The sequence below is a fragment of the Mercenaria mercenaria genome, chromosome 9 (genome assembly GCF_021730395.1).
Source record: "Mercenaria mercenaria strain notata chromosome 9, MADL_Memer_1, whole genome shotgun sequence".
Taxonomy (NCBI): Eukaryota; Metazoa; Mollusca; class Bivalvia; order Venerida; family Veneridae; genus Mercenaria; species Mercenaria mercenaria.
In genome coordinates this window covers 59,460,051-59,532,139 of record NC_069369.1, presented here as the reverse complement: position 1 = coordinate 59,532,139, position 72,089 = coordinate 59,460,051, and the positions used below count along the sequence as shown (strand labels likewise).

Here is a 72,089-nt window from a genome sequence, read left to right as displayed (position 1 = left end):
TTCCGGTTGTTCGCATTTTTCAGATACGAAATTCCAGAATCAGATCAATGACGTCACAGCTTATATGGATGCCAGTATGGTATACGGGTCCAGCGGAAAAGAAGAGAAAACTCTAAGATCTTTCATTGGAGGTATCCAATTTGTAACAGTAATTCAGCCATTTTCTATGACAATATTTTTCTAATACGGTGCTCTAGATCTGTGTAAAATGGATGAAAAAAAAATTAACACATCCTACTGTTCCACACTTGCCATTTTGTTGTTGTCTTAATCGTCATGAAAAGGTGAAAAATATATTTGATATCTTGTTCATTGCAAAAATATCTGATACACTGCACTAGCACTCTCATTTTACAATAATTCACTGAAAACATGTAATAAAACTACATCCTTTAATAACATAAAATAAGCTCATTCTGGTAAAAAGGTAGTTTACGTTATGAAAGAAGCGGCGCTTAATCCATGCAGGTTTTAAAATAGAGAGGTGTTTTAATAAAAGCTTATCACTGTATGGTTAATGGTTGACACATGACCAAATTAGGAACATTTTAATCCTATACAAAGGAAGGGCTCTGACCGGAAGGTCTCTCTGATTTCCACTGTACGATTTGGGGAAAGTCATACTTTTATTCATTAAAACAAATTACAGGTCTTTATACGTTAAATTTTGGACATATCTAAATTAAATGTTTGTGTTATACTTAATCAATAAAGTAAATTATATTATACAACCCTTCATTATTTCTTACTTAAAACTAACTTGTAACAGTCACTATCATGAGTATAACAGAAATCTGTTTTTATAACATTTTCAGGGCATATGAAAGAGAGTACCAGGCAGTTTATGCCGAACTCTACACATGCTTCTGAACTACCCTGCATTTTGAAAGGAGAAGGCCCTCAGTTTTGTTACGAAGCTGGTAAAGAAAACGAAAATATAACCATTATATATGTATTTATTCCGAAAATTAACTTAGAAATATAACCATATAGTAAGTGCTGCATTTTTGGTGATTCTCCACAAGGGCCTCTGTGGCAGAGTGGTTAAGATCGCTGACTTTGATCCACTTGCCCGTCACCGACGTGGGTTCGAAACCTTAGGGTGTAGAATTCTTCTTGTGAATAAGTCATCTAGCTGGCTTAAGAAATATTCCGTGGTTCTACGCATGTACCCGCTCATGCCGGGAGGACCACCTCGGTCTTTTTCCACCATCAAAATCTGAAAAAGTCACCATATGACTTCAGCTGTGCCTGTGTGGCTCTTGTTATAACATTGTTATATACATTCTACCAAGACATGACGTGTGTACATATTCCAATCAGAACGTTTTGAACCAAATGGATATCCCTAGCCTTTTTATATCTTTTGCATAAAACTGAAAATATAGTTTATCTTTCTTGAAAACGTTTGTTTAGGTGACACACGAGCTAATGTACACCCTGGCCTCACAACATACCATACGCTCTTTGTGCGTGAACACAACCGGATCGCTAAATTGCTTGCTGACGTAAACAATAAATGGAGTGACGAAAGACTCTATCAGGAAACAAGAAAGATAATTGGAGCACAGATACAGCATATTGTTTACACGTAGGTTGTCGTTCTTTTAATAAAGTGTACCCCTATTAGCCGTTTTTAAGTTCATTAGTCGATCGTATAGTGGATTTTATTTAGTACATAAAAACATAAGGTACATAGTTCTTTAAATGTGATTTATTCAATCCAAAGCCCAAAATTAACTGAACTAATTGTACTGAATTAATTAATACATAAAATCTCTCTCTCTCTCTCTCTCTCCCTCTCTCTCTCCCCCTCTCTCTCTAGATGCACATTTAAAATGAATATTCTATCTTTCATAAATTAATTTGCCCATAGTTCAGAAATAGTCCTTCAGAAAATAAAATAATCTTATTAATGATAATTTAGAATCGTTAATGCCAAAAGCGAGAGACACCCATGATCGTACAGCTCTGTCCGGAAACTAAGGCGCTCTGCAGCTAAAATGCTGCCAAGCTAAGGTGCTCCCCTCTCTTGCCTACAGTCTGTCACAGAAACCAGGGTTATATAGCAAAATCGTAAGGAATGAAGTGTCAACTTCTGACAAAAGTTCTCATGCCAATTTACTGGTGCTAGTATATAATATATTCTAATAAGGTATATGTAAGGAAACCTATTCAGTAATATCTTATAATAACGATAGATATCCGCACGGCGAATAGATACCAATGTGGCATTTTCCATACTTCACCTAAAGTTGCTGACCCCTTAGATGTTAGTCTCGCCTTTACTAGTCGAACTATTTTAAAGAAAACGAATATGATTTCATGTTTAGAAAATAGATTAAATCAGTGAAAACTATTCAAAATATTTACCATAACGATACAGTCATAGTATTATAAAGGGCTGAGATTTCATAGTGGTACGCGAATGTGTTACGTTTTCAGATGATTTTTAACTTGATTATTGCCCTTTGATTATTCAACATTTGTAAGCTAGAGCACCATTTCTTGTCCCGGATGTTCTCCAGCAACCACTAGCTTAAATGCAGCTAATTCGAATTAGTCATTCTTGCATAAAAACTACTAAAAAACTAATTATTCTTGAAATTGTGATCGAGTCCACCAAATTGTGAAATGATATGAACAATTATTGGTAATTTTATGTTTGTAATTATGAGAGATGAAAAACTTTAAAAATCTTCTTGTCCAAAACCAAAGGGCCTAGGGCTTTGATATCTGGTGTGTAGCATCATCTAGTGGTCCTCTACCAAAATTGTTCAAATTATCTCTTAGGGTTAAAATATGGCCCCGCCCCGGGGGTCACATGGTTTATATAGAACTTTGAAAATCTTCTTCTACAAAACGACATGGCCTAGGGCTTTGATATTTGGTATGTAGCGTCAGCTAGTGGTCCTCTACCAAAATTGTTCAAATTATCACCCTACGCTCAAATATTGCCCTGCCCCGGGGGGTCACATGGTTTATATAGACTTATATAGGGAAAACTTTGAAAATCTTCTTGTACAAAACCGCATGGCACATGGCTTTGATATTTGGCATGTAGCATCATCTAGTGGTCCTCTACCAAGATTGTTCAAATTATCCCCCTAGTTGGCCCCGCCCCGGGGGCCCTAAGTTTTACATAGACTTATATGGAAAAAAGTTTAAAAATCTTCTTGTCTGAAACCACAACACTTACCCCTTTGATATTTGGTTTGTAGCATTGTCTTATGGTCCTCAACCAAAATTGTTCAAATTGTACCCCTTGGGTGAAAAGAGGCCCTGCCCTGGGGGTCCCATGTTTTATATAGACTTATATAGGAAAAATCTTTAAAAATTTTCTTGTCTGAAACCATACGACTTAGGCTTTTGATATTTGGTGTGGTGCATTGTCTAGTAGTCCTCTACCAAAATTATTCAAATTATGCCCCTGGGGTTAAAAGAGGCCCCGCCCTGGGGCCACTTAGTAATTATGTGAGTTATATAGGAAAAATACTTTAAAAAATCATCTGACCCTATTTCCAAGACTGTTTAATTATAATTACCTGATGACCCCAAGTAATATGATGTCACTTGACTGTGACCTTGACCTACTGACCTACTTTCTTGTTTTTTAAGATACAGCCTTGAAATTTTGAAGACATACACAGTTTTGCACACAAATTGTAAAACTGAATTTCATTGACCATGAATGTGACCTACTGACTTTCTTAATATTTTATCATCATTTTGACATTTCAAACATGTAGCTCATATTACTCAGGTGAGCGATCCAGGGTCATCATGACCCTCTTGTTCTAAATACTTTTTAACAAATAAATTCAAACGCTGCTTGGTTCTGGAGAAAAACAACAAACAACAAAGGGTCGGGGTTGCACAAAAAGAAGGAGTGGGTGATAACATAACAATTAATTTTATATGGCCTTTTATCGCAATTATATAAGTGCACTACTTTCATTATAAATACTGCTTTGCTCCTCAGAGAGATGCTGCCAGTCCTCATACGAGAAGCTGAACTGGAAAAGTTTGAAGTTAAGAAAGAATACAACTATTGTAAATCCTGCGATGCATCAATGACACAGGCGTTTTCCATGGCGTATAGGTATATAATCTTATGCTTTGACACGTATTCGTTGTTACAACTTCTACCATATTATATTTATAATGCTGTGCGTCATCAATGTAAACATTAGCGTTTAAGTGTGCTGGTATCATTTAACGGAAGGTTTTACCATTTTAGTAGTTACTTTAAAGTATTTTGATGCGACTGTTACTGCACATTTGGACCCTGTTGGGGCCTATCGGAACCCCTTAGGTTATATTATACTGTGGAATGCTGAATAAATGCTTGTTTGTGTTTTTCTTTCCCAGTGCGCCGCTATGACGTTTTACCTTACGACATAATAATTGCGACGTGCAAACAGTGCATGTGTTGCATAATTATTATCCGCGTCAGTGGGCCAATTCGTTTTGTATTTGCGGCGTACGCCGTTTCGCCACTGGCAACCGGCTAAACATTCGTTTCGCTTCCCGGCACTGCCCGGGTCAATCCGGCGTTCGCCGATATGCACCGGTCTTGCGAGATAGGTAAAACGGCAGAACATATATTTTCGCGATATATAATAGGACACACATTTGGAAATTTGTCGTCGACACCAGTAAAGGAAGAAACATAGCACAAAAAAAACAATCGCTATCTTACTTGAAACAGTCATGAAAAATCAGAAATGTGTTACTTTTTACTTGCAGCACACGTGGTCGGCGTACGCCGGATTGGGTTTCTTGTCCAAGGCGCCGCTATAACGTTTTGACGCTCGGACTTACAAAACATTATTGTGTTGCATAATAATACAAAGTTTCAGTCTTCTTTGCTTTTTAGGAAAATAAATTGGGTCGTGTTACAATCCAAAATAAAAGGCGTTCCTGTATAGTTTCGTTTTTAAAAATTATTTTGAATAAGCTTACAGAATATCATTCCTACCATTTTTACGTTAACACCATTATGTAAAATGTTTTAATTTGTAAGATATATTTATCTTTGAAGGCATCTGTCCTCTCTTGCAGCAGATTTGTCGAAAATATTTTAATGCCTTCAATATTTCGTAACTCTGTATAATTATAAATGTGTAGCGGTTCATTGAGTTTTTGGCAGCATTTTCTTGTACAAACACTCAGAAATACACACAAAAACGTCAGTCACGTTATAGATATGAGTTAGTAAACATAAGATATTTAGCTGTAAAGTAAATCATAAAAGAATAATACCAATTTATGATATTTGATAACAAATATCTGTTTCTTCGTTCGATCAGGAGTATTTCCCTAAACAGCCAGTATCTTTTATTTTGACGCACAGGTATCACCATTTAATGCCACACGAACTGCATCTCGGTAAAATAAAGGGTGGGAAAGGTGAAAACGACGGGCATGTCAAACAAGAACTGGCGTTTCAAAGACCTTCTTCTCTGCATAACAATAGTTACAATGGCATAAACGAAGTCGCCATTGGCATGGTCGTGAGCAGTTGCCCTTATGTCAATAGGTAGGTAGATGAAAATACATTCAACGTGTATGTGTTTTAATATATCGCCCCTAAGATATTGTTATATATATATATAAATATATGTTGTTATGCTCATGCAGGTCAGTCGCTCGGTCGGTCTGTTCGTGTGTCTGTTTATTTGTCTGTCTGTCTGTCTGTAGGTTGGTCGGTCGGTTTGTATAAAGACAATTTCGTTTCCGATGAATAACAAGAGTAAGCTCAAGTATTCAGTTGTCAAACTTCATAGGATAATTGTCTGTTACCAGCTGATAACTTATGTTATTGTAGGGGTCAGTAAGTTGAAAGTCGACGTCACAGTGACCTACAGAATTAAAACGGATTCAATTAGATAACTAGGGAACGATACGACAGCAATTTTAAAACTTCAAAGATTGATTGAAAGTAACAATTTCACGACCCCTAATGTTTTAAAGACTGGTATTCGAAAGGAAATTGCCACAATAACAGCTCTTTGATCAGATATTTTCGAATGCTTGAATATAATATAAACTTTATATGTTATTATGTAGATGATCCAAATTGTTTTTGGGCCAGGAGGTAAAAGTTAAAATAATATTGGCACTAAATTTCCTGATAAAAATTTGAGAATTGTTTCGGTCTCTAAAGGATGATTGTCAATGGTCAGTAGGTGACCCAACTGCTTGGAATTAGTAGGTTAAATGTCTAGGTCACAGTGACCTTGAAACTGAAAAAATGTCTTTTCAAAAGATTGTTTATGCTTAGGCCAACGGGCATTCAATCTTTTAGCATGATTGTCTATTATCAATAGATGATCCCCATCCTTTTGCAAGTCATGAGGTCACAAGTCAATCTGAAAGTGACCTTAAGACTTCAAATAATATACAGTTTACATATATAGTTGGAGAACATGCTGACTGACAACAAGCCTAATAGCATGCAAGTTTGTGGATTGTCAGTAAAGTCAGTTACCCCAACAGACTACCATGTGGCTTATCTATTTAACAAACGTCTCTTATTTCAATTCCTTTACAGAAAGAAATCATATTAGTATATAATAGAATACAAATATAAAATAAAAATGAGCTGAGCTTCAATTCATTACATCATTAGATATGGCATGCCTCGATTGCTTCGAAATCCGTGTTATTTGAAATGAGTAAAAAGTAGAGTAACTGTAAAGCCATTTCTTTCAAATTAGGAGCAAAACTAATTAATCATAGAAAGAAAATCAAAGAAAAGAGAAACACGTTTACATGTCCTATAAAAGTATTTGTCTTCAAATTATAGTTTGATGAACAGTGCTACACGCGATCTGCTATTCTTGGATGAACGTAACAACTCGGTAGATCTTGTGGCACTGAACATAATGCGCGGAAGAGAGTGGGGAATGCAACCTTACACTAAATATCGTGCATTATGTGGTCTGGGTAATGCTACATCGTGGGACGACCTGAAAAATACAACCGATCTTGACGAAATCAATAAGATGAAATCTGTTTATGCGTAAGTGCAGTCAATCTTTTTATTATTATTTTGGAAGATGGACAAGCTCATTGTAGAATAATTAGCAGGGTAAGGGTTAAACGTCATAAAGCCAATGAATATTGTTAGGCAGAGTAACTTTAATTTCAATCAGACATCTAAAAGCATATACCCTAAAACAGTTGAAATGACATTCTATTCCTGTCACTTTTCGGGGGTGTTTTAAGGAAATTTAATGACGACGAGGGATAATGTATTCATTTATTAGTGTTTTCGCGTTTTATGCTAGAACAGCGTTAGCGCATGTTCATTTCGTGTTATAATAACTTCAGAATCCCTCGGGATACGTTGGTACCTTCGCCCTACGGGCTCGGGCACCAACCAATCCCTCAGAATTCTGCAGACATTATAACACATGCGTTATCCCTACATTGAAATTTTCTGTATGACATTGTTTTCGTGTTATATTATCAACATTATCAATTATTGTTTATTGATTTTATGTAGGAGTGTAGAGGATGTAGACCTATGGGTTGGTGTTGTTACAGAAAAAAAACTGGTTGGATCTATCTCTGGTGCAACCCAGTCTTGCCTATTGGCCAAACACTTTGCAAATGTCAAACACGCAGATAGGTTTTGGTATGAAAACAGTTTTAGCCAAAGTAAGTGGTACTGTTAATTCTTTCACACTAATAAAAAAAACAAAGATGAATATCTTAACAGTGAAAGCCACGCAGCTTCTCAAAACCGCAACTGGCTGCATGTAAACATGCTTACGACCCAGTACACACAGCCTTTTCTCGTAATATTTTTGAGATTAATTTTCTCATTTTTCGGTATCAAGAAACAATGCTGAAGTTTACTCGAACGAAACAACAGAGTCTTACAACACTTCACCCAAGTTTTCTCCCTGTGGCGCAAAGGGGTGTGACGGGTGTTGCACGTTCTATCATCTCATGAACAGACGCAATCAAAGCGAGTCTGCTATTATGTTGCTTGGTTGCGTTCTTTGCTTCAAAAAGATCTTTTTACAGATTATATTTCTCACCCATGTCTTTCTTCTTTCTTCAAAACGCTTTTAAAATTGCTGTTTCACTGATTTAAATCAAACTTTATGGCGGCTGCATTCTTTGAATTTACTTTTATATGTTTGGTACCGGAAATGACGTGAAATTCAACAACTGATGAAATATATGACGTCAGACTCTTTGACATGTTATAATTACAAGAAATTATTGTTAATAATTTTAAATTTCTTAAAATATCTTTTAATAAACAAATGTATATAATATTTGAAGAATGAGCATAGACTTTCATACTATGTTCTTTGTTCCATTGCAAAGATAATTGATACCAAATTGAATAAAAAAATTGCCATTTGCTTACATTTCTGTAAAAAAAAACAATTTTGCGTCAAAATCAACATACTACTATAACACTGACTTCAGAGGAGAAATCTGTTTCACACAACTTTGAAACGCTGGCCTTCCTGCAAGCAGTCCAAAAATATTGCAGGATACAGAAATTATGTCTCGTGTGTTTACCTTTTTATGAGTATTTTGTACTAAAACGCCCCAACAGATTCAGGGATGGGAGCGCTTAAATTTCAAGAATACGATTTTACGTTGTTATGTGCAATTATAGCTAAAGACATAAGTTTCGCTCGCTTCGTTCGCACATCATTAATTATTAATTAATATCAGAGGACACGATATTTGTATTCCGCAGCAACCACTTGATGGAATTCAGCAAAACTTCATAGGAAGCATCACTCCAAAGAGGAGATGCGCATAATTATCTTCATGCTCTGGCCAGATGTTTTTGCACTGAGTTATTTCCCTTTGATTATTCAACATCGGCTATAATTATAGCGTCATACTTGTTCGGAGTATTCCTCAGAAACTTCTGGCTGATATTCGACGAAACTTCACTCCCATGAAGCGAGGCACATATTTTGTGTGTGCATGTTCTCAACAACTATTTGCGGAGTTTTTTTATGAAGCTTTACCACTGAGATTAGATATGTGACCAACTGAAGAATTCCGCTCTTGAGGCTTTAAAATACAATAGTGATATTTTGCGAATCGTCAATTGGTTTTATATTTAGAGAAGGGGCATGTAACATAGCAAAACAGTCATGTTTAATGTCTCCTAAAGATAAAACTTCGATAAATGCATTGCTCTGTAATATGTGTTAGTAATTAAGATACACTGTTTCGAAGTAGATCTACACGAAATAAAACTTTACACTAGTAGACTTTGTGGCTATATATATCCATAACGAAGTGTTGGAGCCCTAGTATTGTGTAAATACGTCAGTTATACTATAAAAGTTGTAGGACGTTTGGTAAAGTTATACTAGAATATGAATTTTCCTTTGCAAAAATTTTGGAATTTTTTTCAATGATATAACTACACATATTTACGGAAATAGAGTTGCCTTGTTGTTATTATGATGTAAACTCTTATATGTATTCTTACACTTATGTGTTAGATCTACCTGTAATACCGTGTTAGGTACACCGTTTTGTCGTTTCTGCGATGTTTACTTTCCATGAAAATATTAAAGTAGGATATGATACACCAAAAAAGGGTGACAGTCAAGCCACCACACGCTTTGGTGTAAAGTTTCCTAAGTTGTTTTTACATTATGGTTGTATTTTTCATTTTTCTTTGAAGCCCAACTCAACCAAATAAAGAAGACTACTCTGGCGAGAGTTTTATGTCGCAACCTGCCGGATGTTGGTGTTATGAGAAAACAAGTCTTCCGCACGAACTCACCATGGTATAATATGAATATTTCTCGTAAATTATGTTTTTACCAGATTTTGTCTATGATTGAAACAAAATTATGTTCCATTGTTCTGAGTCTAGTCCTCATTCAGGACCAGATTCTCTCCAAAAGACTCTCCACTCTTTCCCTGCTAAATCTCTATAATGCACTTGTCCATCTGTCAATTTGGACAGTATAGTTAACTGTTGAAAGGCATGCATACCAAAAAGATACTGACTGAACGGCATGATCAGACTACAGTGATGTGCAGGCTGATCATGATCTGCACTGGTCGCAAAGGCAGAAAGAATCAATCGTGGCCAGCATGGTAAGGGTTAAGAATAGTTAATTGTGCGTTTTATGCTCCCAGAGAATCTTCTGATTGACTGAGATCGTCAGACAGACATCCGGCAGGAATTTTGCTCCTTAAATGGTAACTATAAATATGCCTAATACTGTAAAATCCGATATTTTATCGAGGGACTTATTACTTTTGCAATGTTTGCTCACTGTGAGTATTCATGAAATTAAATTATCACAGATTCTTTGTTAATTTCATGAGATTTCGACGTATATCGCGAATATTCTACCTCGTGAAAATATGTAATTTTTTGTTAATTACAGAAGTACAATTTTAATACTTTACAGTGCATACAAATATGTTTATCAAGGGAGACGGCAAAACAAACTTGAATTTTCTGTTGCAGGATACCTTGCTCCGATATCATTAGTGATAGTGGAGGCGACATGGACTTTGAAAGCTGGCATAATTAAGGATGTTAACCCATAATCTGGGATGTCATTGGTAGTTTAAGAGTACAATTGAAACAAAAAAGAAACGTATAGAACGGTGGTCAAAACATAATAATTTTCTAGCAGCCAACATTTAAGTCTGGAAAGTTGGTAAACGACTGCTATAATTCAGTTGATTTGGTATTATGATGTGTAATTTAACAGGTGTACTTAACTAGGATATCTAAATGACAACCCGTTAGAATTGTCTACTAATAAAATTGAGCAATTCTGCGTCTTAAATTTAGTATATATTGTGGCATTTTGTACATAGTTTGTTATCGTAACAAAACGTTTTCCATATGTTTATGTTGAATGTATGAACCTACATATATTCCTGAAAAATTTAACACAATGTTTGCATTTGCTTTCTCTGATTATATGCTGCATGAAAATAAATAGCATGGCAAAAATGTATGTAAGCGTTGAGGTAACTTGATTTATCATGGACTTCATTTGGAAAGTACGTTAAAGACGGCGTATTTATGTAGCAAATGTGTTGTATTAATTTTTCAGTTTTTATTTTATTTTATTCTTTTCATGCTTACCTGCTTGTCAGTCTATTTTGCCTTGCTTATACCGTCTGTGTTAATAAATTTCTTTGCATATTAGTCTCCATATCATTTGTTGTAATTAGTTAAAACGTCGGTTGAAAATTCATAGATCATTTAATAACCTTTAAACCAGTTGAGCCGTGCCATGAGAAAACCAACATACTTGGCTTTGCGATCAGCATGGATCCAGACCAGCGTGCGCATCCGCGCAGTCTGGTCAGGATCCGTGCTGTTCGCTTTCAAAGCCTATTGGAATTAGAGATACTGTTAGCGAACAGCATGGATCCTGGCCAGACTGCGCAGGCTGGTCTGGATCCATGCTGGTCGCAAAGCCACTATGTTGGTTTTCTCATGGCACGGCTCAATTGTATTTGCTTATTTTATCTGCCTAAAGGGGGTTTTACTACAGTATTTCAATTATGTGACCTAACAGGTGATCTAGTACTGGCTAATTCTCAACATGTATTTAAAATTTTAAATACTTCACGACATAAATAGAGGACGAATGTTTTCTGATCAGCTGTTTTTTCTGTCAAAAGGCACGGAGATCATTCTACTTAACGAAGCATTAACAGTGTATACCTTAGCCAAACCGGCTTGGCTCGTCCGGTGTAAAGAAGATCCAATGTATACTCTAGCCAAACCGGCTTGGCTTGCCCTGTGTAAAAAAGATACAATGTATACTCTAGCCAAACCGGCTTGGCTCGTCCTGTATAAAGAATATACAATGTATAATCCAGCCAAACCGGTTTGACTCGTTCGGTTTTAATTAGGCGCATGGATGCCCTCGACCAATTGCTACAATTCTAAGATGTAGTTTTAAATGCCCTCGATTTAGTTGCTGAGAAAGACCCTCGATCTTATTACTAACACTGACATGCTCTCGTTCGAGTTGCTACCATGAAATGTGGCGCTGCGATGCCATCCATCAAGGGCCAAAAGCTACCCTTTTAAGACGTCACAGAGTTGCCACAATCAAGCTGTAACAATTGTAAGGCGCCGCTTGGAAGCTCCCGATACTTTTACTTCAACCGTTTGACGCCGCTGGGGTGCATTTGATCCTGTTGCTACCATTTGCCCTTTCCCAATCAAATTACTACCATTGTAATGCGCTTCTGAGATACTCTCAACTTATCTGTTACCATTATAAGGCTTCTTTAAAACGATTGCAGAATTGCTTTTGATTCAGTTTCTTCCACGGAAAGGTACCGATGGGAATCACACGATTCAGGTACTACCGTAGAAAAGTGCCGATGGGAAGCCCTCGATTCAATTTCTACCACAGAAATGCGTAGATTGCACGCCTTCGATTCAGTGACTACCAGAATAAGGAACCGATGGAAAGCCTTCGATTCAGTTGCAACAATGATAAGGTGCCGATTGGAAGCCCTCGATTTAGTTTCTACAATAATTAGATGCTGTTGGGATGGCCTCTAACCATTGATACCATTGCATGGTGCAATCTGGATTCCCTTGACCCATTTGCTAGATATGAAAAAGAAATAAAGTGACTCTAAAAGCTGTTTAAAACTGAACGAAAACGAAAATATGTATTAACATTGCGCTAAATATCAACTGATTCCACTGTTGAGTAATGTCTGAGTGCTGTCGCAGTCTGCCAAATAAACTTTATATTTGTAAGGCACAGAGAAGCTGCATCAAGCATGTGAGTCCAGTTTCCTAAATAAAAATACTGCCGCTATATACATGGCAGACTAGGCTTAGTCTGTGAAAAGTTATATCTGATACTATGTAACGCATTAAATGACTTGCAAGTCAGAACTCTAAACTTTGGACCTTTGGCAATATGTCCAGGCCTTTTGTAGACAGTGATCTGACTCATTTCAATCCAAATGGCTATTGCATTCAGTATTAACTACATCGATCGCAAGACTTTATGAGTTGTCATAACTTGACCATAATCAATCGGCTTAAGAAGTTTGACTTCTTAAAGTCCATGACCAGTATAAATCAAAACGTGCAACATTTTTGTCATTTTGGGAGTCCTGTTGAGTTTCTAATCTTTCAAATTCCGTAGGCATTGGCGTTTTTCAGTTTTTGACCGAATGCTTTTAATCCCGATATCACTGTGACGTTCAGCTTTGACAAACTGGTGACTCCCTTTCTGTAGATTATATGCAGCTTTAAGCCGACGTGTTTTCAAGCTATTGATCAAAAATCAAAAAGTCTGCCGACAGAGCGATTTTAAGTAAGAAAACAAACAGGATAAATACTTAATAGGAAAAGCCACTTTCCAAAATAGCAAGCAGTTCAAACAGAAACTTGGGTGTGTACATGATTAACATATACATAAAGCAAAGCATATAGACAAAGAGGCCGAAACAAACAGCAAACGAACATAGTTGGACACTGAAACGGTCAGTAGCAAGTCACTACAGGAGAATTTAAACTGATGTATGGTGTGCACCTACATGTAACTTTATTTTTAACGCTCACAATTTTCCAAGTTCGCAGGCAGTGTAATTGAAACCTATTACCGCCTGGTGAATACCTGACACGTAATGGTAACATAGCGAATAAAATATGTAACAAAAATGGCAAAGATGTTCCCATTTGTGAAGAAAGCACCAAATTTTGCATGAAATTACTTTAAGGGATCCCAAATCCTACAAGAATAGGAGACACGCTGTATCTGCCCAGGAACCTCCTTTTAAATCAATCTAAAAAATGGAGATAAAATATTTTGAAAACAAATAGTTTTTCCTTTAAATTGAAATTTATCTACATAGTAATGTTTCATATTATATCTGAACATGGATAATATATTACTGACAAAGACCGACAACCATTTTGTATCGACAAATATACAAAGTTTACGCAAAAATACTCCTATTTCTCAAGATGCATACTAAAAAGGGACGTAATCAAATGTTTAACGTATAATGAATTTTAAAATCGAGTGTGAAAAGAGGAGCATGAAAGTTTTATCTAACTATTATAAAGTATTCTGAATCAGAAAAGGACTACATATACGATGTTTTGGCTTGAATCAACAACAAAAAAAAACACAGAGGCCCCAACGGGGACCTAGGTTTTATTTGTTTCACTAAAATATATCTACAACTCTTTCCAAAAGGTTAATTCATGATCTTGATCAAGTATAACCCTTTACACAAAATCTATTCATTTACATTTTATAGATATTCAAGGTACATAGATAAGAAAAAAATATGAGGTCCTTGAAAGGGATATTGTTACAAAATCTCATTCAAAGGGCAAATTAATTTATTTTAATCGTTAAAATATCATATAACTGAACTTAGGTCGCTGACTTCAAATCACTTGCCCCTCATCGATGTGGGTTCGAGCATCACTCGGGGCGTTGAATTCTTCATGTAAGGAAGCCATCCAGCTGGCTGACGGAAGGTCGGTGGTTCTACCCAGGTGCCCGCTCGTGATGAAATAATGCACGGAGGGGCACACGGGGTCTTCCTCCACCATTATAAGCTGGAAAGTCGCCATATGACCTATTATGTGTCGGTGCGACGTTAAATCCAACCAAAAAAAAATAACAAATAAATATTAAAATGAATTCATGTACATAAAATAGCTAAAAGCTGTCCATGACACACTTTAATGTTCCTATATGTACATGAAGTTTTGAATATCTAAGTTTCAATCCTGTTCTGTACTAGTTTCGTTCTAACATCTATTTGATAATAGTAACGCTGCATTTGGTTTAATTCGAAGTAAATGTTACCTGCTATACATGTAATAATTATGACAATAGATTTATATGAAACAGAGAAGCCCCTGAACGGATTTCTGTATGTTTTGTAGGGAACATCAATATTAACTCCCTTTTTCTTTTGACCATCAAATAACAGTATATGACATAATCATGTTTTCAAATCAAATGACACATCCAAAAGACCCATAGAATAAATGAAACTGATATTTGCACCGACTCAACTGTAATAGGTTGACAAATTTACTTTCCCTATACACATGACTGTGTTATTTCACTGAAATTTAATCGGTTCTATGAAGTGTATACCATAATAGAACTCCAGTGTTATTACTGGTCCATCCAGAGTCAACAGGATTAAGCAATTCAAGGGTCACAATTAAGGTATACAGACACTACATAGGAATCAGGGGCAAATTATATGGTACTCCTTTTTTTTGAAATATTTTCCTTTCTTTCTTTGACTTTTTTTCTTTATTTTCTCTTTTATTTTGACCCCCATTTTTCTTTTGATTTTTTTTTTCAGCTCTGAAAATATTCTTCATGAAAACGCAAGTTACAGACATTTAGAATGGTGCATATAGAAAAAAAGAAGGCCAGCTATTTCTTATTTTCATGCCTTAATTTATCTCCCTGAAAATGGCCTCGAAAAGTGAGTATGGACTTAAAAACTGTTGTCGACAATATATTAATTCATTCATTTTTATATATCTAATTGAGCTTTTAAAGACACATCTGACAGTTTCCTATATGCATATTGGCAAAAATTTTCCTACGGAAAGAATTTCTATAAACTTTGTGTATTGACTGAGAATCAAGTTTAAAATGGAAATATTTATTAATAATCATAGGTATCGGTGCTTGATCTTGAATTATCTGCCCTTGAAAATAGATTTTTCTCTATTTTCCGACTTTCAAGGGCATACAATTCATAACCAAGATAAATTTTCAATAAAATCGCAACAAATCATTCACATCATTATGAGCAGTTTTTAATAAATCGTTCAATATGAAAATGAAGCCTTGATATCGGTATAATTCTACGCAAATGATAAATACCTTGTAACGTATGAGTTTAAGAACAATTTATCGATAATGTTGGACTTATTTAAAAAGAATCTTATACACGTCCATTATCATCTGGAAGGGAAAACTCTGTTTATTCGTGTGACACTTTCTGAAGTTTCAACAGAAATTGGTGATTGCTTTTGATTACGGTAACATAACGGCGGTACTTAACACATTTACTGATGAAATCTAATATAATCTGGAATTCTCTCTTCTATATATAAACTATTGACTACTTACAGAAAAAGCCTCGTAAACTCAAAATAAATGAAAATAACAGCGGCGTGTAAACCCAGATACTGTGTATGTCGTATAATCACATCGCTATTTCCGTTTTGGTTGTTCACTGTTTCTACACTGTGAATGAAATATCTTAATACGTACGGGCGCGCATCTCACAAAACGGGTGGATGTGAAAGGTTTACAAAAAGATGAAATACAAACCGTTTAACGCCTACTTATTTGCTTCACTTACCAGATAAAATCTATATTTTTCTTCCTGGTTTCGGTATGATAACGACATTATTTACTTTTTGCAATGATTTTATTTGTAATTTCAATACATTTGATCGTATTTGACTTCATAAATCGCTCTAGGTGGTAAAAAGTCAGAATTAAATGTTACTATGATTTCTCTGAAACCGAAATGTCATTTTGTATAGGTAAGTGTTTATTAGTAAGTATTTATCTAATTAAATTGGTCTGGTGCGACCAATTTAATTTGATAAACGCTTACTAATAAACACCAACCTGTTTAGTGTTTGAAATTATTTTTTTGTTTACTTATTACTTATTAAGCTCCGCCTACATGTAGTATGTGACTTACCGGGTTAATAAACGTTGATTTACCAAAATAAATTTCCCGATAATTTGAAAAATACTGCAATGCTATCGGACAAAAAATAATTTCAAACTCTAACAATATATAAATAATAAAGCCAAAGGTGTGACTAATGTGAAAAAGTAGCACAATGTAGTTGTTATGACAGGGGAAAATTTCAAGTACCGCTTTAAAGTCGATCAGTTAGGTAGTTGTCTTTTTGTTAATCCGTTCGTCACACTTTTGTCCGAAGTAAAAAGTCCAAAAGTGCTGCAAGTATTTCAATGATTTTTGGCGTATAGATAGTTACCAAAAAAAAAATAGAAAAAAGGTTTAGTGCAAAACCTATAACTGTCTCGAATATTTATGAAATTTCTACCTTTCTGGAAAGTCTTTTTTCAGATTTTATTTTAGTGAAAAAAGAAATACACGTGGGTATTTATGAGAGATAGAGGGAGAGAGAGAGAGAGAGAGAGAGAGAGAATTATCACTCGATCTGCTTGTTTTTTCTTTCATTCTTCGAACAATCACAGCAGTATACTAAAGAAATTTCAAACTTGGGATACAGACAGACATTATTGCTAATACATATCGGATAGTTTGACATGTAGCTTTTGGTGTAGAATTCCCGTGAGGAAGCCATTCAGCTATAGAACGGAAGGTCGGTGGTTCTACTCAGGTGAGCTACCATGCCTGAAATAACAACAAAGCGGCACCTGAGGTGTTCCTCCAACACCAGCCGCTGGGAAAGTCAACATTTGACCTAAATTGAGTCGACGTGACTGAAAAGCACAACAAAAACAAAACAAAACTTGTCAATATTTGACCTAAATACTGTGTCGATGTGACTAAAGAGCACAACAAAAACAAAACGAAACTATAATATCTTGATAGTGGGATCAGCTTATTTAGCCAGATTATTTACAAGATAGGGGCTACAGAATACTATTACAATTACAGCTGTAATACCTAAAAAAATAACCCGAATTCTTATAAGTAAATTACGATATAAATATGTTACAATAACACAATAGATGAAGAACAGGATCTATAACAGGAATACATCATCAAAAAATCGCATTATTACGATATTCGTCTGTGTCTTGATCCTCTGTCACTGAACGCAAAAAGAAGTCAATTTATAAACGATAAAATCTTTGAAACAGCGGGCTTTTGAAAGAAATAGCATTTGTAAAGACAGTATTGGTTTACGGATCTCGTAAACTATATTTTCATTGCATTTATAATTTTAACAATATGTCTTTATGAATTGCATAAAATATGCTAAATATTTTTGAATGAGGAATAGACTATAAACAGTTGTGCTGTCTCGTCCTTTGGGCTCATGTAGTCAGTTCAATTTCTGAATGACAGTTTCGCTAGATGCTAGGAAGCACTAGGGACGTTGCGCAATTCATAACCTCTCATGAACTGACTACTATTGTTTTGCTTGGTTATGTTCTCCGCTTTCAAAGGGCCTTTTCACTTTAGTTTATATATCAAAAACATCTTCAGACAGAATTCTAGAGCTAACAAGAATGCATGTTCATTTATCAATATAATAAGTTGGTTACTGGATGTAAGTTAATTGTATTTGGAAGTTTTACTGGTTAAACATAGCAATGCCGTAATTTTTAGCAAAGTAGGGACAAAAACTATGCATATCTCGTTTCGAAGTTAGTACACATTTTGACAAAAAGTTCAATACCTAGAATAATTCTATATATCTATATGTCTTCGAAAAGGAAGGAGTAGGTTGACACATTTTTTTTCTTCCATTCCTCCCATGGGACTGAAAACTATGAATTGCTTTAACTTTTACTAAATCTGAACTTCAATATTGTAGAAGACTGCGTAACTTGGATTTAGGTTCTTTGTATAAAACACAAACTACATCGTGTCTTTTTTTTTCAACCATTAATTTTATTTTAATATTTAAGTTTGGTCAGAGATGATAAATGATACAATTTTGTCTGTTTTTTATTTTGCTTGACATTGTAAAAATCCATGTCCTGAAAAATAATACGTGGAGAAAATAACATATTTTTAATGATACATACATGGTAATTTTATCTTTGATTTGCATCCGGGATTGTTTATCCTATTTATTTGATAATTAAAGAAGCATCCTGGTTCTGTACCCGTCATGACGCTACAGCATTGCTCTTTACTACACAAATGTGATAATTAAAAAAATGGTTTAGAGTCCATATTTGGTGTGGCGTACTTTTATATGATAGAAACATGATATTGATTTTACAACAACATGAAAAAGATATACGGTCCTGTTTCAAATTTGTTCAATTGGGGACACTTGGCTTCTTTTAGGGGCTTTCAAATTTGTTCAAATGGGGACACTTGGCTTCTTTTAGGGGCCACTGGAGTTACAAAAAGAAAACCTATAAACTACTTCTTCTCATGAACCGCTTGATGGAGCTTCATCAAACTTAGTCTGTAGCATCATTATAAGGTTGCCTTTCAGTTCTTCAAACCGGACCACTAAGCTCCTTTAAGGGATCGCCAGAGCTAAAATAGGAAGTACATTTAAATGACTTCTCCTCATGAATCACTAGGTGGATCTTCATCAAACTTGGTCTGAAATATCAATATATTAAGGTCCTCTTTCAAACTGTTTAAATATGAATACAAGTCCTTGATGCTTCATAGCATCAGCTTTAGCGGAAATATTATTCAGAAATTGGACTGACTCCATGGACGTGAAAACACAACTGTTTATAGTCTATTTCGATTAACAAATACTTATCATTTTTAATGTAATTCGTAAAGACATTCTGTTAAAATTCTAAATACTAGTACAATGAAAATATAAATTACGAGATCCGCAAACCAATACTGTCTATACAAATACTATTTCTTTCAAAAGCACATCGTTTCGAAGATGTTATCGTTTATAAATTGTATTCTTTTTCCGTTCAGAGAAAGACGTTCAAGGTACAGAGGAATACCGTGATGTTGCAATTTTCTGATAACTTACACCAGTTATAGATCCTATTCTTCATATGTTGTGTTATGTAACAAATTAATATTGTAATTTATCTACACGATCTCTCTGTCTGTACTTAGTTTTCTTTCCTTCTTCAGAAAGTCATGAGAAAAAAAAAAACTAAAGAAATTTCAAACTTGGTCTACAGATAGACATTATTGCTAGCACATATCGGTGAGTTCGAAATCTGCCTTTGGGTGTAGAATTCCTCTGTGAGGAAGCCATTCAGCTAGCTTACGGAAGGTCGGTGGTTCTCCTCAGGTGCGCACATATGCCTGAAATAATACCAAAGCGCACCTGAGGTGTATCTTTACTACCTGCTGCTGGGAAAGTCACCATATGATCTAAATTGTGTCGGCGTGACTGAAAACCACAACAAATATAAAACAAAAATATAGCATCCTGAAAAGTGGGGCCAGCTTAGTTAGCTAGCCTATTTATAATTATCAGGGCCAGAGAATGTTATGGAACAGAATTAGGGCAAAAACTGCATTGTGCTTTCGTATATCCAATCTTGCGATCTTTTGGACATCCCATTTTGCATTGTTACATGACCATTTGTGTATCCTATGTTTGCGTGTTCCTTTCTGATATTCATACATGCTTAATTGTTTCATTTTAATATCATGGTTACTTTTTCATTAGTCTATGACATTATCTTGCTTTCGGTCATGCTGCAATGTGACATGCATCACTCGGTGTATTAGCTTGTGGTTAACCTAGACATACCTTCCCCAATTGTTTATGTCGTCTATATGCTGATGATATGGACAGAAGTGGCTCCTGGATAGGTTGAATGTACTTACTCGTACGCATGAATAGCTAACAAAGTTTTAAACAAACACAATCTCACTTGTCACAATGCAGAATGCAGCATAGCACTAAGCATAATGAGGTTACCATAATGTACATTTCTCATTATGATACCGGAGGGCGCTTTTATATTCGTGCTCGGAAGCTTCCGCTAAGTCACGGAAAAAATATGACACTGCGCATTTTGGCTATGTGTCCGGTGACCGGACCTTACCTGTTTGATTTGTCTAGGCGTCCGGTAATCAGGTTCGAAAAGGCCTGTGTATCACCAAACATGTACGCATCTTATTTATTGCATTAAGTCAATTGAGACACCATTCGTTTTTAGCTCGACTATTCAAAGAATAGTCTAGCTATTCTACTCACCCTGTCGTCGGCGCCGGCGTCACACGTTGGTTAAAGTTTTGCATGCAAGTACATAAGGCTATCATTTAAAGGCATATATCTTTGAAACTTATTTTTCCTTTTTTTCTAGGTCAATTACCAACCTCACTAGGTCAAGTCCTATAACTCGACATGTATTTTGGCCAAATTAAGCCCCTTTTGGACTTAGAAAATCCTTTAAATTACTTTAAGGCATATAACTTTGAAACTTATTTTTTCTTTTTGTAGGTCAATTGCCAACCTCACTAGGTCAGGTCCCATAACTCTGACATGTATTTGGCTAAATTATGCCTTCTTATAGACTAAGAAAATTCTGGTTAAAGTTTTGCGTTCAAAACTAATGCAGATATTGAATTGCAACTTCACATGCGTCTTCGGGGTTATAAAACTAGGTGATAGCATCAACCCCATAAGTCGGACATGTATTTTGGCCAAATTATGCTCCTTTTTGGAGTTAGAAAATCCTGGTTAAAGTTTTGCGTGCAAGTTACTATCTCCAAAACTAATGCAGATATTGAATTAAAACTTCACATGTGTCTTTGGAGTTATAAAACTAGGTGATACCATCAAGTTTCATAACTCTGACATGTATTTTGACAAAATTATGCCCCTTTTTAGACTTTAGAAAATCCCGGTTAAAGTTTTGCTCACAAGTTACTACTGTATATACCTCCAAACCTTAAATGCAGATACTGGATTGAAACTCTATAGATATTTTAACATTTAGGGTAATATTCCTGCTTCTGGGACAACAATTTGAATAGTCGAGCATTGGCTGTTTTACGGACAGCTCTTGATAAAAGCAGCATTTAAAAAAAAGCCAGCTACGTTTACTATCCATTGAAAATCTCCATTTTAATTGTTAATTATGTAATATAAGAGTGTTGAACTTGAAATGTTTCGGTGCTGCGGGTGATTACGCGTTGGCTGAGTAAAATTTCAATCGTAAGTTATAAAGTAAAGAATTACTACTGATACAGATATAGCGCTACATTACATCTCAAATTAAGGCTATCAAAAATACGCTCGTCTGCGTATGAGACAATTAATTCAGTTGACATAATTTTGTTGTGTATGCTATTTAGAGCGCGCTATAAATATCTGCTGACTACACAATAGTAAAGGTAGTGTTTCGAAAACAATGCTTATTTCACTTGGATTCATTTTGTTGTTTGTCCGGTTACCGGTACAGTTCGTGTATTTCCGTATTTTAGTACAAGGGGGTTAACTCCACTTGAACAAGAATTTGAGAATGTAAAAATGTATGTTGTCACTACGCATCATAACCCACACCTAGATTTATATGTAAGCATCAAAACTCCTTGCATTTAAACATTTAAGGAACCACTTATGTGCCTTTCATCAATTAGCATACACCATTGACGTTTCAAAATGACGTTCTTGTGAAAGAAAGAGCATTTGCATAGATATTATTGGCTTATGGATTTCTTAAACTATTTTTTTTATTGCATTTAGAATTTTAACAAGATATCTTTACGAATTACATTAAATATAATAAGTATTTTTGAATGAGAAATAGACTATATACAGTCGTATTTTCCCGTCCTTTGGGATCATAGAGGCAGTTCAATTTCTGAATGACAGTTCCGCTAAAGCTGATGCCATGAAGCATAAAGGACTTCGCGCAATAACCTCTCATGAACCGAGTCTCATATTGTTGCTTAAGTTACGTTCTCCGCTTTCAAATGACCTTTTCATTCTAGCTGGTCTATCAAAAGCATCTTCAAAAAAGAAATATCTTTAAAAATGATAGTCGGCGAATTGTAATAAGGAAAGAAGTTTATGAATTTTTCATCTAACATTCATCTTTCATCTAACATTTTTCAAAATGCAAAACTAAACACTGCACTTTAACAATTTAAATGGTTCACTTTTAATTTTTCGCAAAGGTTACGGTAGGGTTACAATTTTGTTTCGTTTATCCTTAGACGAATAATTACAGCAGTAGTTTGATGAAGATTCATGAAGCGGTTGATGAGAAGAGGTCATTAAACGTGTTTATATTTTTAGCTAAATTGGTCCCTATCCCCATTTGTAACAAAATAGCAGGAGACCTTACGATATTGTTACACATCGAGTTTGATAAAAATCCATTACATTTTAGTGGTTAATGCGAAGAAAGGCATATCTACTTTTAGCTATAGTGGTCCCTAATAGGGCCCAAGTTCCTATATAAATAAATTTGGAAGAGGGCCTTATAATGATGCTCCAGACCAAGTATGACAAAGATCCACCAAGCTGTTCATGAGACGCTGTATAAAGGCATTTTAGCTCTAGCAGCCCCTAAAAGGGGTTAAATGTCCCAGCTGAACAAAGTTGGCTGCGGGCCTAATAAAGATGCTACAAATCAAGTTTGATTAGAATATATGAGAAAAAAATCAGTTAAAGGATTTTTTTATTATTTATTTTTATTTATTTCTAAAATAGGCCAACTGATCCCGCTTTAACAAATGCATATTCGCTATTCATGAATCTTTGGACAATGACGTCACACCTATAAAAAAGTGAAGGTCAAGCAAAACATACAATTGTAATTATTTCAATATTTCTGTTTCATAAGCAAAGTTTGACCGTAGTCATATCACATAGATAAACTGTATGCAGCGTACCTTCATTTCAGAGTAATGAGATTCAGTCATTATATAGCATATATATAATAAAACAGATTTCAACTGAGTTCAATATTTGCATACCATACTAAAGAAAAATGTTCATATATAATAAATCAGTTAAATAATTTATAACAGATATATCAAAGCAATCAAGTACTCATTTTAATATGCAATCTGAATAAGTCACAAAAGCAAGAAACCTTTTCATATACAGACGACAATTGTAACAAGGAAAATCTTTTAAAAAGCACTTTTCTACATAAAAGACTCTTATCACACCCTTATTCATGTGATACGCAGTCCGTATTCAGCTCTTTCTTTAATTTGATATATGTTGGTATTTGAACAGGTTTTTATGATGTTTATTAAACTTACTTATCATTTTGAGATATATCAATATTCTTGCTAAATATACTGAGCCAAAGTTAACTTTAAAACTGTGAACAGCGTCGTTTAGGATAAACGCTTTGTCTACATTTCACTCAGCGTAGCACAATCAACAGAGTGAAAGAAATTGACACCTCGTCCAATCAGGCAGAGTGTTGCATAAATCTTCTATTTTGATAAATAATCTATAATGCGTTATCAAATAGTTTGATTTGCAAACTGAAGTCACGTGGCATAGGTTACGAAAACGAATTTAGACGTCGTCGCCGAAAAAGAATACCGGAGATCAACAAGAATGCATGACTGGTAATAAAAGATAATGAATTCATTAAACAAGCAGATTAGTGGATTTTAATTAATTGCATTTGGAATTTTAGGTTATTTTTACTGGTTAAACGCCGCGATGCCGGAAATCTAAGTAAAGTCGGGACAAGAGCTACATGGTTGTTGTATACGTATATCGTAATAGTGCAATAGCTAGAGTAATTTTACAAACATAACATATCTTCAAAATTAAAGCGGTAGATGGGCACCTTCTTTATAGCATTTCTTCCATCTCCTACCGTAGATCTGAAAAAGTATTAATTGCTTTTTACTATTAGGAAATCTGAGCTTTTTGTAGAAGACTGCGCACTTGTTTTTCGGGTACATTTTATGTAAACGGAAAATTCACCCTTTCTATTTCAACCATTTATTTCAATTAAATATCAAGTTTGGTAATAAGCGGTGCAATTTTGTCCGGATTTTTTTGCTTGACATTGTAAACATTCGTGTAGTGGAAAATGATACGGGGAAAATAACTTTAGGTTTACCGACACATTATGTCCACATCCGGGATGAACTTAATAATGATCATAGAGGCATCATATTTTGGTACCCGCCGGCACACTATCCCATTACTTGTTCTTACATGTTGCGACGTACTTTTGTATAAAAGAAATGTCGTTTTTATGAAAACATGAAAAAATTATTAGACAGAAATGTAGGAAGAAATACTTATAAAATACAGCATAGATCACTAGTAGTTCCAGACTATAGGAGTTTGACCTGAATATCATTAGTTGTATGTTAAACAATGGTTGATTTGCCTAATCCCTGAAATTATTGAGCATTTAGAAATCATTGGAAGACAAATCATTTTAGAAGAAAGGTAGCCATAAGAAATCTTTATATATAGGATATATTTTTGTTGAATTTCCAGTCTGACGATGTCTTTGAATCTACAACATACGATTCACATCACATTGATGTTCTGTCACTACATAGTACATTCAAACTCTGAACGACATTTGGCAAAGGAACCGAGGATGATATTACTTTGAAAATAGGGATCTAGAATGACATTGAACATTCTAATAAAGAACAACATTGAACACTGGAATCGAGAACGACATTGAACATTCAAATAAAGAACGACATTGAACATTCTAATAAAGAACGACATTGAACGACATTGAACATTCTAATAAAGAACGACATTGAACATTCTAATAAAGAACGACATTGACCGTTGGAATCCAGAACGGCATTGAACATTGGAATCAAGAACGACATTGAACATTCTAATTAAGAACGACATTGAACATTCTAATAAAGAACGACATTGAATATTGGAATCAAGAACGACTTTGAAAATTCTAATAGAGAACGACATTGAACATTCTAATAAAGAACGACATTGAATATTGGAATCAAGAACGACTTTGAACATTCTAATTAAGAACGACATTGAACATTCTGATTAAGAACGACATTGAACATTCTAATAAAGAACGACATTGAATATTGGAATCAAGAACGACTTTGAACATTCTAATTAAGAACGACATTGAACATTCTAATAAAGAACGACATTGAATATTGGAATCAAGAACGACTTTGAACATTCTAATAGAGAACGGCATTGAACATTCTAATAGAGAACGACATAAACCATTCTAATAGAGAACGACATTGAATATTGGAACCGATAAAAACGACATTGAACATTCTAATAGAGAACGACATTGAACATTGGAACCGAAAACGACATTGAACATTCTAATAGAGAACGACATTGAACATTGGAATTCAGAACGACATTGAACATTCTGATACAGAACGACATTGAATATTGGAATCGAGAAAGGCATTGAACATTCTAATACAGAACGACACTGGGCATTAGAACCGAGAACGGCATAGAACATTGGAATCGCGAAAGGCATTGAACATTCTATAATACAGAACGACACTGGGCATTGGAACCGAGAATGGCATTAAACATTGGAACCCAGAATGGCATTGGACATTTGAACCGAGAACGACGTTGAACATTGGAATCGAGAACGACGTTGAACATTATATGTTAGAGACCACTTATTGTTTTCCCATAGACTTCCATTATAACATTATGGCGTGTACGACCTTCCATAAATCGAAACATGTATATCTAATAATATTTTTTTGAAGAATTTAGTTCCACCAAAATATCGGACGTAAACCGTATGTATAGTACATATAAATACAATACACATACAATGTAGCAAATTTGTCAAAACGTATTATAAAATACTGTTGAACATTGCAGCCAAGGACGACATTTAACATTGGACATTTGAACTGAGAACGACATTTGACATTGGAATAAACTGTGAATGCAGTCAAAAATTCTATTTTGAAAAAAAAACAACACGTTTTGGGTTTGTTTACATGACGGACAAACATTACCTTATTCTCAGGTATACACTTACCTTATTTCCAATAAGTTCCCTGTACTTTTTTGAATTGTTGGCCTCTGACCTATAATCGAGACCGACGTTGTACAGTGGAGCCGAGAACGTCATTGAACATTGGAATCGAGAACAAAATTGAACACTGCAGCCAAGGACGACATTTAACATTGGAATCGAGATGGACATTGAACACTGGGACTGAGAACGACACTGGACATTGGAATCTACAACGCCATTGAATATTGGAATCGAGATCGACATTGAACATTGGAATCGAGATCGACATTGAATACTGGAATCGAGATCGACATTGAACATTGGAATCGAGATCGACATTGAATACTGGAATCGAGATCGACATTGAATATTGGAATCGAGATCGACATTGAACATTGGAATCGAGATCGACATTGAATACTGGAATCGAGATCGACATTGAATATTGGAATCGAGATCGACATTGAACATTGGAATCGAGATCGACATTGAACACTGGAATCGAGAACGACATTGAACACTGGAACTGAAAACGACATTTAACACTGGAATCGAATAGTTACGAAATTGGACATTGGAACAAGAATGACATTGAAAATTGGAACCAAGAACGTCTTTGAACATTATATCGAATCGAAAACGACAATGAACATTGGAATAGAGGACGACATTGAATATTGGAACCGAGAACGATGTTAGACATTGGAACCAAGAACGACATTGAGCACTGGAATCAAGAATGGCATTAGACATTGAACCGATAATGACACTGATCATTGGAACTAAGATCGACAATGGACATGGGGACCGAGAACGAAACTGGACATTAGAATCAAGAACGACATTGCACATTGGATCTGATAACGACTTTTCACATTGGAACCAAAAACGGCATAAGACATTGGAACCGAGAACGGCATTGAACACTGAACACTGGAATCGAAAACGGCATTGGACGGTTGAATCGAGAACGAAACTGAACATTGGAGCCGAGGACGACATTTAACATTGTAATCGAAAACGACATTTAACATTGGAATCGAGAATGATTTTGGACATTGGAACCGAAAACGTCATTGGACATTGGAATCGAGAACGACACTGAACATTTAAACCGAGAACGTCATTGGACATTCTATTAAGAACGACATTGAAGACTGGAATCGAGAACGACATTGGACATTCGACCAAGAACATAGGACATTTAAATCTTGAAAGACATTTAACATTCGAAATTAAAACAACATTTGACATTCAAATTAAGAACGACATTGCACATTAATAAAAACAACAACATTAAATACTGAAATCAAGAACGACATCAGAAACGAAACGGAATTGAAAAACCAATTTAAAATTAGGAACGACATACGACATTGAAACCAAAAATACATTCGATAAAAGAACTATACTGGATATTAGAAACAAGAACGACATTGGACACGTAAAGCTAGAACGACTCTGGACATTTGAATACATAACGATGTTGGATATCCGAAACCAGAACATTATTGGACATTCAACGCTAGAACGACATTTGACATTCAAAACAAAAATGACATTGGACATGCGAACTCAGAACAACACAAGACATTTGAATCCAGAAAGGCATTGAACATTGAAACCGAGAACGACATTGAAAATTGGAATGGATAACGACCTTGGACATTCGAAACGAGAACGACATTGAACATTCAAACCTAGACCGACTTTCGACACTGGAATCGATAACGACATTGAACATTGGAATCAAAAACTACATTGGACTTTGGAATCGGGAAGGACGTTGGACGTTCGCAACAAGAACGACATTGGACATTCAAACCCACCCAGTAGTGCATTGGACATTTGAATCCAGAACGACATTGGGCTCTTAAAATAGAACGGCGTTTGACATTCGAATCTCTTTCGATATTTGACGTTGGAATCGAGAACGACACTAGACGTTCAAACCAAGAACGACATTGGACATTCGAACGAAAAACGACATTGGAAAATGTCGTTCTAAGTTTGAATGTCAATGCCATTTTTATTTAGAATGTTCAATGTCGTTCTTGGTTTGAATTTACAAAGTCCTTCTTGACTCGGATATTTAATGCAGTTCTTCGTTCAAATGTCATGTCGTTCTTGATTCATATGTTGAGTATCTTTCTAGGTTTAAATGTCCAATGTCATTTTTAGTTTGAATGTCGAATGTTTAACTTCTAACGATGATTGACCAACGTCGGTTTCCATTTGAATGCCTAAAGCGGAACATCAAACTTTTCACCAACTTCACACTTTGATTATAAGTTTACATAATAATGAAATTTACGACAGGTTTATTGATTTACTCACAGAAAATTATTTGATATTGCTGAATTCTTGTTGGGGTACGAATCTTGTCAGGTGATACGTCGTCTACTTTTGCTGACAGTTTTGTCAGATCTGACAACCATTTGATAACAAAGTGTGAAATTAAATTTTGAGCAAGAAAGTTTAATCTTGCGGGCGACACATATTTATGTCATTGTAAACGTTTGTACTAAATCATTTGCAAATCAGTCCATATATGGCAATAGTATTGACCAGACATGAATAGGACTGGTTGACAGATAGACGGACAAAGCGCAAACATATAGCCCCAAAATGTTGTTCAAACGCTAATTCGTATACACAAATCAAGAATACAATACCAAAATAAATGAAATCAGATACTAATCCTTAAATCCAGGATATATCATGAGGAAATCATTCGCTTTGTTCAAGGTATTAGACCCCTAATAGAAATGTTTAAAAAATGGCATTTGTTTGGTATATTCTTACAGTTGACCATGCTTCGCACTTTGTTGCAAATTTTTAAAAACTTTTACCGTGCCGTTTTTTATAAATTTTGTGTTATTTATGGTATTTCCTCAAGCTCAAGTAGAGACAAATTTCAAAGTGGCGGCCATTATCCAAACCGTTTGCAGAGAATTCATTATACCATTATTTTTTAAGAAAGAATCATCAAACTATTGGTAAACAATATTAAAACTAAGAAATAAAAGTGTCAGTATCATTTTTTCTAGGGTGCCTCAAGTAAACGGATTTAATGAGACAGATTTCTATCTCCAACATTGAAAAATTAAGGTCGAATCCTGCGGGTCTGTTTTGAATTTTGCTCACTTCATTTAAAAGTAACTGTGGGGCAGAGGTAAAACCTACCTACATTTCTTCCACAATATGTAATCTAAGAATGAAAGCAAAATAGAGAACTTTTACCGCACGTAACTTAGTATTTTAAAGATGTCTAACTCTACTCCTTCTATTTCAAAGGTAAATTCACTTTGAACAGCAAGAAATCGCTTATCAAATGAATATTTTCCACTTTTGTACAATAAATCAATAACAAGTCTTGAAAGAAGTAAAAACTTACTAGAAAAAAAAGAAAAATAAGGGAAAAAAATTGGTCCCAGTGAGGCTTGAACCTACTGCTGTCAAAGTAGGTTTATGTAGAAATTGAGTACTCTTCAAAAAGGAGATACCCTATTATGGGCCTAAAAGCAAGTTGTTAGTTAACTAGATCCGTAAACTAATATATAGTCTATAATATGTTTTTCTTTGCTGTCGTATGGTGACAACTATATTACTCCAAATATATTGCTATTCTGATATAGTTTTGCAATAATTTTGATATAATTTAGAACTTTTACAATATAACTTACAAATAACTATAAACAGAACTAAGAGTTATCGTAAGTAGATAACAAGTACTGATGAAAATGTCGTTTAGATTCCTCTTTGTCACCTAAACACATGCCAAGAGAAGAATATATGACTGAAATTTAAGATAAGATATTAGGTTTTCTGCTTTCAATTAATAGTATTTGGGACTTTAACATATAAACAGAGTGTTGCATTTCCGTGTCGCTTTAAACAAAATCAGGATAGGAATTCTTACATACATGTATATTTATTACAGTGGAAATTATTTACCATAGAAAAAACTGAAATGAATACGCTTTCTACAAAAGTGTTAAATCGCTAGACATTTCAAAACAAAGAAGTAACGAAAAGCTGTTTGTAAAATACGTGAACTCTCTTTGATGGTCTGTCCCATTTTAAGTCAAGAGAAATTGTTTCAGTCTAGAGGTCACTGTTACCTCGAGCTTAGCCAAAGTACCACAAAAAGAGGTTTCATCTACTGACCACAGAAAATCATATTATGAAGTCTGGTGAGTGGGACGTAAAACATTCCTCATTTATTGAGAGAAAATCGTTTTCAGTCTCGAAATCACTGCGACCTTAACATTTGACCTTCAAAATGATAGAGGTCATCTACTACACAAAGGTAATCATACTGCGAAGTTTGATGACTGTACAAAGTATTCTTCAGATACTGCACAGAATCTGTTTTCAGTCTTAATGTCGCTGTGACCTTGACCTTTGATCTACCTATTCTCGGAACAACAAGGAAAATTTTCTGACCACAGACGGTCACCAAATATAGTTTAATGACTGTAGGTTAAAGCGTTCTGTGCTAAGTTTGATAGCTTTTGTTTGGAGCTGAACCATTTTCAGTCTGACGACAATTGTGCTCTTGACCTTTGATTTACTGATCTCCAAAAAAAGGGTCATCTACTAACCACAGGCAAAACTCATGTATTTTGGTCAATGTGAGAGCAAGCATGCTCTCCAGTTATTAATCGGGAACCAAATGATCTATCTGTCAACCGACCGAAGAACGGAAGGACCGACGGAATGACTATAAAACAATATTATGTTATTCCTTTCAGTCAAGTTAAGGTTGCATAAAGTAGTGCCATATGCACTTGTTCCCCCTTTTTTTTTGCATACGCCAACTCAAATGTTCCTCAGTTTAAACCATTAATTTCAAATCCTTTATTCAAGTATGTCATTATACTTTACAATAGACAGCCTTCGCAATTCATCATAAAAATGACAATACTGAGTGCATATCCGGGATTGAGCTCTATTTCAGTGTATCCGGGGTCGTGCATAATGAAAAGTAGAAACCTAGGTGAGAATATCGCGTTGCATATTTATTTCACTAGACGCCATCCAAAGCTAACGATTTTTAAATATGATATGAAATATTTTGATTTTTTGTTACGTAAACTTTAGAAGGTTATTAAAGATTTGATAGTGACATAAAATTGAATATTATATAAATGGAATTCCCATACGCCTATTTCCATCTGGAGTGCCATATAGATGGTAGCATTCTCTCAAAGTAGCTTTTCTGCTTTTCGTGGAATGTTTTGTTTTTCTTATCAAAAAGTAAGATATAGTTAAGATCAAAAGACTTTTAAATACCAGAACTGTGCACTCAAATAATACTCTCAACCAAGAAGAAGTTCAGTAATTGCTGGAATCAATTACATTAACGAGTACCAGGCCTCTCTTATTATACATGTATTTAACTATCTCACCATCAGCCTTTTAAAGCTGTGTCAGAGACTTGAAAAGCCACCCGTACTTGGAAACATGTCAGAATACCCAGTCATTTTATTCTGACACTGGTATGATCGGTTCTAAAACTATCCTGTGTATGCTTGACACCAAGCAAGGAAGGTACTTGTAGAGTTTTTATAATATCTTCGGTTTGACCCGGCCAGAGATCGAACTCCTTCCGCTCGCACGAGAGGCGGACAAACAAAGATTATTGCACTGAAATGATACTTTATACTAAACTAGGAGCGTGTGTAAAACATGAACAATACTTGTTTTCCCAGGTATTTAGAAATACAAGGTTGAAGTAAATGTGTAAACGCACTAAGAAAGATATATGGATAATTTTCATTTAGCCTTTAGCCTGCTAAATTCCTTATATGGACTGGTCCATCATTCAATTTGGGCAATACCATTTATTATTTGAAGGGGTGTTCGCTGAAAATTTACTGACTAAACAGCGAACAGTGCAGACCATGATCTTGGTCTGCACTGGTCGCAAAGGCAGAATCACTTGCCACCAGCAAACTAAAAGTTAAAGATATAAACATATGCACTTCAAAGGTATATATCCATCAAAATCATCAAATAAATGTGGTGATGAAGTCTATGCAATAATCTCTATATACATAATAAAATATATTTTAAAACATCAAAGGACTTTAACTTACTGGAGAAAATGTCCGCCCTGAAACCTGTAGAATAATCATTACTAAGTTCGATACTGAATTCATTCAAATCCCATCAATAGTAAAGTAGAGGTAAACTGGACAAATATCCACTTAATGAATAACCCAAACAGAATGTACTGACGGTATGCACAACTAAGCTTACCAATCAATCTAACGGAATTTGGAGAAAGGAAGCGCGGCAAGAACGTCCATGTAGACATTTTTTTATATAAAATCAAAGAGCTTAACTTAGTGAAAAAGTCATTCAAATGTTTGCACAACAAGACGCAACTGCTCATTTCTACAGTTAGTTAAGATGTAGTCCATAACTCGGCAAAAATAGTCTAAGCGAAATATGTCAACGATATGATATATAGGTTCTATAGCATTTGCTTCTATGATGTTTCAACTGGTCTAGGGCTTTTGAGAAAAAGGACATGGATATATGCAGAATGACATACTGACAGACGGCTTAGACAAAGAAATACGTCTCCCATAGTATCGTGAGGAATATTAAAAAAAGTTAGGCTGAACGGCATCATTAATTTGCAAATGTGTTATTTTAAAGATGGTTTGCATCAAATTTTTTCTTGCTTTTATTATTTATTTCTTTTTCAAAAGGTATCGCATCAAGACCTTCAACATTTAATGAGCCGTTTTTCCACGCGCACCAATATTAGTTTTAGAGATTAGCCACGCGAAAAAAAAAAAGATTTTGCAAAAGTTACTTTGATACAGACTTTTCGACATGGCAGAATAGCACTTTTAGTAAAACCTGATTTGTTGTCGGCACCATTACATTAACTAAACAACAACGTTTAGATTCAATGACCGGCATTACAGAACTATTTAAACACGACCGGCAATGAACAAACCGCAACAGAGGCATTTCCCTATAAAAATCGACAGGTTATGATTTTGAAGATTAGCGGACATGTAAAACACACTTTGGGAAAAGGCGACGATAAATGCCAAGCAAACCAGCATTTAGATCACATATTAGAACTATTCCACCTCTAAGCGCCAAAGTTTGATATTCTCAACACGATAAAAAGAACACGATAAAAAAGACGTATGTTGCAATGTATTGAAAAGCTTTAACCTTAGATTTGAATGAACCTTAAAATGTGTTTCTTCCTGCATCAAATTACAATTTATTTAAAAAGAACTGCGCATTTTTGACTACCCATATGTGTGCAGCAAACCGCGTCAAGCGTAGAGACGCAGCATAAAAGTATATAATATTTCATAATTCATTTCGTCTGGAGTTTTCGGCTAGCTGTCAAGGTACGTTTCTCTTTTAATAAAAAAAATTTGTTTTGTAAGTGATAAAATATATATAAGCAAAATCTATAAATATTTTTGAATGTAGTATTTACTAATAAATTTTAAATTATTTTCTTATTTTTACTTAAATCTTAAATATGTATTGTTATTACCAAAACGTATTATATTATGAACTTAATATAATACTAACAACTTATTGACATTCTGATCTTGAAGTTGATTGATATGATTTCTTGACACTCTTGAACTGGTTTGGGGGTTTATTGATATGCATTTTTATGAAAATGACCCCTGATTTTAATTCTTGTTTCGATCCGGTATTTGATAGGTAAACAAACTATTCTCTTAGATTTCGATTTTCGCAACGATACAAGCTTTGAAAATATATTTGTTAACCTACAGGCTTAGTCTACTGGCGGCATTTCGTTCTGCCTTTTCTTTTCCGACCAGTGCAGACAAAGCTCAGCAGGCACTGTTCGCTATTTAGTCAGTAAATTTTCAGTGTATTCGAATAATAAACAGTACTACCCAAACTGAATGATGGACAAGTCCATTTAAGAAATTTAGCAAACTAAAGGTTAAAATGATGTTCGATACTTGATTGGATACGATAGAATTATCCTAGGATCCATGTGTAACATTGCCTACGTAATAACCTTTATATTTAGACTGGGTTGATTATTTCTTGCATTAAATGAATTACTGTGAAATCAGTTATTTTCGTGAGAACGTGCTTACGTGGTTTTGGTTAAATGGTTATTTAGTTGGGACATCAATTCCTGTATTTCTGCTTTGAACATAAGATTGGTGGGAATTTTATTTGTTCGCTGGGATATGATGTTGTAGATTGACACAACCACGTGATCAACGAAAATTACTCCGCTTACAAATGTTAATGATGTTACGGTATAGGATTTTATTTTGTAATCAGGAAGACACTATGTAAAGCACCGTTAAACGTGTTTATTATATAAATCTGTATAATATATAATGTAAGAAAGTATATAGGCGACCGGGTAGCTAAGTTGGTAGAGCATCAGAACGGTATTCCGGGGCCCCGGGTTCCAATCCCGGTCTAGCTGCACATTTTTCTGACCCTGTATCACTTGGCGCTCCACGTGGCAAGACTTTTTTCTTCGTCCTTATTAGCTCTCCGGTAACACGGATTCAAACTTCAGATTTTGGTTTTTTACCAAATCAAAGGAAAAAAAACCTCTCCGTTTACTGGGACAAGGGGGATAATACAATATGTGAGCAAATTACATGTAATAATTTATAATTTTGTGAGATTTGGTAATTCAAGCTCAAAATTTTTTTGAATTATCCGGAATAAAGCCAGTAATTCGGTTGAAAATGTACTTTCATGGTGTAGCTGAAAGAAGTTCAAAGTAAATATATCCTAATTATCTCATTTTCTTGCGCAAAGTCGTGAAGAACGAGTGTTTCAACCACACTTTTCACTGCTAGAATACATTCTGCATCAAATGAGATGGTTTTCTCTCTGTTAAAACACTCTTACGTAAGAATGACGTCACGTTAACATGCGGTGACGTCAATGTTTTTGTTGCGACCAAGAAAGAGTGCTATTTTAGATTAAAGGCATATAAGAATCGAAATCATTTATAGCAAAACCGTGTTTTACTATTTAAACACTCGGGCGGTAATACGTCGTACAAATAATTTCACTCGGGCTGCACCCTCGTGAAATTATTATGCCCGACGTGTAACCACCCATCGTGCATAAATAGTGTTAAAGCACTCTTTTGCTATGAATTATTTTTTAAATAAGAGAATGAAACAAATGCAATGCCACTAAGTACAATTAATGAAAAACTAAAAAACTAAAACTAAAAGAGAGAATGTGTAGGAAATAATTAATATAAGTGTAGTTAAGAATGACTTTTCATGAAACTTACAATATCTGAGAACACATGCATGAATGGGGAAGGATGATCAGTATATACCAATGACTGATATTGTAGATGGTGGTGGTCAGACAAAAAATGCACAAATCAGGAAATAAGGAAACGAGCAGCCATAACACCATCCTTCCCTCTGAGGCTATCTAACACCTTACATGGTACGCCCAGGGGGTTGATTTAGAGGTTTAGACCCCCTGGTTAAAGGTGCCACCACTTATTATTTAAACAAAATTATACACACTACCCCATGGGGTTACAATACCCACGGAGCATGTAACATGTAAAATAGGTTTGATTATTGTCGCAATGTATTTTAACCTTGTACCAAAATGCGATTATATCCATTATGTACATTGAATTACTTTTTGTTTACATTGTTTTTAAGTAATTGATGTTTTTCATATTTCTGATGTCCTTGACGTGTTGTCATGAGAATTAAACCTTTGAAATAGTTTCAAAACGAATAAAAATAAATGAGTAAACTAAAATTCCATGAACGCCCACTCCCTTTTACTTTAATGTATCCTAAAATGCGTTTATTTTGGTTTTCAAGTTTAGTTCCGCCAGATATTATTTTCATCACCTGGCGTTTGCATCAAGCTATTGTACTGCTTGTAATATTATCTTACCTGTTACCGTCTTGCCCATAGCTGCTACAGACGCACATGTTACAAGGTATAAATACATCGCGACAAAAAATGTAAAAACTATGACGAATATCTATTTTTGGTCATGAAAAGAAAGGTTGTGGAAAAAAAATTTAGAATTAACAACAGCATGGTATCTTCAGATTTCTTTACTTTATATAGTATTGCCATTTTACCAGAAAATCTTATAAAAGATTTCCCTAATTCAAGACATGTAATTTGCAGCCGAGTTTTTTTTTCATTAGTAGCATAAACTATATTCACAAATTCTTCTTCTTTCATCGTCTTACAGATTCAATTTTTAGCTCACCTAAGTTTGTGATCGCTCGATGTCCGGCGTCTGTCTGTCGTCTGTCAACATTTAGCTTGTGTATGCGATAGAGGCTGTATTCTGCAACTGGTCTTCATGAAATTTTGTCAGAATGATCACCTTGATGGAATCAAGGCCAAGTTTGAAAATGGGTCATCTGAGGTGAAAAACTAGGTCAATAGGTCAAATCAAAGAAAAGCCTTGTGTATGTGATAGAGGCTGCATTTTTCAATTGATCTTCATGAAATTTGGTCAGAATGATTGCCTTGATAAAATCTAGGTCAAGTTTGAATATGGGTCATCTATGGTCAAAAACTAGGTCACTAGGTCATTTCTAAGAAAATACTTTTTTAAACTCAAGAGACCACATTTTTGGTCCAATCTTAATGAAAATTGGCCAGAATATTTGTTTCCATGAAATTACTAGGTCAAACATGTTTACACTGTTATGGTGTGTTTCTCAGGTGAGCGACCTAGGGCCATCTTGGCCCTCTTGTTTTTGTAACCAAGTTAACAAAGCCCTCTCTTGACAGGTAAAAGTAGACATTAGTGCCTAAAAGTTAAAGTAAAGAAACATATGATTTAAAGTAAACCAAGTGTGGCTGTTGACACAAAGCATTTAAGTCCAAATTGGACGCAGAAATCTTATTTGACTGCTTGTCATAATGCTTTTTTAAACGTACACTTATTTAATTCCCGTGACATCTGGTTTGCAGATAGCCCTACCTATGTTATCTTTGAAATATGTTTTCCTCATCATACATAAGATATAAAATACTCTCCAATCACACTGGATAACCGGCTATCCTGACGCCCGCTGGAAATGTAACCAGCTGGAAATGTAACCCAGCTGTAAATCGATAGGTAAAGTTTTTCATTTATTTCTATTAAAACGAAGCCAATTCTTGCAAATCAACTCGACAGTTTTGTCAAGGAATGACCATGGCTTACATTTACAATTTCTGGGCCAAATACGATCGTTATGTGTTGAGATATTCGCTAACAATTTCTTCAGTTTGAAAAATCAAGCAAAAATCCAAAGTTTTGCGCAAATTGTTTTGTTTATGAACAACCTGTGAAAACTTCTATCACCTGGTTTAACAGATGTGTCCTTTTGGAACACCTGTGTGAAGTTTCCGGGTTCTACGTTATTCTTGAAAAAGTATATTAGCCGTTAAATAGGCATGGTCGAAAAAAAGGACTGTCGAAAACGGCCGCTGTATTTGAAATAGGCAGTCGTTGAAGTCAGCTGACGGCTATCGAGAATACAGCTGTATAAAAGTAAAAACTGTCTTGTAGACATGTTATATGCCCCGTTGTGTCTCTTCTTTATGCATATTTTGTATCTGTGTAGTGTTTTTGCGATTTCTTTCATCTTTCATTTGTGTAAAATATGTATACTTGCAGTCAGTAAACAGTTTGTATATACATATGTATGGTCCTTATTGCCATGTCGAGTAATTCTGGTTGATTTCATTATCATTGTTTAGTGGTTCAGAGTCTAGAAGTTGCTTTGTTCCTTTCGTCCGTCCGTCCGTCGCCCGCCCGCAATGTCTTGTCCGGGCTCTGATTCTACATGCATGGACTGATTTTTAAGTATTTATTTTTAAACTTCAAACATGTGTTACCGATGATACAAGTATTAGTGAGGCCCATTCATTAATGACCACCTCCAATGTCAAAACCTTTAACACAGAGCTATAAATAAGTATTTTGTGTCAGGCTGGCAATTCCTACATGCATAGACAAAATTTCAAATATATTGTGTCGTATAGTAGAACTTTTATTTTTATGCGGTTTTATTTGATAGCTGACTGTGTAAGATCGTAAACAAGCAAAGAAGAGTTCCGATCTACCTTGTTATATGTTAATTAGAGCTACATGTGGCTGCCATGTTAAGAAATAACTGATTAACAGTCATGTGACATTTTGCAAAGTTCTGCTCATTTAGATTTGAAACAATCGTTTTCAATCGTTTGCCTCTATACATCAACAACTTGCAGTTTTAGACCATGAATAAGCTGGTATTTGTTGAAAAGGTATTTATGAATAAAACAAAATGGCAGATTTACATTAGGAGCAATTAAATAATTATGTATGAGCAAATAAGATTATACACCTATCAAGCACCGCACTAAGAACACTTTTCAAAACAAGAACGGACATTTGAGATTCATTAAAGACACTGAATTCTTCAAACGAAATACAAAGGACTGACGACCAGAAGCAATCATTTGCACTTGCAAAACCCGAAGTAAAATTACATTGTACTTTCTGTAGTAGCCCGGAGGCACCTGTAGTGGTTTTCCTCCACCATCAAAAGCTGACAAAATGGCAATATGTACTATATTGCTTCGGTGTAACTGCAAAAAAATATATGGTTGGCTTTCGCATGGCGGAAAAATGGCCAGAATGCGTGAACTAGGTTAAAATTCAGCCCGGGTGTGAAGGAATATAGTCCTTAAGCCTCTTGAAATGAAAGTGCCATTTAAAAAAATAATAACGTTTCCGTCAAATCACTGCCAGTAATACTTTTTACATACAAAAGTATTCAAAATCATCGGAGTTAATGGATAGTCTATAAATGTTAACATCCGAGTTCAACAACAGCACTAGTGGCCGTTTTTGGCAGTCTTTTTTCTCGACCATGCCTATTTAACGGCTAATATATTTTTTCAGGAATAACGTAGAACCCGGAAACTTTACACAGGTGTTCCGAAAGGACACATCTGTTAAACCAGATGATAAAAGTTTTCATAGGTTGTTCATAAACAAAACAATTTGCACAGAACTTTGGATTTTTGCTCGTTTTTTTTCAAACTGAAAACATTGTTAGCAAATATCTCAAAACGTAACGATCGTATTTGACCCAGAAATTGTAAATGTAAGCCATGGTCATTCCTTGACAAAACTGTCGAGTTGATTTGCAAGAATTGGCTTCGTTTTAATAGAAATAAATGAAAAACTTTACCTACCAATTTACAGCTGGGTGTCATTTCCAGCTGGTTTACATTTCCAGCGGGAGTCAGGATAACCGGTTATCCAGTGTGCAATAGTTACGGAGAAACTTTGCCTTTCAATTATCTGACCTTTCACCCAGTATTTAACCATTTTCCTTTCAATCAGTGTCATACAGGTGAAAGTTTGGGTGAATATGGAGGGAACCCGCTGGTCCTGTAAACACTTATGTACAAAATCGCTCTTGTGTGCCGATGCATTGTCATGAATAATACATCGCGATGTTTAGGTTATTAATAATTGAGCCGCGCCACGGGAAAAGAAAGATAGTGGCTTTGCGACCAGCATGGATCCAGACCAGCCTGCGCATCCGCGCAGTCTGGTCAGGATCCATGCTGTTCGCTAACAGTTTCTCTAGTTGCAATAGGCTTTAAAAGTGAACAACATGGATCCTGACCAGACTGCGCGGATGCGCAGGCTGGTCTGGATCCATGCTGGTCGCAAACGCACTATGTTGGTTTTCTCATGGCGCGGCTCATATAATTCCTAACAATAGGCTGTTCTTGCTCGATTAATCAGTAATACCTATTTTAGAGATTTCCAGTTTAAAAACTAACCGTTTGAAAACTATGGCATACCTTTTCTTAGTGCACCGCGCAAGTCCTTTTCTAAGTACTTTAGATGTGCTCTAGCATAAAGTCATATTTATTACTCCAATGGCAGACACACTGTGATTTAGTCCAATCGGACAAACGAAACACTCATTTAAAGACCGTTCCTTCTCAAAGCCCTGCTTTGAAGATTTTTTTGCTATCCAGATTCGACAGGCACTTAATAAGTACAGTTTTATAGATCTACATGCTTTTCTTACAGATTTATTACATGTAATGCATATCAACATAAGCAGTTCTGTGATTTAAATACTAATTGCCTTTTGTTTAAACAACGTTTCCCGGTTACCGTAGTAAATTGTAGTACATACTAGCTACCATCAGGAGAGGACAACTGGCTTGCCCTCCGCCGGTATGTTTGCTCAATATTCGTCCACAAAAGTCGATACAACTTTAAAAGATGTCAGGCATTGTTTTTTATAAAATAAGGTATGGTGTTAATTGACTATTAGGAAATAACACATGTTTTAATTGTTGCTGATTGTTAAAAATGTAACAAAATCGCGATCCTTTCGTGACTTAAGAAACACAAGAGTTTGAAGAAACATTGACTTTGACTGCTAATTAACAGACATGTTTACACTGCTCCTTAACAATAGTAATGGTGGGCGTTAAGAACTATTCACAAGATCACATTCAATTGAGCCGTGCCATGAGAAAACCAACATAGTGGGTATGCGACCAGCATGGATCCAGACCAGCCTGCGCATCCGCGCAGTCTGGTCAGGCTCCGTGCTGTTCGCTTTTAAAGCCTATTGGAATTGGAGAAACTATTAGCGAACAGCATGGATCCTGACCAGACTGCGCGGATGCGCAGGCTGGTCTGGATCCATGCTGTTCGCATACCCACTATGTTGGTTTTCCCATGGCACGGCTCAGTTGGTTTAAAGGGCAAAGAGTATTTGCAACTGACCTTTCGAGTTTCAGCCAAACTGTGTTTCCTTATGTTTTTTTTTGTTTTCAAGAACTAGCACCATCCCCTCCCAAATAGCTACTCTGATACGACAACACTCAAGTTTTCTTCTCTTTTTTTCAAAACATATATGAACCGTACCATGAGAAAACCAACATAGCATCCGCAAAGTCTGGTCAGGATCCATGTTGTTCGCTTTCAAAGCCTATTGCAATTAGAGAAACCGTTAGCGATCAACATGGATCCTGACCAGACTGCGCAGATGCGCAGGCTTGTCTGGATCCATGCTGGTAGCAAATGCACTATGTTGTTTTTCTCATGGTGCGGCTCCATTATGTAGATCCTTTTGAAGCAGCCAACTCAGCTTGAGTCTGTACATGAAAGGTAATGAAAAGTGCAATATACTTCACATGCCCTGGCACTGGCATAAGTTGAATTCTATCATAGTAATATTGGATGCAGTCCTTGATCCAAAAGAACCAGAAAAGGCATGGAAAAACACTGAAAATTATCAGTTTAATTCTAATGTTTTACGGTAAGGGACTTTAAATAAACGAAGGGTCGTATAGATGATCTCTAGATTTTGTTAACATGAGTTATTTTGGTATATAAAGGTATAATATAATTTAATAATATAACTGATGATTATGTATGCAAGGTATCCAGAGTTTCGTAAAATATCATTTTTATGTAATAGGACTTTTGATAAGATTGTAAAAGGCAGGTGTCAGACACGTACTGTAATTTAATGGATTCTCATTCAGCGAAATATGTAAAAATGCTTAGATTTTAAGGATAATTCAAACAGCGCGATTTACTGAATTTTTAAATATTTTGAAAAAATATCAACCGTCGGTTAGACAAACAAAACATTGTCAGATTTTCTCTGTGCTTTAGCACATCAACGATGCTTAAATTAATTTCGTATTATAAGATGTGAATGTTTATTTATCTGTTTTAAATAAAAACAAAAAGACAGATGTGTAAGATCTTCAGCAAGATGACCGCATTTGAGCCGCGCCGTGAGAAAACCAATATAGTGCATTTGCGACCAGCTTGGATCCAGACCAGACTGCGCATGCTGTTCGCTTTCAAAGCCTATTGTAATTAGAGAAACCGTTAGTGAACAGCATGGATCCTGACCAGACTGCGCAGATGTGCAGGCTGGTCTGTATCCATGCTGGTCGCAAATGCACTTGGTTGGTTTTCTCATGGCGCGACTCATTTTAGGTTTAGCACTACTATGTTAGACTAGGTTATTAACTCCAAATAACATTCCTAATTGCAAATAAAGCCAAACAATTAAACGTTTTGCAATTACAAGAAAATGTTCCAGTATATATTCTAATATGCTTTTCTCTGTTAAAACACTCTTACGCTAGAATGACGTCACGTTAACGTGCGATGACGTCAAAGGTTTTGTTGCGACCACGAAAGGGCGCTTCTATATTTTATCTAATGTTTTAGATTACGGGCATATTAGAATCGAAATAATTTATAGCACACTCGTGCTTTAACACTATTTATGCACTCGGGTGGTAATACGTCGTTCAAATAATTTCACTCGGACTGCGCCCTCGTGAAATTATTACGCCCGACGTATAACCACCCATCGTGCATAAACAGTGTTAAAGCACTCTTTTGCTATAAATTATTTCTTAAATAAATAAAGGATTTAAATCTTAATATGACTGCTTTTAATAATTATAGAATTCATGAAGTGGACTTGCTATGTCTTCTATACGTTGTAAAAACAGACAACATGGTTCTTTTAAGAAACATACTGACTAAATCGCTGAGCTTTCTTAACACTTTTAAAGTAAGTTGCAAAAGTGAATGGCGGGCTAGTGGTTAAATAAAAAGCCATATAATTTTGATTGTTCTTCCGTATTTCTTTATAAGATCCCTTGGTTTTCACATCATGCAGAATTAAGAGGTAATGAGAAAATTCCTCGAAATCCTTGTCAATTCTTTTACGGATTTGCCGGATCAAGTTGTGGACACGCAGTTTTTTATTTATTAAGATATAGTATGTTCTAAACGTTACTTGCATCTATATAAAATTGCAGTTTCTTTCTTTTTTCAATGCTACCTAAATAAAAAATGTATATAGTTAATTTCTAAATTTTTGAAATGCTGTAAGTTGAAATGACATAGTTTCTTATAATTTGTTTTCAGAGTGATGCGGTTCCTTGTATTTAGTTTGGCATTTTGTGCCATTTTTACCTACTGTTTGGCAAATCGTCCAAAACACGATGTTTCTGAAGACAACTACTTAGAACTTGTCCGAGAGATTGAAGACGAGATTGCGAAGGAAAATGAGCTGAAGCATGAAGCAAGAGAGAAAGACAATTTAGAACAAGCGAGAGAGGAAAATGGTCAGGAAAAAGCAATAGTTGGAAACTACGATGAACCACCATACACTGATAAGGAAATAAGCTATCTACAACTTGCTAGAGAAGTTTCCGATCAATACATGGAGGAGATTCGGAGAGAGAATGAAGGTAACCATAAAGTATGATAGACGTACAAGGTTTACAAAAGTAATGTCAAATGTAATGCCGCCGTAAGGTAGTTCTGCACGTTCGGTTCACATTTTTCCTTCAATGTATATTGGATTAAACTTGAAGTTTTCATGACTTCAGAATATTCTAAGAAAAGTGGGCAAATAAAAACATATGGTCGCATGCATGATTATTTGCTAGATTGATGAAAAATGGATCTCAAACAAGTTTTTATAATGGGAGTCCATGGGAAAATCACAATTTTGACGACATTTTTGTGAATAGTTTTTTTACTCTTTATACTATTTTGAAAGAAAATGTGTAGGTCCGTGTGTTTGTTGGTTTTTTTTTTTTTTTTATTTTTTGCAATTATTAAAGAGATTCGTACATTTTATGTTGATTTTTAGACATTATTTAGACTTATTGATTGTGTGAAATCTTTAAATGAAGTATTTTATCTTAAGATAGAAGATAGAAAGGTTGCCGTTTAAATACATTTACACAAGGATTGACATTATTCATAAAATGATTTTCGTTTCCATACATATGCCGGGTACGGGGCTTTATTCTATGGTTTATGGATGAATGACGTTACGCCATCACTTCCGTGTTTCAAACGTGCAGATCTCCCTTAACAACAAAGTGCTTATAGTTGACCTTTGTTTATGCCACAAGAAAATAGGTTTAAAATGGCAAATTTCACACCGAGTAGTCTGAGCCTCTCAGTTTGCCTGCAACGAAAAGAAAGTTAACATCTTTAAAAAAGAATTTGAAGTGTTGTGTGGACTGTAAAATACGTAGCCGGTCGAGTAAATATTTGATTATGCAATAACATTTAATGTGAAATACCTTGCTAAATGATAATACATTACATTTATCAAGGGCGTGTGATCATGTTGAGGGTTTCAATAAACATAATCAATATATTACAAATTAGCTTCTTCAGCAAGGTTACCGTTGTTATAAATTAGGTAAATGCTTTGCTAGATTATACTAAGCAAATTATAAACACTTTTGCAAGAAGGTATAACAAACCCGATTTTGATGGGGATGTGGCTTACAAACTTCGTAAGATGTTGGGCCAATGCAATTTTCCAATTGTATTTTAGTAAATTTATAAAACGTTTTATTAAAAGAGATTACAACGCAGCTGTTTTGAGACACACCGCATGTTTGGTGTTCAGCTCTTTTACAGTTGGGCGCTACGCTTTCCTCTTTGATTGGATCTGACAAACCAGATGGTGGACTATGATAGGTAGTTCTTAAATCCTACCGAGACTTAACTATTTCGATTTCTGTCTTCTGGCCTGTTTCATCGGGCCATTAAGGGTGTTTCGCTTGTTTTTGGTTCTTAAGGATTACATTTGATATAAATTTACAAGAGCAGTGTTTTGTTTTACATAACATGCATTCTTTTGCCGTTGTGCGTGTTAGGGATTCATCCGGTGGAGATAACGTTTATTTACGTTGTCCTGTGAGTTAGTGAACAGGGCGGCGGTAAGGGCCTGTGGTAAGAGGGGCCATGAGCACCATAAACTGGTTTAAGCTTCCTAGTGGTGGTTTTGCCGCTAACTGGTCCAAGGCAGTGCCCCATTGTGTTCCTTCAATTGTTCGGTTTGTTAAAGTGTGTTTGCTTTGTATATGTGTTGGTCGTGTGCATGTCCGCGTGCATGGTTAAGGTTTGGCCATGTGTTTGGAACGTGGTTTTGCTTGTTGGATATTTATCCTTTTTTCTCCCCAACTGAACAGTCTTCCTTGTTTTCTTTCCCCTCTCCAAAATACCCAATCCCAATCCCACCTTCTTTCCCCCGTCACTATTTTCATACTTTTTAAGCAACACGTCTAAAATATATTTTCGCTACAGTTTCAAATTGTGGCTGGCCGACTTACAGATGTGTAGCTCTGGTTGTGTTTGATGTGTTCTGTGCCTCCAGGAAAACTGCCCTTACCCTTTTTAAAAAGATTTTGTAATGTCGATCTGGGGGGCATATCTTTTATGTGACACGTACATAAAAATAATTGTGTGAAGGAGGGGGGACTTAAAATATGTGCAAATAACGTTTTTCATGCATAACCTATCGACGTGGTATGAAGCCGATAATTTAAAGATAAGCATTTATCGGTATCAAAAGTAAGTGTGTGAAGTTGGCGAGAAGTTTGACATTCGACATTGAACATTCGATCTCAAAACGACATTGGACATTTGAAGCGTGAAGTTGGCAATAAGTTAAACATTCGACATTGAACATTCGATCTCAGAACGACATTGGACATTGGATACCAGAACGACATTGGACATTCCATTTTAGAACGACATTAGACATTCGAATCCAGAACGACATTGGACATTGAACATCGTTCTGAAATCGATTGTCCAATTTCGTTTAGGTATCAAATGTCGAATGTCGTCCTGAAATCGAATGTCCAATGTCGTTCTGAAATCGAATGTCCAATGTCGTTTTGGTATCAAATGTCGAATGTCGTTCTGAAATCGAATGTCAAATGTCGTTCTGAAATCGAATGTCGAATGTCATTCTGGTATCGAATGTCGTTCTGAAATCGAATGTCCAATGTCGTTCTGGTATCAAAAGTCGAATGTCGTTCTGAAACCGAATGTCGAATGTCGTTCTGCAATCGAATGTCCAATGTTGTTCTGGTATCGAATGTCGAATGTCGTTCTGAAATCGAATGTCGAATGTCGTTCTGGTATCGAATGTCGTTCTGAAATCGGATGTCCAATGTCGTTCTGAAATCGAATGTCGAATGTCATTCTGGTATCGAATGTCCAATGTCGTTCTGGTATCGAATGTCCAATGTCGTTCTGAAATCGAATGTTCAATGTCGAAAGTTTAACTCATTGCCAACTTCACGCTTCAAATGTCTAATGTCGTTCTGAGAACGAATGTTCAATGTCGAATGTCGAACTTCTCGCCAACTTCTCACACTTATCAAAAGTACGTTCTATAGCATATTGGACATTCACTTATTCAGCCTTTCAACGATATCCATATATGTTAATTATCTTTGTTTGTTTTGCGGATGAACCCCGGCCTCGTTTTTTCGGTAACTGATACAGTAAATTTGTTTAATCGGGGGAAGCACTGACAGTATTGTTGGGACAGGTGAACCATTTAAAACGTTTGTTATTTAACCTGTTTAACTACCTATATTTTTATCAGAATCAGAAAATGTTGGTGCAAGAACAGCAAGCGATTCTTTACGCGCTTTCAGTCACCCAAGCCGAAGAACACAGATGCTTGCAGAAGAAAATGAAAGACAGGATGCTGAACTAGAGACTTTGCAGATGCTGTAAGTAATTTGGTACTCAAATCGTTTGCTGTTGTTGTTTCTTGTTTGTTTGTGTGTTTGTTTGTTTTATGTATAGGTCATTGAATTGGCCTTATGTTTAATTATCATCTAATATGTGATATTGTTATTTAATTGTTATATTTGTTTTATAGAATGTTACTATTGATTCTCCAATGTCCAAGCTGCTGTGATATCTAGCTTCTAGCCTGTTTCATCTGGATTCTATGTGGGAAAATCACAATTTTGTTGTCGTTTTAGCGGACAGGTTTATGTTCAACACCTTGCAGACTGTAATGAAACTTTTCACAGTTGTAAATCGACATTTAGTCTACTAAGATCCATTCGCTTTTTTAAAGATCTACCTATGATTTAAGTGATCGGCAAAATTAAATTTCAAGTGGATGTTAAGACATTATTTGAATCCGTTTGCGAATCAACAATTTTAATCTTTTTTTATCTTTAGAAAGAAGTTAATGTCACTTTTTTTTAAATGTTGACATGGGATGTCATTTATACGCAGGATAATTACCCTTGTTATCTGGGCGTTACACCATATACGGTTTATCAAACGTGGTATTTCCATTGATACTGAGACTTTAGAACATTTTTGTGTTTTACTTTTATAAACATGGCTGTTGTTACCAGTATGTCAAATAACATTGTGAAGAGTACGTGTTTTAGGGTTGAAACTCCCGAGTGAGGTGCCAGGCGGTGCACCACTTCTTGATGCTTTATGTCTTTCGTGTTCGTGTTAACCAGCCACACATCATAGATATACTGCTATGAAGTTCGGGTCAAAGGAGGCTGCATTCTTGCAGTGACTTTTCGTATAGGATATATTTATTTTTAGCAAATACATATCATATACCTTGTTTTAAAGTTCGAGAAAGTATTACCGGATTTAGTTACATTTCAGATATACAGATTGTATTTACATTGTAGCTGTTGCAGATATATTCTCTATAAAGGTTATATTTCAATAAACTAATTGCAGAGCTTCGGGTGAAAATTTGCGTATGCGGAACTTGCCAGACCTGACAGCTAAAACCGTTCAAGATGATCCTACATGTAATACAAAGCTTGATTGTGAGGGTAAAAATTTGAACCTGGTTGACGGAAAAGAGTTTCGGACAATTACTGGCACATGCAATAACAAACTTAACTATACCTGGGGCATGGCTGGAGCTCAGCATCGCAGGCTGTTGCCAAATGCCTACAATGATGGTAAGAAAAACAGTATCATTTTTTTCCTGTAAAACGCTCTGTCATCTTAACTGATTTTTGTGTCGTCCATTTTAAATGCAAATCTGGCTAAAATTTCGAAATTTTGATTTTTTAAAGATTCAGTAATACTTCAGTTGGGACAAGTTTTAAAAGTGCTTAAAGCTTATACATAACATATGTACAGACTATCGAGACATTGAAAAAAGGGTTAATTCAGGATCTTGTATATCTATGTTTAACATAAAATTTTTGATGCTCTGTAACAAGTGCATTAAAATTATTCTTTTACTCCTAACGGATGTTTAATAAATTTATATGTCTTATTCGCATTGTATAATACTGAACAGTTGAACAATAAGAGCTGTTTTCAGTTGTATTTCAATCCAAGGCATATAATATGCATTTGGATAAATAGGGTCAACACAAATAATAGAAAAGTCATTAGAATCAAGATGTGCAAAAGAAACATGTCCGACTAAAATGAATTTAATGAAAGGGAGATAACCCCAAAACTACAGATACAAATATAATGACAAAGTTAATTCCTCATAATACAAACTGTTATTTGGAGATAATCCTGTTGCTTAAAAATACAGATGGAATCAAACAGTATTCTCCCTTTAATGATATGTTTGATCCAGTATTTTATCTTATAATACGTATGATCCAATTCAATAAGAGAGGGTCCAAAACATTTACATGTTACACCAGAGATGTGTCACAACTGACTTCCACATAGTCATAATGTTTAATTTCGTACAAAATTAAAGCATGTTAATACTTTTATACATGTTTACAAATACAGTGGTTTTCTCGAACCATCAATACTTAGAAATACAGAATTTGGAGAATGAACTATTTAACCCTTGACATTAAAACTTGAACTATAGAGATACCTCTTGCCATTTTCATTATTTTGTTACTGTTTATGTTGTTGTTGTCAGATGTCCTTAAAGGGCATTGACTTTATCAATAAAACTTGAAACCTGATGCACATACTCAATCAAACCAAATCTGTTGATATATTACCTTGGTTTCAAAGTTATATGTTTTATTGAATCTACTTCTGTTGTTAATACACGAAATTCTTGAAAAATATACTGTTTTCTAATTATAAAGCCTCAAGAAAACAATGTGATTGAGGTCTATAGCGCCCTGCATTTACTTAGAACGTTTGAGAAGACAATCATAGAGATTGCTATCTATATAGCACTCTTCATTTACTAAGAAAGTTTGAGAAGAAAACAATGTGATTGCTATCTATATCACTCTACGTTTACTTAGAAAGTTAGAGAAAACAAAGTTATTCCTCACTATAGCACTCTTCATTTATTTAGAAGGTTAGAGAAAGCAATGTGATTGCTATCTATAGCACTCTTTATTTACATAGAAAGTTTGAGAAAACAATGTGATTGTTATCTTAGCGCTCTTCATTTACTTACAATAAATTAGAAAACAATGTGATTGCTATCTCTACCACTTTGCCTTTACTAAAAACGTTTGAGGAAACAATGTGATTGTTATCTTAGCGCTCTTCATTTACTTACAATAAATTAGAAAACAATGTGATTGCTGTCTCTACCACTTTGCATTTACTAAAAACGTTTGAGGAAACAATGTAATTGCAATACATATATCTTTATTAGGAAAATGGAAAATTCGAAAATTAAGTGTCACCAGTCGACCACGTAAGAAGGTATTTTTACCTTCGGCACGTAAAATCAGCAACGTGGTTCATAAAACAACAAAGCCGAAACCTGAAAACGAGGACTCTATTTCCCTTGGTTTGTTCTACTTCATGCAGTTTATTGATCACGACCTGGCCAAAACAGCTGAAGGTAAGAATTTGACTTCATTGAAAACAGTATCACTTTTTACTATGATTCTCGTGAAAGGTTAGAAATTACTAAATACTTACTATAAGCATATCTATTAGAAAATAAACTGTTGACATATGACTTTTGAAACTTACAGGTATACATAAATGAATCAAGTGTACACTTTCAATGCTAAATACTTTTCCTACATGAAGGGACCCTTGTTTATCGATCAGCTCATACATATTCAATATCCCAAGACAAGTGTTTTTCAGTTTTGATACTGAATAATTTGATATAAGTATTCTGATTCAGTTGTGCAGTTCGTCAATATTACTCAGTAACAAGGTATACACTTCTAAGCCTAAGGCATCTACAAAGCATGGTCAGCTTTTAACGAGAACTTGCAAGAATTATCTCCCTTAATTATTGACTGTGTTAAAGCAATTCCCTTCAAATTGGATTGCCTCCCTTACATTAGCTCAAGTCGTGTCATTCATGACCGAAGTCAATAATTCTTTGTCATGGATTTTGCATTGATCTAATATTTTGCTCTAGGTAATGCACGGAAACAAGGCTCGCATGTTACTCCATAGAAAGCAACAAAACAGTTAGTCAGTTTTTTTTTTATATAAATCATGTTGTTTTATAGATTCATACAGAAGTATTATTCATGTAAAGATATAAAACATTTCTGTAAAAAAACATTATGTTAGCTTATGATTTTGCGAAATTCGTGCTATCATGTAACAGAAAATGAAAACATTTAAATAAATTTCTTTTCTTTTGAAACTTTGAATCCCGCGAAACATTGAAATCCGAAAATTATTTCATTAACGAGCTTTCCCACAAACACATGTATACATACTAGTTTTCCTCGAGAAAAACGAAACTTGTGTGAAGATACATGTATTCCCATTTTGACTGATCGTTCTTGTCCATATAACGGTACTTTTGTTTAACTTTCATGTCTAGAAGTTTGCCTGTTTTAATAAACTAAACAATACTGTATTTGACAGGCAGTGGCAAAGAAAAACCCGAGCAATTTAACAAACTTTAAAAAAAACATACATGTTACTAAAACACGCACACACATGTTTTATTAACTGGTCTTGATCCAAGGTTTTCCATATAAATCAAAGAAAGAAAGAATCTATTGAATTATGAATCAAGTTTCTGATTTTTTTCTGATCAGCGTTGGTGTATGTGTATCATAGAGATCCTAACTCATTTTTTTAAACAATTAGCTCTGATTCATCCTGTCTACTTATTTATAGTGTCTAAGTTACTTGATTATACATATATAAATCAAATATGCCATTCAGATATGTGTTTGTACATACAATACAATTCAATCAGGAAATCAAATTTATCGTGTAAACTGAAATCTTTAGCTGTAAAAGGTGACTGTTTTTCATGTTTCCCACGAACAAAACGGTGGCAAAAATTGTAGGTCGTACTAAAGAGATAATCCTACCGTGCAAATTCATGGAAAGCATGCATTTTTTTTTTCAAGCTTGGATTTCATTTCTAAAATAGACACGACATTGCGCGTCTGTTAATTTCACCCTGTCTTTGCACATCGTAGAAATCATATTGTGTCTTTTGTTTAAATAAATGTACACATTCTCTCCCCCCCCCCCCCCCCCCCCCCCCCCACACACACCCACTCTCACCAGCTTTCAGTGAGCGCCTAACTTGCAAATTACACTATTTCATTAGAAAATTATTCTTTGAAGTAGTTTTTCTTCTGTCGTCGAATGTTTCAATATTCAAAAGATATTTAGCTTTCAGTCGGAAATAATGTAATTTATGTTGATTCGTATTGTTTCCATAAAAAGTTTGGTGAAAAATCAAAGCTCTGTTCAATTCTGTTCTTTTCATTCTTTTCTATATTTTTTTTTACTAATTAGACAATTATGAACGTTATTATTTTAAAAACTATATTGAATCGTACGTCAGTTGTTGGTATATGCAGTTCCGTAAATTAGCACGGTTTAAGTTATATCAGAACTTTAAGAAATCCACAAGATTTTTTTATTTCTTGGTACACTTTGAAGTAAAATGGAAGCAAGAAGCCTTTACCCTATTACACTTAAAATTATATTATTGTATTGTTTATAAAGTCAAGAATACCTACATATGTGATAATAAATTGTCATACTTTGGAAAATCTGATTTATTTGCCTCTAAAGTAGAAGAAATTGAAAAGTTTACTGTTTTTCCCTATATGTTCAATATAAGCGACGGTGATACTTTTAAAACAAAATTGGAAGCAAGAAGATGTTCAGTTAGAATAAATATTTTCACATTAAATTGAAGAGAAAATTGTCATATCTGGTAAAATATTCACAAACCAAAAGACATATTAGAAATTAATCATTACAAATAAATTTCCTATATAATCTATTGCTCAAAGTAATGTCAATAGGGAAACCAATATTGAGTATTGGATAATTTTCAAGGGGGACAACCTACTATAATAAGCCAGTCAAATATAATAAAAGCTGGGGATGGATTCAGTAGCAAACATGATTGAATAGCAAACATTGCACTGTGTAATGCTTTTTCTCTTATCATGCAAGACACAATGGACTCTACCTTTGCGACCAGTGTAGATCATGATAAGTCTGCACATCCGTGACTCCCAGTCAGGCTAACTCATTATTAATTTCGTACCACCATATTTGCCTTGCACTCTAGTGCATCATTGACTGATCCATGTACACCGCCGAATGAACACTTCTGCAGATGTCTCTAAATTGTATTTAATTTTGTGTGTTCGTTTATTTTGGATTTAACGCCGTTTTTAAAGCATTTTTACAGTTATGAAGATCATGGGATATATAAGCTAGTTGTCTTAACTTTTTCATATTATTTATAAAAAAATCAGTAAGACAGTATTTATTTAGTAACTGTTAATGGGAATCATTTTCTCCAAAGAAAGAAGACAATATTTGACAGGAATATAAAAATCAATCTGACTAAAGTACTTGATCTTCTAAACGAAGATCTGAGAACGACCCATTCACATTCGTCTTCTGTATATTTTGGATTTCCATTATTGCTATTTTTATGTTATCCAATCAGGCGACTTGTTCGATTGTCAGAGTAAGAAAAATATGCAGTTATTCCAGGACTCGAACCCGGGATCCCTCGCTTACAAAGCAAGTGGCCTACCGACTGAGCTAACCGGCTATCTGATACATTACGACATAAGAATTGTAAATATCAAAAGTCAATGCTAGAGGTAGATTTGCAAGATGTTGTAAGCTAGGCTCTGATTGGCTAGTGAAAGGGCCGTCAGTACGAAGGCAATGAATAGGTCGTTTTCAGATCCTATGCGTAGCGTAATAGGAGATGTACTTTAGTCAGATTGTATAAAAATGATTTTGTTTTTCGGTTTAACGTCTTTTTTTCAGTACATAACTAGTGTTCTTGGATTTCTGCACCAGCACAAACCTGTTCTCTGTGATTCTGCCTTTGCGACCAGTGCAGACCAAGATCAGTCTGCACATTTGTGCAGTCTGATCATGGTCTGCACTGTTCGCTATTCAGTCAGTAATTTTTCAGTAAACACCCCTTCAAATAATAGATGGTACTGCCCAAACTGAATGATGGACTAGTCCATTATAGAAATGTAGCAGGGTAAGGGTCAAACATTTTTACCCATGACTCATGAGCAGCTAAGTTGATCAAACCACAGGCTCGAGTATCGGATCTGGGATGAAATAAACATGACGAGGCAGATTAAATCTCATGTTTTCATCCTAAATTAACCCAAACTGAAAAATATGCGGTGAAATATGAGCCTTTTTCAAATGATATATACCATCTACACAAGGTTAGAATCTGGATTCGAGCTTGCAAGCAATGGGTTCACTTCCCACGCCATTGTGAAATAAATTCTCCAGAAAATTACACAGACTATTACTGATTCACGTTATGTATTAAGTTACAAAATGAGACCGAAGTTTTTTTCAATACATTTCACTGCAATAAAGAAATAAATTTGCCAAATCCTATCGCTAGACTTGATTTGTAGAAGTCTTGCTTTAACCCTTCTCATATCTGTTCAAACGGTTTAGTTAAACTGTACGTAGATGTAAATTTAATCATGTAAGCGATCTAGGAATAGCTGTATTTAAGCGCCATTTGACAGTCTCCCCGTATTTGAACGTATTGTTGTTATATTTTCTTGTCCATTTGGGATCTTGGAGACCAGTCAATGTTTCGGAATGATAGAGTTCCGCTTGGGCTGGCGGTAGTTGGAGAGGTGTTGCACTGTTCGTTACCTCTCATGAACAGACTCGTACCGAATTGGTTACGTCCTGTGCCTCAGAATGAACTCATATATTTTATTGGCGCCCTGCAGAGTTAATTAACGTTGTGTAATCTGAAATGGTTTGTGGCCTGAATATTATTAAACATGAAATGAGCCGCGCCATGAGAAAACCAACATAGTGGCTTTGCGACCAGCATGGATCCAGACCAGCCTGCGCATCCGCGCAGTCTGGTCAGGACCCATACTGTTTGCTAACGGTTTCTTTAACTGCAATAGGCTTTGAGAGCGAACAGTATGGATCCTGACCAGACTGCGCGGATGCGCAGGCTTGTCTGGATCCATGCTGGTCGCAAAGCCACTATGTTGGTTTTCTCATGGCACGGCTCAAATATACACTAAAAACAATTCCCTGCACTAGTGAACCTTGATCTTTAGTAAGTTTAATGATAACCTTCAGTATAATTGGTGTAGCATTCGATGGAGCATCTGATCATAAAAGTTAAACAGCTGCTTTGTCGTTAAGATCTGATACCGCGTACTTTATCACATGCCTTACGTGTTCAATGTGATTTTCTGCATTATATATGTACCATATATATTTCAGGTCATGTTCGCAAAAAGAAGATATGTTGCAAAACCCCGACAAAGGCAACGTATGATTTCTTTAATAGACCTATTCAAACTATTTTTTACATGCATACCATACAGTTAATCGTTAGCGAGCGAGTTGGATTTTGCGGCAGATTGACACAAAAATGCCAGATATGGCCGCAAATAAGTTAAGCTGATGTTTAGAAACTCAAATTGAAGAGCATCGATAAAATGTATTTATGCAAAAATATATAGAGAGTTAAATCTGTCAGTTGTAAATATAGGAATATCGCAATAAATGCAAAACAAAACCTGTGATATTAGAATCATTGTGTATAAATCAAAATATCACTACCTTCATTCTATACTATTAGATTATTTCACATTGTTCTGTACAATACGGAGATATATTTGGACTCGTACCCAGCTGAGAAAACCATATTGTTTCCCAGCTGGGTACGAGTCCAAATATATCTCGTATTGTACAGTACAATGTTAAATAACCTTTTTATTCTATATGTTTTTTATTTTAGTTTAAATTGAAAATGATTCACTGAGTATTGTATTTCTGCCTTCCTGATTTCAAGACGCATAATCAAACTCTATACATAGAGCGCCTACTTCACCCGATTTACATTCGGAACATTTTCACGCGTTTCGGGCTTTATCGTTTGTTTAATAACATGGGACTGTTGAACCGTCCAAATATGGAAAAAATACAGGCTTTTTTGTACACGTGCGTCCAATACGGTAATATATTGTACGGCCACGTGTTGCAAAAAAACGTTCACGATTGGGTAAATAAAATAGATATAGAATAATATATAATATTTCAGAAAGTTTTGTTTGCCAATAGTAGTTGAGGAAAGTGACGATCAATTTGACAAGGATGATTGCATGGAAAGCCGCCGTAGCTTCGTTGTATACCGTTGTAACGACAGTGAGTATATAATAATTTCTACCTTAACGTAATGAACCCGTAATGACTCTCGACAATTTCCGTACGACTACGTAATCGAGCTGTAATGAATAAGGCACATGCCCCGCAATAGGGAGGTCGAAGGTTCGAGCCCTGTCAGAGGCGGGACTTGTTACTGAACAGAGACAGGTTGGTGAGCCGCCAGCTAGTTAAAAAAATGGTTAACGATTGCTTGCCTGCCCGACATTGCATACAAAGGAAATGAAGTCCAACGGAAATTGCCTGATAAATCATATGGTAATTGTTGACTTACGACCTTATGATTATAGTTAGTCAAATGACGATAGATGAATTATGGAAAGATGCTTGCAAGTTGTCAGATTCAGTCAAGCGTGGACGTAGACCAGACGGCTTACGGTAGTAATACCTCAAAGCACCCATACATAACTGAACAAATGTCTAGATGAGCAAATATGGGACATACTCCACCACAACTGGACACTAGCCCTAAGATACTTTACTTATAGGGATCAATACGACCGCTAGTGTGTTAATAGCTTTTAAGTTCATGTATATTGATAAAAACTGGAGTGGCATCCGAGTCTGCTTTTAAATCTAGTTACTATTTCTATAAATTTAATTTTGTTGACCCGCTTTAAATGTAAAATTTGCTAATTAATATAATTCTATAACGAGAACATTGCACAACTAATTAAAGCCACATCATTTCAAGTTTAGTGTTGACATAATACAAATATAAACTTATAATTTTAGATGTCCGCAACCAGATCAATGAAATAACATCGTATTTGGATGCCAGTATGGTTTATGGGTCCAGCGAAGAGGAAGAGGATACTCTCAGAACCAAAAAAGCTGGTACCATTATTTTGTAACAATAACAGTTATTCTACCATATATTGCTGGTAGCTTTCCTTTCGAACAACAACGGTTATTCTAATCGATATTGATGGCATCATTCTTTTGTACTATAACAGTCATTCTAAACTATATTGATGGTGCCATCCTTTAGTAACAATAACAGTCATTCTAACCTATATTGATGGCATCAGTCTTTTATAACAATAACAGTCATTCTAACCTTTATTGATGGGACCATCCTCTTGTAACATAACAGTCATTCTAACCTATATTGAAGGTACCATCCTTTTGTAACAATAACAGTCATTCTAACCTATATTGACGGTACCATCCTTTTGTAACAATAACAGTCATTCTAACCTATATTGATGGCATCAGTCTTTTATAACAATAACAGTCATTCTAACCTTTATTGATGGGACCATCCTCTTGTAACATAACAGTCATTCTAACCTATATTGACGGTACCATCCTCTTGTAACATAACAGTCATTCTAACCTATATTGACGGTACCATCCTTTTGTAACAATAACAGTCATTCTAACCTATATTGACGGTACCATCCTTTTGTAACAATAACAGTCATTCTAACCTATATTGACGGTACCATCCTTTTGTAACAATAACAGTCATTCTAACCTATATTGACGGTACCATCCTCTTGTAACAATAACAGTCATTCTAACCTATATTGAAGGTACCATCCTGTTGTAACAATAACATTCATTCTAACCTATATTGACGGTGCCATCCTTTTGTAACAATAACAGTCATTCTAACCTATATTGAAGGTACCATCCTTTTGTAACAATAACATTCATTCCAACCTATATTGCAGGTACAATACTATTTTAACAATAACAGTCATATATTGACAGTACCATTCTTTTGTAACAATAACTTTCATTCTAACCGATATTGACGGTACAATTCTTTTTTAACAATCATTCTTTTGTACTATAATTCATTCTAACCTATATTGATGACATCAGACCTTTGTAACAATTACAGTCATTCAAACCTTTATTGATGGGACCATCCTCTTGTAACAAAAGCATTCATTCTAACCTATATTGCTGGAACCATCCTTTTGTAACAATAACATTCATTCTAACCTATATTGTTGGCACTTTTTTTTGTAACAATAACAGTCATTCTAATCTATAATGTCGGTATAGTGGACGCAACTTGACCCCGATGGTTGACCTTTGTATTATAATACATAATGAGGCACAACCTATTATTGAAAAGGAGTGTACGATAACAGGAGCTGCACGAAAAAAAAGGAAATATAAATTTATGTAAATATAAATTAGTGTATTTGAAAGTTTTAACTGATCAGATGTAAGTATATATACTTTGATACTGCAATGTATGCAAACTTATTCAATATAAATATACATGGCTACCCTAAGCATGCACCCTTGATGATTACTATAATGCAATAATCGATATGAACAATCAGCCTAAGGTCAACCATCGCGGTCAAGTTGCGACTACTATACTATCCTTTTGTTACAATAACATTCATTCTAATCTGTATCGATGGCAAGACCCTTTCGGAACAATAAGTCATTCCAAAGAACTAAAAATACATTATAAATAATTTATTTTTATAGCTCTTTGGTCATTCTAACTTTTTTTTGCTAGTACCGTACTTCTGTAACAACAACAGTCATTCTAACCTGCATTGATGATACCATCCTAACAGTATCATTCATAATTACCTATATTGTTTGTACCCTCCTTTGTAGTACTCATAGTAATTTTTAACTTATATTGCTCTACCCTTTGTTTGGAAAAAGAAATGTTTTTAACCTACATTACATTTTCTTTCTGTCATTCTACGATGTCTGTACATTTGTATGTAATTCTGGTATTATTTTATATTGCATGATTTGCAGATGAGGACCAATACCCTTGGGTTTTAGGGAAAAGGTTTAGCAAAACGACCCGATGATCTGCCTCGCAAAATTAAAGCAGATATGTCAAATGATCAACTTTTCAATATTTCAATACTTTTAATATCATATCATTAGAACTTATGCCATATGCTTAAATGGACATTTCAAGTGTTTCCTCATTACATTACTAGTTGATGTAAGCGGCACACATTGGAATAGTTTTAATCTTGGACTATGAGAATGAATTCCAAACAAAAACAGAAGTAAACACAAAGTAAATTCATCAAAATGTATTCAAAATTTCAGGGCTTCTTAAAATGAGTACAGAAGATTTTTTGCCAATCTCCGAACGGGCTACTTCTCTTCCGTGCAACGCCACAGACGTAAGCACATGCTATGAAGCAGGTAATGAGTAAATCAACATTTACATTTGCATTGGTCAATCGTATTCTAACATACATCTTATAAGAAGAATATATACCCAAATTAAGATACAACACAATTAATGTCCTTAACCCTTACCCTGCTAAATTTCTATAATGAACTTGTTTCAATTTGGACAGAACCATTAGCTGTTAAAAGGGGTGTTCGTTGAAAATTTACTGACTGAACAGCGAACAGTGCAGACCATGATCAGACTGCACGGATGTGCAGGCTGATCGTGGTCTGCACTGGTCGCAAAGGCTGAATCACTTGCCGCCAGCAGGCTAAGGGTTAATCAAAGAACCATTTAAAACCAAAATGTTCTGGTACTGCCACAAAAAATCGAAGGAAGTACAATATATCGATACTCTGGTTTCATTGTTGAGTTTATGGTATAGTCCAGATATGAGCCAAAGCAAACGTTTTATTTCACTTGACGGCCAATATATGAAGTTTTCCTAATCATTTCTTAGTTGCAAATGCGGGTGGAATCACCAAATTTTCAATATGGCCGCCATAATTTTGCAAATTTCCGTTCATTTACAAGAAGCCTTTCAAGATCAAATCTTATAAACTTCTATCGTTAGAATTGTTTTATTGTATAGAAAATAACATTTTCTTAATAGCATTGCCCTTTTATTTCTATTGTATGTGTTAATCGTAAAAATAATGCCTAAAAATGGCCAAGAATAGTGCATGTTTTACGATTTTTCACAATTATACAACCTCTCAATATTTGTAATTACAAAAGCGTACACGGAATAGTGTTGTGGTAACTTTAATGTCTATGTTGCATAGCTCTACTCGAATATAGTGTATAGTTTCTTGCCAGATATGGCACTCTATGTACAAAAAAAAAATATGTTTGTTTACGTATAGCCAATAGACGAACATTTCTTTAGCTTGCATTATGATCCATATATTACCTTAATATGAACATAATGTGAAATTGTAACAGTGTTAGTTTGTTTATATTTCAAATAAATAAGAATGAAAGTTGCAATTGGCTACGGAATTAGAAATGACAATCGTAATTAAATTGAAAACTCATGGTTAATATTAACTCTGTATAAGATTTGGAAAGAGTTATAATATAATTTACTGTGATGAAAATAACTTTTTGAATCAGTCTATTAGTTATAAGTAAATTTGAAGTCAATACTCAATAGACAAAAGTTAACAATCCTTCGTTTTTCTTTCACTCTAATGTTTGATGAAATTTACTGATTTATTTTTCTTCGTTTCAAAGAAAATCTGTAGTTGAGAAAAACATGTTTACAACTAAATTTAGACAAGGTGTTTATGTGATATCCTAGTTAAATTAAATCTAGATCGGTAAACAATTTTGTGCAAATGCTAAACAATGCCTGTTTGAGAAACACTTGTTTTCTTGATATTTTAAGGTGGAGACAGTAATATGTTATCTTCTATCAAACGATAGAAGATAAGAAATAAAGTACTTCAAAAGAAATTGTAAAACGTTGTGCATCATTATAAACTGGTGTAGGTTAGGAATGAAAATGGGTATTAAATAAAGGCAATGTCAAGATACAGCCATTATCTTTTATAAGAACAAAACGCTACATAAAATTGCATGCAGTAAGTCACTTAATCTTTAGCCTGCTGCCGGCAAGTGATTCTGCCTTTGCGACCAGTGTACATCCGTGCAGACTGATCACGGTCCGCACTGTTCTCTATTCAGTCAGTAAATTTTCAGTGAACACCCCTAACAGGTAGATTATGATTATATCAAACAAAATTGTGCATATATTGTGTGGAAAATAACGCTTCCCGCTTCTAAAACTTAACATTAATCCAGTACTTCTAAAATTCAGTTTATCATTTTAAAGTATTATAATAATGCAAATCCAACAATATTTTTCCTAAAAGAGGAGTTATTGCCCCTGATTTATACAATTTATTGACGGTTGTCATTTCTTATGTCAGAGCCAGATAAAACTTTCTTTTTTATTCATTTGAACCATAACCAGAACTAGCATTTTTTAATTACCAGAAGTGTTTATCTCAATAGCATTTCCTTGGCGCTAAATGCCTCGGATATAAAGGTCATGCCAGATCTTTTATATCTTCGGCATGCATGGAGCCATCTTTCGTGGCGTCATTGAGTGTTTTAACAAAATATTGGCTCGACTTTGTTGAAATGTCCAAACAACATAATTTATTACATATTATCACCATTGATTAGGTGACACAAGGGCAAATGTACACCCAGGACTCCTCACATATCATACGGTTTTTGCACGTGAGCATAATCGTATTGCCAAAGAACTTCGGAAAGTCAACAGTGGATGGAGTGACGAGAGACTCTATCAGGAAACGAGAAAGATTGTAGGAGGAGAGATACAGCACATTGTTTACACGTAGGTGTCCCTATTGTAATCCAGATTTAGTTTTTAATTACTGTTTTAAAATATTTTTGATAGGAATTCCAAGGTTTTGCGGAGAACGGCAAAAATAAGCCTTTAACAACTTCATTGAACCTTATGCTTACATTTCTGCTAACTTGATAAACCTGTCAGTTATATGAATCATTACTAAGAAAAACATAAGTTTAATATCAAATTTAGAAAATAAAATCTGTAAGAAGAAATCTCGTTGGGCTTTTTAGTTCACTGAATAGCACTTGTATTGTGCGTGTTTTTAAAAGAGTAAAATGGAAAAAGAACTGTGCCTGCTTTTTTACAGACGTGTCTTTGATTTGTAGACATATGTTACCAGTGCTTATTCAGGACTCTGTGCTGGACCAGCATGGAGTAACAAAAGAGTACGACTATAAAGATTCAGTCGATGCATCAATGACAGCAGCATTTTCGATGGTTTATAGGTAAACGCCTTTTATTTCATTTGAATAACTTTTTCATACATTTTACTGATATTCGTATTTAGTCTATTGTCTGTATCTTATTTACTTGTTTCAAGCCTCCCTGTTTTGTTGAAAAGAGAGTCGCACCGGCAGACTGAATATCATAAGGCAACTTTTTGGCTGTGACTATTAAATACAGAGTTGGTGCACCTGTGATATATTACAGACTCCGGTATATACCGGATTAACTAAATTTGAAAGAAAATATCATAAAAGTATATATTTTGTAACCATGGTGATACTAACCCTAACCTCTAGTCAGTATATTATGCATTTGATACTCTAAATGCGTGCGGACATGCAAAAAAATGAGTAATTTTGCCGTGCGCTCCAATGGATAATAATTCCGCGCAGGCGCAGAACGGCTGCACCAACTCTGCAATGAGAAACATTCCAACTTTTTAGTTTTTGATTGTCGATGAAGACCCCAGATACTCATCCAGACATTATGGACACTCTTGGACAGAACCGTCGACTTTCCGTAAGAAAGCTGGATGGATTCCTCGCATGAAATATTTTACACCCCCAGGCGAGGTTTGAACCCACATCGGTGAGGAGCAAATGATTCGAAGTCAGCAATCCTGAATGGGGCCCCATCTCCCACCCCTTACTCGAGTCGTCATGTGACGAAGCCACCCAGATAGTTTACGGGGGACCTGTGGCTCTATTTCGTTGCTCATTCGTGACTGAAGTAAGCCTGGTGCTTGGCGATTTCAGCTACTAGTATCATTAAAGTTTGTGATCTAAAATATGTCCCCATCAAAAAACTAATAAAATTTGTCTTTTAAATTAATGCGTTTCTTGATTGTGCTATATTCTGTGGTAAGAAGGTAAGGTAAACATTGTTAATTAAATCATTCAGTAAAACTGAACGAGCGTAGTTCCTTAAATGCATTGCTTGCATCGAGAATTAAATTGATATTTACAAGGACTACTACGATTCATATTTACCTACATTTGTAGATTCACACAAGGTTTTGTTTTCTTATGGTCTGCAGGTACCATAATTTGATGCCACACAAGCTTAATCTTGGAAGATTGAAAGGAGATGGTGTTGAGACATTTGAGCAATTCAACCAAGAATCTGTGTTTCAAAAGCCTTCTTTTGTAACCCGTGATAATTACGACGGTATCAACGAGGTCACTCTTGGTATGATCCAAAGCCAATGTCCATATGTCAATAGGTAAAGAGATTGGTTTGGACAAGAAAAAGTAGATTTAGGTCAAAAGGCAGAACAGACAAAGAATTAGAAACATGTAAATTTTATTTTTTACTTGTCTGTGACATCCATAGGTGACGAATTTTCGGGCAAAGGCATTATCATTAACGAATATGAAGTGATAATTTCACCGTAATTTGCATTGATATTTGCTATAAAATGTTATAAAGATTCAATTCGCAAGCCTAACGAATATTGAACGGTAAATAACACCAAATGGATAAAATTCCGTGAAATCCCTATAAAGTTAAGTGAATATTATATGTTTATAAAGTACCACTATTTTTTCAGTTTTACCTAATTTCAGAAATTCTTAAACAGCGGGTGAAGAAAATGCCATACTGCGATGCCCTGTGCTTTTTCTGCACTTATTTGTCTTATGAACTTATGCTCTTCAAGCTGACAAAGTATGGGGAAAAATCTTAATTGTAGAAATATTTTTATCGTACATGTACATCATTAAATTGAACACGCTATAGAAAAAGTGATCTTCTACTATTGGAATGAGAAGCGAGTCACAAAGGTAATCTCATTATACATGTTTAAATACATATTGTAGGTTTATGAACGCTGCTGCTCGCGATTTGCTGTTCTTGGATAAAAATGGCAATTCATTCGATCTTGTGGCATTGAACATAATGCGCGGAAGAGACTGGGGAACGCCGAGCTACACAGCATACCGTGCTTTATGTGGTCTTGGTATTGCTACCACTTGGAACGACCTTACAAATACTACCGATCAAGAGGATATTGATAAGATGAAAGAAGTTTACGCGTATGTAAAATGAAGCTTGTATATGGAAAGCTGCTTTTTTGAAATATAGCCTTTGTCCTTTTAGTGTTACAAAACCAGAGTAGGCCCGCACATTGTATGAATTTAAGCTTTAATCATATCAATATCAAAATTACTTGAGATAATGCCATTTCAGAATTTACAGGGTGTAGTTTGGAAAATAATAAAATTTAATGTAGTAATTTTCCATAATTTTACTATGTTCATTTTCTGATCCTGGTAAAAATGTCTTTTATTTTATTAAATTTTATTAAAGTTTGTCTGCTAGATAAAGAGAAGAAGATCAATTTTATTAGGTGAAACTGAGTACAGTTAGGTTCAAAATCTCATTTCACTTAAATGTTTTTATTTATTCCCCTACGGGTGGAACACTGGAGAGGACTGTAGGAATGTCCTCCATCTGTCCGGACGTCCTTCTGTCCGTCCGCACATCCGGATCCTGCAATTTCTCAAAAAGTATTCAAGCTAGGTTCATAAAACTTGATATGTGAATAAAGGGCAATATGTAGATAATGCACGTATGCGACTTATGCTTGTACATCAAAGGTCAAGGTCACTACTAAATGTCAAGTAAAAATTGTTTCCGCTCCATAACTTTTATATGCATTGATGAAATATCTTAGTGCTACACGCAAACGCTCCCCAAGATGAGACAATGTGTCAACAAATGGTCTGTGTTTGTCGGTTAAAGGTCAACGCCACTGTTTAAGGTCAAGTAAAATTTGTTTCTGCTCCATAACTTTTAATTGCATTGAAGGATTTTCTTATTGCTACACAGAAACGTTCCCCATGATAAGAATAGGTGTCGCGTACATGACCCCTGGTTGTCGGTCAAAGGTCAAGGGCACTATTCAACGTCAAGTAAAATTGTTTCCGCTCCATAACTTGTATGTGCATTGATTGATTATCTTAGTACTGCACGCAAATGTTCCCCATGATGAGATACAGCTGCGGATGTTTCTACATTGATTTTTATACTTGTAGGATGTGTAAATATTAAGTTCTACTCAACCCGGGGCTAGAGGGCGTGTCCGGTAGCATGCATTTCCACTACCATCCATGAACAGGCTCAATCAAAACGAACCTGTAACATTTTCGTTTTTGTCGTGTTGTGCGACTTGTGGAGTTTCCACTTTTTCTGTTACAGTATAAATGTGTATTACTTCTACAAATTTGACTGTTTTTAATCAACTGCTATTGCATGACATTTAATTATGAATGTAGCTCTATATGCAAACTGAATTTATATATAAAGTAAAGTTAAGTAGATTTGATGAGGATTTTACACTTTTGAAGTAAATATCTAAGACAAAATATTTTAGTGAAAGATGCCCATTGGATATCTAGGTTTTCGTTTAAATGAAGTTTCAAAAATAGTTCACCTCTCTCCGTATGACATTGTTTTTGTGTTTGATATCAACAAACATTATCACTTATTTATTTTTTTATTATTTTATTTTATTCATTGTTTAATGATTTTATATAGAGACGTGCAGGATGTTGACCTATGGACGGGTGTTATGACAGAAAAAAAGCTAGCTGGATCCATCTCTGGAGCAACCCAATCTTGCTTATTGGCCATGCACTTTGCAAATATCAAACACGGTGACAGGTTTTGGTATGAAGGAAGTTTCTCTGAAGGCACGTACTTACCAGGAACCAGATTTTTGCTCTACATTTACGACCTATTATCAGAGATATACTGTATTACATGCATCAGATACTTTCACATGACCATAACTTTACACCGCAATTTTACTGTCTTCTAACGCGAGGTTCAATCTTTGCATTTGAACAAAAAATATTTTCATAAGACAAATAAAATCTTTTTTACAAACTCTAATTTTCGTGAAGTTATAAAAGACGTTATATAACCTTAATGTTCAACAGTATAGATACAAAATAGATACTGTGAAATCATTAATATTCGTGGGGGGACTAATTTTCGTGGATTTCGTGGTTGAGTCAATCTACGAAATTTAATCCCAACGAACAAGTAAAATTCCCTTTCATTTTATGTTCAAAAGTTGAAATCCACGAATTCATATCCCCACGAAATTGCCGTTTTGACCAAAACCACGAAATTTCATGCCCACGAAATTAAATGATTTTACAGTAAACGAATACTTAAGCGAATATATTTTTTTCTTCTTATCAGATCAATTAGAAGAAATAAAGAAGATTACTCTGGCAAGAGTTCTTTGTGACACTCTGGAGGATATTACTTTGATGAGAGAGAATGTCTTTCGCACGAACTCAGATTGGTATAATTTTAATCTTCCTTGTTTTGTTTGTTTTTTTCCTAATGAATATATTTACAAGTAAATGACTATACATTTAATTCATGATGAATAAATTTACAAGTAAATAACTGTACATGTAACTCACGATGAATATATTACAAATAAAGGTCTATACATTTAATTTACAAGTAAAGGAGTATACATTTAATTCACGATAAATATATTTACAAGTACCCGACTATAAATTTTAATTCATTATGAATGAATTTTCAAGTTAAGGAGTATAAATTTAACTCATGATGACTACATTTACAAGTTAAGGACTACACATTGTACCTGTACAAAATTTCTGAGCTCAAGTATACTTACAAAGTTGAAAATAGAAACTTGTGTCTAAATGAGTATCAGTATCACACGCTAATGGGCAGCCTCAATCTAACCAAGTTTGAATCCATTTTGCTTAGAAGCATTCTATGAGATTTTCCTATAAATGAGCCGTGCCATGAGAAAACCAACATAGTGGGTTTGCGACCAGCATGGATCCAGACCAGCCTGCGCATCCGCGCAGTCTGGTCAGGCTCCATGCTGTTCGCTTTTAAAGCCTATTGGAATTGGAGAAACTGTTAGCGAACAGCATGGATCCTGACCAGACTGCGCGGATGCGCAGGCTGGTCTGGATCCATGCTGGTCGCAAACCCACTATGTTGGTTTTCTCATGGCACGGCTCAAATTTAATTTTGATTAAACTGTCGGCATTTAACCTACGTAGTTTCAGTGCTCTGTTCTTTCAAATTTTCCAAACAGTGAAAGAGAGATCAATACGTGGAAACTATTTTGATGTTAAATGATAACGTTAAAATAATTATGTTGCTTTTTTTTTACAGGAAAAGGTGTTCCGATATTGAAGGGAAAATTGACTTTAGTAAATGGCAGGAATAGTATCGATATCAAAATATCAAGTATTGATGCACAAGAAAAAAACTCAAAAACCAACGTTTCCCATAGTGACATTCATTTTCATCGTCAAAGAAGATATATATTTACCAGATGAGATCAAATCTGAATTTTGAATAATAGATATATTCAGTACAGTATCATTCTAAAGTTAAACATTAAATGAGCCGCATCATGAGAAGACCAACATTGTGCGTTTGCGACCAGCATGGATCCAGGATCCGTGCTGTTTGCTTTCAATGCCCTTTACAATTATAGAAATCGTAAGCGAACAGCGTGGATCCTGACCAGACTGCGCGGATGCGCAGGCTGGTCTGGACACATGCTGGTCGAAAATGCACTATGTTGGTTTTTCTCATGGTGCGGCTCAAATGATGGTCTAATGAAACCTTTTATCGTGTTATGTTTGGATTAACCATTAATCTCTTATTCTTAATTATGTATCATATCTTGTCAAAGACAGTTAAAAAATGACAACTAATCTTTAAACTGAAACAATAATAATTTCTTTTTAATATTTGACTTTATTAATATTTATGCCCATATGTGAATATATATTTCATACATATTGCTTTCGTATTAGTATACTACGCATACAAATATAATGTGACAAACATGAGGAAGACTTAACCCTTCCTACATTTATCAGGGATGACACGCAGAAAGTATAAAACAAACAGAGTCTTTGAAATCCAACTAGTTTAGCACATGCGTGAGGGTTGTTGCACATATATTAAATATTATATGACTTTTTATTTTTTTATATTATATTATTCCAGATTTATATAGCACTCTTTTCATTGCAGACACGTAAGAAGAGAGAGAATTTCAAAGTAGTTTAGCACGTGCACGAGAGTTGTTGCACATATATGACTTTTTTATATTAATATATTATTCTAGATTTATATAGCACTCTTTTCATTGTAGACATGTAAGAGAGAGAGCGAGAGAGAGAGAGAGAGAGAGAGAGAGATGCATGTTCGGTTAACTTAGCCTGGCTTGCTTTAAAATAAACCAGCTTGGTTCTTTGACGTTCCTGGTGTGTAGCAAAGGTACATGCAAAGCCCTTTTCCGTGGGAAGAACCAGTACTGGCCTCTAAATTGGATGGGAGACCCTCAGATTAGTTTCAAACCTTGGACCTCTGGACTGACAGAAAAGTGTATTACCACTAGACCAACGGACCATATTTTCTTACCTTTCATAAATAGACTCATCCCCAACCGAGTCCGTTACTATTTTTCATTCTAGATTTGGGGGATAGCTTTGGGTGACTGTGTTCTGTGCCTTCAAATGATCTTCTTAAAGATAACATTTCCTGTTTAAAGAATTCGTTTAAGTGCTTAGTTATGAACTGAACTTATATTGCACTGTGTATTATGTATAATCAGGATATCTTTCTTGCTAATTTTGACAATGTTAATAAAGACCTTTCATATCCTCTTTTCCGTTTGTTGTTTTTCAGCTTGCTTTTATAATGTGGATACAATATCCATTGTCTTGTAATCCACTACTTGAGTTCATGTAATGTAATTTTTATTCTTCTCTAGATTAATAGTCTACCTCAATATTTTAATGTTCGTAACTGTTTGCATACACCTATGTCGGCTAAATAAGGATAACGCTGAAGCGCATGTATTGTGTTTTCAGAAGAAACATTTTGCTTAGATGAGTGGTACATACATCACATTAATATGCCAAATATTTTACATGATTTATTGATGCTTAATTTTAACTGATCTCAGACTGATGGAATCCATGGGACAAAACATGTTTCTTTTGCAACAATAATATATGCCCTTCGATGTAATCATAATTTTGCCGGCATAGAGGTAAGACAAATCCCTCTTCATCCATCCGTCAAACGGTATTTGCCCGCAGCATAATGGAATTATGGAGTCAGTGAAAGCTTGAACTATCGATAGGTGATACTGGCACAAGAACCATAACTCTCTCATGCACTTTTCGGATTATTTCTCTTTTCATTCTTATTTTTGTTTTAATTTGTCTAAAACTTAATTTTGAAACTTATGTAAATTTTAACCGTGTACGTCATGACGTATTACAAAGAGAAAAGGTGCCGAGCACAAGACTCGTAACTGTTTCATGAACACCAGTTGCACTTTCCCCATTTTACGTACGTATGTTTTTGATAAAACCTTTGAAATAATAAAAAAGGTAATTCACACAAAGTTATCCTAGTGGTAGACAGCAATGAGAGTAAGTTCAGACAGCAAAGTCATTAAAGAACAAAAATAATCCACGAGGAAAACCACGTTCAAAGAACACAGTCCCTGAAATGACAGTATCAACAGCAGTGTATATACATATTTGTGCATGACAGTTATGAGCACTTAACCTTTACCCTGCTAAATTTCTAAAATGGACTGATCCATTATTCAATTTTGGTAGTACCATTTATCATTCCAAGGGGTGTTCACTGCAAATTTACTGACTGAATAGCGAAAAGTGCGGACCATAATCTGCATTGATTAATCAGTTAAAGAATGCTTGCTCGTTGATTAGTCATGGTGAAATTAAAATAATTCAATTATGGTCAAAATAAAACGAAAAAGAGCCGTTTGTTAAACACGAATGATCCCATGATAACCTGTTCAAATTTCAGTTCCGAAATCTATTTGACCTTGCCTTTTGACCTACTGACCCATTCAACAATGACGGTCAATACTGACCACAGGCAATCATCCTATGAAATGTGTGGTCTGTAAGCAAAAGCGTTCTTCAATTATCGAGCACTCATTTAGGCCTTGACTTTTGACCTACTGATCTCCAAAAGTATACGATTATATTATATCATAATGGCCCTGACCCTTGAATTACTGACCCCAAAACAATAGGGTCATCTGCGAACCAGAGGCAGTAATCATATTAGGTTTGAAGACTGCTGGCTAAATCGCTCTTTAGTTATTGAGCGGAAACCGTTTTTAGTCTCAGTGTCATAGCGACCTTGATCTTTGATCTATTGACCCCATAAACAACAATGATCATTTACTGACCACAGTCAATCATTCTATGAAATGTGATAACTGTAGGCCGAAGCGCTCTAATATAATCGATCGGAATCAATATTTCGGTTCGAAGTCACCATAATCCTGACCGTTGACCTACTGTCTCAAAAACATCAATAGAGGTCATTTACTGTATACAGTCAATCATTCTATGAATACTTATAGTTCAAACATCTTTTCTAACCAATGACAAGCGAAGGATTTTCAAAAAAGATACCAACTTGATATTTTCATATTATTTCATAACCGGAAAAAATGAGTCACTTAATCACGAAGTGGTTCAAAATTAATGGGAATTCATAGATACGCCTACTTTAAATCAGCAACATTCAATTCATGAATATTAATAGGAAAGAGTGGCAATTTTACTATATTTAACTCTTAAATTTGGCGACATTATCAGGACATCGATGATTACGTCATGGAACATTCATTTTAATATTCCTCATTTGCATTTCCTTGGATAAAATTCCGCTACAGTAAAATATTCTTATTGTTAGCCATGTAACATCATGAGGTAACACCCCTAAAACAGCAAATAACTTGTAAAAGATATTAGATTTTCCAACAATCATTTTCCTGTATATCTTTAAAATTTCCATTTTGCCATGTATGGTCTATATTTTTGTGTGAAACAAAACACATCTATGAACTTGAGTATGTTGGTAGATAATCTGAACTCTGGGTTGACATCATATTTCTCTTGTTCACAATTTCTGCTAACTCAAATGCATGTGAATTTACAAGATGCTTCATAGGCGTCTTTCCAATTCAGCTCACCATAGACTAAGCGAGTTTCATTTATTTTTATTTGCTAGTGTACAAGTAATGCATAAGTACATTTTTGTTCAAATGGGCACAAGTCTGCAACGCTTTCACCGACGCTAAAATGAACTGTCATGCATGTCTACACTTCATGGTGATCAGTTGTTTGAAGTGCCTTAAAATCCCTTTAAATATGTAATTAGTTTTAATTCCCATATACAATAATGCCAAAATGTACTCATTTGGACTAAGTTTTAGGAGGCATAATTAGCAATTGTTGGACCAACCCCGAAAGTCACGCACATTTACACTTCAGGATCATCAGGTGTATCAAGTTTCGTTTGAATCTCTCTTTAAGGCGGTCGACCTAATTCAACTGGATTTACACAAAGTTGTAACATTTGATCATTATACACTTAATTATGTTCATTAAGAGTTTCTTGCATATGACATTCCCGCAGACAGTATTATTAAAAATTACATTTCTATCATGGTTGCACTTTCAATATAGAGATTGTAATACTTTGTATATAAATAAATTTTATAAACATATTTTGCCTACGGATCAATGTGAATAGAAGAACAATTGTATTACATTTGTCAAATGTTTACATGATGGACATTTTTATGTTTGATATGCAAGTGTGCAAAATAATAATTTTGATAATTCTTAAGAATAGATCCCGAAATAAATTAATTTCGGAGCTACATGCAGTTTACAAGCTCAGTTTTTGTTTTGGTACAGAACGATTAAAGATTCTGATGTATATCACTGACAAATGAAAAAAAAGACCTGAAAATTCTGTTGAAATAAAAAAAAACTAGATATTTTCAGGTCAAAGGAAGGGGGTTAGAACATAATTGTATACATATCTATAAAA

General features: G+C 35.0%; 2 protein-coding genes across 2 annotated transcripts in view; both read left to right on the top strand.

Moving 5' to 3' along the window:
* The window catches only part of LOC123547235 (peroxidasin homolog pxn-2-like), a 27,954-nt gene extending 16,772 nt beyond the window's left edge, over positions 1–11,182 (top strand). The window contains exons 8-16 of the mRNA XM_045334173.2: positions 24–131; positions 816–920; positions 1,417–1,591; positions 3,983–4,102; positions 5,357–5,542; positions 6,812–7,027; positions 7,514–7,668; positions 9,686–9,791; positions 10,487–11,182. Of these exons, the coding sequence (XP_045190108.2) occupies positions 24–131; positions 816–920; positions 1,417–1,591; positions 3,983–4,102; positions 5,357–5,542; positions 6,812–7,027; positions 7,514–7,668; positions 9,686–9,791; positions 10,487–10,553 (1,238 nt within the window). The 3' untranslated portion in view covers positions 10,554–11,182. The remainder of the gene's footprint in view (positions 1–23; positions 132–815; positions 921–1,416; positions 1,592–3,982; positions 4,103–5,356; positions 5,543–6,811; positions 7,028–7,513; positions 7,669–9,685; positions 9,792–10,486) is intronic.
* A 22,724-nt stretch (positions 11,183–33,906) lies between these two features.
* On the top strand, positions 33,907–68,857 carry LOC123547236 (peroxidase mlt-7-like). The gene is made up of 16 exons (XM_053551514.1): positions 33,907–34,045; positions 43,645–43,970; positions 47,150–47,279; positions 48,274–48,503; positions 50,150–50,341; positions 55,210–55,258; positions 56,033–56,136; positions 56,890–56,991; positions 59,206–59,304; positions 61,529–61,703; positions 62,048–62,167; positions 63,205–63,390; positions 63,986–64,201; positions 65,706–65,860; positions 66,378–66,483; positions 67,347–68,857. Exons 2-16 carry the CDS (start codon positions 43,649–43,651, stop codon positions 67,399–67,401), a joined length of 2,241 nt encoding a protein of 746 aa, XP_053407489.1. The 5' UTR covers positions 33,907–34,045; positions 43,645–43,648; the 3' UTR covers positions 67,402–68,857.
* Positions 68,858–72,089: the final 3,232 nt, after the last annotated feature.

Bases quoted from the DNA above. Each gene is read 5' to 3' on its own strand.
- LOC123547236 (XM_053551514.1), top strand. From the start codon at position 43,649: ATGCGGTTCCTTGTATTTAGTTTGGCATTTTGTGCCATTTTTACCTAC. The intron at 48,504-50,149 runs GTAAGAAAAACA...TATCTTTATTAG, and splicing joins GCCAAATGCCTACAATGATG to GAAAATGGAAAATTCGAAAA. The intron at 63,391-63,985 runs GTAAAGAGATTG...TACATATTGTAG, and splicing joins CAATGTCCATATGTCAATAG to GTTTATGAACGCTGCTGCTC.